Below are 72089 nucleotides of genomic sequence, written 5' to 3' on the forward strand. Positions count from 1 at the left end.
TTCCTTCCTCAGCTATATTCAGTCTACTGATAAGAACATCATATGAATTCTTCATTTCTGTTACAATTTTTTATTTTTAGATTTTCCTTTTGATTCTTTACTAGAGTTTTCACCTCTCATCTTACATTATTCGTCTGTTTTTGAATGTTGCCCAATCATTTTCCATTAGAGCCCTTAGCATAAATTCACAGTTACTTTAAATTCCCAGTCTATTTCCAAAACTTTTCCATATGTATATTGGTTTTGATACCTGCTTTTGCTCTTCAGGTTATGTTTTTGCCTTTTTAGCATGATTTGCAATTTTTTTGTTGAAATTTGGTGTTTTAGTTTGCTAGGTCTTTCGCAACAAAATACCACAACATGAGTGGCTTAAAAAACAAAAATTAATTGTCTTACAGCTCTGCAGGCTAGAAGTCTTAGATCAAGGTGTAGGTAGGATCAAATCCTTCTGAGAGCTGTGAGGGAGAAATATGTTCCACAACTCTGTCCTCATTTCTAGTGGTTTGCTAGAAATCTTTCGCAGTCTTTGGCTTGTAGAAGCATAATCCTGATGTCTATCTTCATCTTTACATGACATATTCTCTGTTTTTATTTGTTTCCAAATTCATCCTTTTTATAATGACGCCAGTAATATTGGATTAAGGCCCCACCTTAATCCAGTATGACATCATTGCTATTTAACCTATTACATATGCAACAATACCATTTCCAAATAAGATCACATTCTGAAATAGTGGGAGTCAGAACTTCAAAATATGACTTTTTAGGGAATACAACTCAATCCATAACATACAGTCATAATGTATCAGGTAAAGCTAATTGAGATTAGTAGGCCTTTAGTGTGAGGTTTACTTTTTTCTGGGTATGAATTAGGCTATATTTACTCTATGTTGTACCTGTGGCTTCAGAGATGTAATTTCCTCTAGTGTCCTTGGTTTTGTGTATACTATTGTCTTTGGATTCCCTAAATTTTTCTCCTTAAATAGAGCCTATGACATGTAGGTCTTTATGCTGTAATCTGCTATTATCAACCTGCAGACCTATTATGTGGTTGTATGGTCTGAGTGGGAAAGAACGTCTTCTACAACCCTATGATTATAGCTTAATCTTTTAACCAGTCTGTGTCGTTGGACTGTAGCCTTCACAAGTGATGCTAAACCTCCTCCACACTTTAGGTAAAACAAGAAGGCTAGAGGGGATTACTGTGGGGAATTTCCACTTCCCCTGATTAGTAAGAATGTGGTAAAGCATAAGTAGGCTAGGCTCTGGTGAATAGTTTCCACTGAGGAAAGGCTATTGTTAAACATAACAGAGACCTCTGGGAATATTTTGAATGGTCATATTTTCCCTCCCATTTCTGGAAACACAAGGGAATTTGTCTCTTGTCTTGAAGGTTAAAATATGTTGGGACCCATGGGTTTAAAATCATAAATGTGTGTAGCCTTCCCTAAGGATGGGCCCCACCAGAGTTTTTATTTCTTAGTTAGTCTATGTGAGTTCCAAGCAATTCATTAAATCTAGTTTGAATGTTCCTACAGGTACTGGCTCCAGCTCCTGACTGCTGCTCCTGAAGGCAGCAGTTTCTTCTGTGACCTCAATTTTCTGATGGATCTAAGAAGAGTCTTTGACTTTCAGTTTGTTCAGGTTTTCTCTTATTGTGAGAAAGAAGTGATGACCTGCAAGCTGTTTACATGTTGCAACAGAAATGAAAGTTCCCACAAAATTATTTTTGTGGATAAAGGAATCATTGGTTATTATTAGTACAATATATTCTTAGTTATCACAGTCTTTTACAATATTCTCTATCTTTTTGTAGTTTCTATGCTTCTTTTTTCTGATTATTTTGGCTTGTATATTTTTTTCTGTGATCAATTTTACCAAAAGGAGACTAACATGAAGAACTTAATTACAATAACCACTCACACTAACAAGTTAACATACCATTTGAAGGTTCCTGTTCTGGTAAATGTAAAGAGTTCTGCCTGAAACTGACAATCTTGGTTTCCTGAGGGGCCAAAAGAAAAAATATTACCAGAGTTCTAGCTAGAGTCACAAAGGCCAACATCAATGAAGGTTCTTCTGTAGGTGACAATATTCATTTTCTCCTTCCATGATCAACTGGGAATAATCATCACTATGTCCCTCTGAGTCCTTTACTGCATGCCAAGGAGCCTATTTTTACACTAAACTATAATCTCCTGTTCATATTTTTTCTTAATACTCTAATTATTTTCTGTTACAAAGGTTAGAAGAGAGAGAAGCCCAAAAGTAGCTTGGATCCTCTCTCTTTGGAACATTGGTGACTGAGAAGAATTTTCTAATTTATGCCTCTCTTTTTCTGTTTGACTGTCCCCTTATTCACTTCATCTATTTTTCAGTCAAAGTATGTTTTTTCACTCAGATACTTATTTTTCTCCCACATAGGGGAATATGATCTTGGTAATAATCTTTAAAAGGAAAAATGGCGGTAAGTCCTAAAGTCTACAACCTATCCAAACATGTCTGTATTTTTTTAAATTAAAGATTTTACTTTTTTCCTTTTTCTCCCCAAAGCCCCCCAGTACATAGTTATATGTTCTTCGTTGTGGGTCCTTCTAGTTGTGGCATGTGGGACGCCGCCTCAGTGTGGTTCGATGAGCAGTGCCATGTCCAGGCCCAGGATTTGAACCAATGAAACACTGGGCCTCCTGCAGCAGAGTGCGTGAACCTAACCACTCGGCCACGGGGCCAGCCCCATGTCTGTATTTTTTAAGTTACATTCTGATGACCAACAGGTGTACCATTCAATATGTGTAAGATGGAGATCCATTATACAATGGGAGATTGGTGGTGGTCATGGTCATCAGGGTGTGCTGAGGGTAGAGAAGGAGATAGGAATTATCCTTATTTATCACTGTGTAGCTGTTCTTTGACATATTTCGTAAGTTTAAAATGCTGTATTCAAAATGTTCCTTTTTTATGGTTTGAAAGTGTCCTTTAATCTCAGACTGTTTTTCTTTTCTTTTGGTCTGAACAGTTGGAGGCGTAATAGGCAAAATGAATCCTCAATTGTTGTTGTCGTTTTTAATTTCCATGATGATGAGATCAACCCTCATGCTAGCCCATTGCATAGAGATTTAATAATGATTTGCTAAGGTATTGACTAATGCCCTTTGAAATGTTCCTTCCTCTTGTTGTTCATGAGTCTTCTTATAAAGAAAATAGCCTTTTATAAATATTTATTACATTTGTTTCACAATTATAATGTACTCAGTGGCATGTTTGCCCTTTACTGATCCTGTAGGTCAATCGAGTCCTTACAGTGGCGCATCTATTCAGTGGTAAACTGCCGTGAACTCACCAGTCTCACAGGTCCAGTGTCTTAGGCACAAAAAGGTCCAACCGCTTGGTGGCTGGGTGAACACATTTTTAGCTCTTTCTTCCCTTGGGTGGATAGACACATTTTTATTTTTCCTTCCTAAAGGAAGAGCATGGAGATTGTGTTGAGTGGTCAGTAATAAAATAGGAAAAGTTACAAAAAATGTATGTATGGAAAAATATTAAATATAGATTGAGAAAAGCAGGTAGAGAAACAGAATGTTTAATCCTTAGTTTGAGTCGTAACCTGACTTTATTACTATTTCAGAGGATGACTTCATAAAAGTGAGGAAAATATGGGGCAGGAAATATTTCTCCATCATCAGGTTAGGGTGTGAGTGAATGAAAAGCTCTAAAATCAATACTTTTAGTTCTCGAGGAGCTCTATCTTCAAAATCATCTTCCTTCCTACTCTAGAGAAATTTTGCCAAATCGAACATCTGTGATAGCATTACAAATCATGGGATTTTTCTGAGATTTGCTGGCTGGAGCTCCTGTGCGATGTGTCTATTTCTCTAATTCTTTTCATGTCCTTTATTAAATATCTTGTAATTGTGGTTTCCACTTTTGGACAGAAACTCTCATGTACTTCTTCCTAACACTTTTCTCCCCTATAGACCTATTTTATCTCTTGGATATTCTCCCCAAGGTCATTGTAGACAACTTGAACAATAGTAGCTCCTTCTCTCTCTACTGATATGTGCTTCAATTTTTTTCCCAGGTTTATTGAGGTAAAATTGACAAAGGAAAGGATTATATATTTAGAGTATCCAATTTAATGTTTTGATATGTGTACATATTGTGAAATATTACAAAAATCAGTCAAATTAATGTATCCCTCACTTCACATAGAATCTTTTTTTTTTGTAGAGAGAATATTTGAGATTTACTCTCTGAAAATTTGAAGTACATAAAACAATATTATCAAGTATTTTCACCAGACTCTGCATTACATCTCCAAAACATATTAATCCTGTATACCTGAAACTTTGCACCTTTGAGCAATATCTCCCCATTTGTCCCAACCCCTAAACCCTGGATCTACCATTCTATTTTCTGCTTTTATGAGATTGACCTTTTTAGGATCCACATGTAAGTGACATGGAATATTTGTCTTTCTGCGTCTGGCTCATTTAACTAAACATAATGTCCTCTAGGTTCATCCACGTTGTTGCAAATGGCAGGATTTACTTTTTTAGGGCTGAATAACATTCCTTCATAATAATATTTATAGATGTATGTATATGCTTATACATAATTACATATATATAATGGAAACTTAGACTGTTTCTATATTTTAGCTATCGTGAATAATGCAACAATGAACAGGGGAGTGCAGATATTACTTCATGTGTCTAATTTCATTTTGCATGGATATATACTTAGAAGTGAGATTGATAGTTTTCTTTTTTACTATATTGAGGAACCTGTATACTGTTTTCCATAATGTCTGTACCAATTTACTTCCCCACCAACAGTGTACAGGAGTTCTCTTTACCCCACATCTTCTTCACTTTGTTTATTGTTTCCTTTTCGTGGAGAAGTATTTTTAGTTTGATACAATCCCACTTGTCTATTTTTCTTTTGTTGACTGTTTGTTAGAAGTCATATCCAAAATATCATTGTTCCAGACCAGTGTCAAGAAGCTTTTCCTCTATGTTTTCTTCTGGTAGTTTTACAGTTTTAAGTCTTACGTTTAAATATTTGATCCAATTTGAGTTGCTTTTTGTATATATTTTTATAGCAGTACCACACTTATTGCTTGATTACTGTAGCTTTGCAATTCCTTTTGAAGTCAGGTAGTGTGATGCCTCCATCTTTGTTCTTGCTTAAGATTGCTTTATCTATTTGGGGACATTTTTGGCTCCATATGAACTTTTGGATTATTTTCTCTGTTTTTGTGAAAAATGTCATTGGAATTTAGATATAATTGCCTTGGATGTGGAAAACACTTTGGTTACCATGGACATTTTAACAAATTTATTTCTTCCATCTATGATATTGAATTTCTTTCTATTTATTTGTATCTTCAGTTTCTTTCATCAAATTTTTATAGCTTTCAGTGTACAAATATTTCACATCCTTGGTTGAATTTATTTCTAAGTATTTTCTTCCGTTTGGTGCTATTGTATATAGTATTGTTTTTCTAATTTACTTTGCATAGTCTATTTTTAGTGTATGGAAACAATTGATTTATGCATAAGGATTTTGTATTCTGCAACTTCACAGAATTTGTTTATTTCTAACCGTTTTTATGGTGGAGTCTTTAGTTTTTCGTATATAAGCTCATGTCATCTGCAAACAAAAACTTTAAATTCTTCCTTTCAGATTTAAATATACTTTATTTTTTTCTTTGCCTCATTGCTCTGGCTATGACTTTCATTTTTAATTTCATTTTTTGTGGTCCTCTGTCATTTTTTCTTGTCAGGTCTGGCTAATAGTTTGGGGTTTTTGTTAAGCTTTTAAAAAGTATTTCTTAGTTTCTATATTTTTTTCTATTTTCTTTCTAGCTTCCATTTACTTATTTATTTGTTCTGATCTTTGCTATTTCCTTTCTTTAGATAAGTTGGTCTCAGTTGGTTCTTCTTACTCTATTCATGGATGTCTAAAATTAGTTTCTTTGAGATCTCTCATTTTACTTAATGTAATAATTAATCACCATAAACTTTCCTCTTAAAACTGCTTTTGTATCTTCCACGATTTTTATATGTTATATTTGCATTTTATTTGTCTCAAGATACATTTTGATTTTCCTTTTGATTTCTTCTTTAACCTATTAATTTTCTAGGAATGTGTTCTTTAATTTTCATGTATTTGTGAATTTTTCAGTTTTCCTTTTATTTTAAATTAATTTCTGGTTTTATACCACTGTGGGTCAAAATAAGCTTGATATGCTTTCAGTATTCCTAAATATGTTAGGACTTTCTTTTTTCCTCAAAATATTACCATCTTAGAGAATGTTTTCTATGCGCTTGAAAAGAATGTGCTTTATGGCTCTGTTGGTTGGGATGTTTTCTATATGTCTGTTAGGTCTATTAGGTCTAATGCATTATTCGAGTCCATTCCTTCCTTATTCATTCTCTGTCTGAATACTCTATCCAATGTTGTAAATGAAATTCTGATGTTCCCTACTATTATTGCCTTGCTCTCTATTTCTATCTTTAGTTCTGTTAATGTTTCCTTTATATATTTCAGTACTCCAAATTTTACGAAATACATAATTGTTATATCTCTTGATGAGCTCCCCCATTTATCAGCATATTTTGATATTCTTTTTCTCTTGAGATCAATTTGACTGAAAGTCTATATTGTCTGGCATAAGTTGATCTATGCTTTCTCTCTTTTCCTTGTCATTTGTATCAAATATCTTTTTCCATCTCTTTACATTAAGGTCCACCCTTAAAGCTAATGTTAATCTCTTATAGGTAACACGTAGCTGGATCTTTTTTTTTTTTAATCCATGCAGTCATTGTGTCTTTGGTTGGAGAATTTAATTCATTAGTACTTAAAGTAATTTTTGATATGTAAGGATTTACTTTTGCTATTTTGTTCATTGTTTTCTCATTGTTTTGTTGTCCCTTTCTTCATGTTTTGCTTTCATTGTGATTTGATGATTTTTCGTACTGCTATGCTTTAATTCTTTTCTCTTTGTCTTTTTATGTCTACTAAAGTATTTTTTTCTTGTGCATACCTTGAAGATTACATAAAATATCTTATAGTTATTACAGTCTGTTTTTATCTAAGCAGGTTCAATCACATACAAAAACTCTACATTTTTACTCTCCCCACATTTTATGTAATTCACACCACAATTTACATATATTTATATTGCTCATCCTTTAACAACATCATTGTAGCTATAATCCATTTGTCTTTTAGCCATTTTACTAGAGATAGAGTAGTATACACTCATCACTACAGTATTACAGTATTCTGAATTTGATTATTTACTTAAAACTACAATTGAGTTTTATACTTTCATAGTTTTCAAGTTACTGCTTGGTGTCATTTCAACTTGAAGAACTCCCTTGAGCATATTTTGTAAAGCAGTTCTAGCAGAGATGAGCTCCTTCAGCTTTTGTTTATTTGGGAAAGTCTTTATCTTTCCTTCATTTCTAAAGCGCAGCTTTACTGGGTGTGGTATTCTTGCTTAGTATTTTTTTCTTTCAGCCCTTTTAATATATCATCTTATTCTTTCTTGACCCACAAGGATTTTGCTGATAAATACCCTGATAGCCTCACAGGGGCACACTTGTATATGATGAGTCACTTTTGTAATGATTCTTTCAAATTTTTCTCTTTGTTTTTGAGTTAATAATTTGGTTATAATGTGTCTTGGTATAATTTTCTTCGGATTGACCTTATTTGTGAACTTTTGAGCTTCTTGAACTTGGATGTCGGTATCTTAACCAAAATTTAGGAAGTTTCAGTTATTTATTTAAATAAGTTTTTTGCCCCTTTCTCTTTTCTCCTTCTGGGGCTATCATAGTGCATACGAAGTTTGCATAAATGGTAGCTCCAACTCGTGTAGGCTTTCTTCAGTCTTTTCCATTTTTTTCCTTCTCTTGCTGTATAATTTCAAATGACCTGTCTCCAAGTGCACAGATTCTTTTTTCTGCTTGATCCAGGCTGCTGTTGCTGGTCTCTATTGCATTTTTCATTTCATGCATTCTATTCTTCTGCTGCAGAAGTTCTATTTGGTTCTTTTAACAACTTTTATCTCTTTATTGAATTTCTGATCTTGTTCTTGTATTCTGCCCTGATTTTATTTTATATATCTGTGTTCTTGCTTAACGCGCTTAAAACAACTATTTTGAATACTTTGTCAAGCAGTTTATAGATCTCTATTTATTTGGTGTTAGTTAATGGACATATATTGTGTTGCTTTGATAGTATCATGCTTACCTGATTTTTTGTGTTTTTTGAAGTTTTGCATTGGTGTCTTTGCATTTTAAGAAGTAGTCATCTCCTCCAGTCTTTACTGACTGGCTTTCATAGAGAGAAATCTTCACCAGCCTGTCAGTTTATGGATTCTTAGGGTTTCTCAGACATTTTCTATGGATTTACCAGCTCCACTTCCCTAGTTCCATCTTGGGAGGCAGGTGTAGAGTTGAATGCCTTCTTCATAACACGCAAAGCCAGAGTGGTTGCTGAGAGATTTCTACTTTTTTCCTTAAGGCATTGATCTGAAATATTCGAGATATTATTCACCTACCAATCTAGCTGAGTCCAGCCAGCTGTCTAAAAGTGCTTATGCATAAGTTGCAGAGGTGTTAGCCCACTGTCTGTGTGGGCATGTGGGACACTACCTATATGGTCTGCTGACCACATCCATTACTAGGGCACATGCACACTGGTTGATGGGGTCTGCAGGTGATGCATCCTATGAAGCTCAAGTGTGGGCCTGTTGAAGGAGTCCACAAGGTGTTCAGTGGAAGCCACTGCTTTTCGTTGAGTTCTGCACTCAGTTGCTGTGACCTGCTGCCCATTTCCATGCTCCTAGCTGACCCAGACTAATAAGCCATGCAGATACTCTCAGTATTTTGAGTGAATGAGAAAGAAGTGGGCCTCTTGGGCAGTCTCCTGTCTGGCTGGGGAAGCTGGGCTCTAATTTACCTCTCACTTTTCCCAGTGGGAGAAATCACAGAGTGAGGAGAACTCTCTTGGCACTGAGCTGTGCTACCTTAGGGAAGGGGTGACATAGGCAGTCAAAATGTTCCTTTTACTATCTTCATGCACCTATTCCAACATTTATTTTCTCCAACAAGGTGTGGTATTTCTCCTCTGGGCTCCTTGCCTTTCACAGTCATATTCTCATCCATGAGAGGTTGTCACAAATCAGTGTTTCTGTAGAGGAATGAGGGTTGAAAACTCCTATGTTGCCATATTGCTGACATCATACACATACTTTATTTCTTTTTTGTACTTTGCTTGGCCTGCACAGAGATGGGCTTGCTCATAGTCAGGTTCTCTGATTTATACGTGATCATCTGCCACTCTCTGCACTATGAAGTCATAATGAAGAGGGCAACTGCATCAAGATGGACACTTATTCTTGTTTCAGTTGTGGACTGTCTAGAATCACAAAAACATTCGCAACACCTTCCTTGCCTCTCGGGGTATTCAGTCTGCTGCATCAATTCTTGTCCAATATCTCCTAATTACTCAGACATTCTTGCTCAGATGAAGTCTGAGCAGTTGCCATTATGTCTTCATTTACATTTATCTGTTTTATCTTCATTGTTCTTTTATATTTTCACATAACCTCTATAATTCTGAAGATCAGATTTACTAAGGGACAATCCAAAGCCTTTCCCAGCTGTATTCCTCAGCTGGTCTTCACGACTCTTTTTTCTTGGTGCTGCTGCAGTGACCTATTGAAATCAGTGAGAGATGTTCCCTCTCCTCTCCACCCACTGGTCTCTTTATTTTATACAGTAATTCCCCCAACTTTGAATCCTATTATATATCCCTTAAGGACAAGCCATAAAGGCTGTTCTGAAGAATTATTTAGGGATCATATATTTTTGTTCTAACCCCTGCTGAATGAGTTAAAGCCAACAGAAGCCAATTGGAATTCTGGGCATAATAGCGCTTTAATATTCATTCAAAAGCATCTTATTATACAAATCCTTTTTGTTCAATTTCTTAACACAAGTGCTTATTCACAATTCTCCTTGCTTGTCTTATATCTGCCTCAATTTTTCCCAGTTTAGTCATCTGTCTAATCTACAATTAACATTTCCTCCAATTCAATTAACTCTCCAATTCTTTGTTATCTGCAGTTTCTCTCATGTAACATTAAATAAAAAACAAATATAAGAAAATTTTTAATTAGAAACCAAGCTGTGCCTTGAACTATATGAGCTTATTCATTTATGTATCCATCAAATATGCATTGAACAATTACCAAGGATTATTCAAGGTTCTTTGGATTCATCAGTGAACAAAGCACATAAGATCTCTGATCATAGTGAGCTGACGTTCTGGTAGGGTGAGATAGACATAAACTGAGTTAAACATTATTTTAAAATAATAAATACTCTGGGGAAAACACAAAATATAAAATCTATAAGGGAAAGTAGTTTGTGAGTTCTTAGGGGACTGCATTTTTAAAAGAGTGAGTTTCCAGACCAAGTGAGGTTTAAGCTGAGAATTAGAGGAAGGAAAGAAGTTGGCTGTACAGACATCCATAGAGACAGCACTCTGGGCAAAGTGATTGGTCATATCAAGGCATTTAGCTGTGACATCATCAATTTGCTTGAGGACAGCAATGCAGCCTATGTGAAAACTGTGGACTGATAAAGAATGAGATCACTATGAGGTCAGGTCCAGGGAGAAATAAGCAGGTTAGACTCAAGATATCTGGGCTTTGTGGATAATTATGAGGATTATGAGTGAAACGGCAATTCTCTGGAGAGTTGTGAGAGGAAGAAAAATTTCTTGTCTTGGTTCAAGTAGATTACACTGGCCCCATTGTTGGCAACAGGGATAAGGGGTTACCATCTAGAGTCTTAGAAGATAGATCTTCAATCATGAAAGCTGGATGGTTTATGTTTGGTAGGTGGATGGGTTAAGGATCCTTATTTTGGAATGTTGAGATTTTAATAGACACTCAAATGCAGAAATGAATTTGGTGGTTGGATAAACACATCTGTATTTAGAGAGAGTAAGATAGATAATTAAATTTGACAGTTGATGATGTAAAGACACTAAATATGTAGAGAAACCAAGGAAAGTATATGAAATCACTGAAAGTTAGTCTCAAAATAGAAGAGAGAAAACAGTGAACTCTGGGGAAGTCCAATGTTAAGAAATCAGGGAGATGAAAAGAAATTTGAAAGAAAGAAAAAGAGCCACATATAAGGGCAAAGGAAAAACAAGAAATTAAGAGTCCTTTAAGGCAAGTGATAAACCACATCAAAGAGCAGGGAATTATGGATTTATCAAATGTTGCCTGTAGCATGAAAAAGACTGAGAACTGATGTTTGATTACAACAGGATAACTGTCCTCGATAGCCTTATCATGAGTGGTTTTTGTGGATGTAGTGGGGCAAATGAGTAAATTAATTGTGCATAAGAGAGAATAGAAGGAAAATGATTTGGGATAGTGAGTGGTACAGTATTTTAAGATTTTATCCCTGTAATTTGTACTTAATATGTTGGTTTTCAAGGATAAGATAAAATGAGATCAAAGAATAATTTCTTTAATTTGACAGAAAAAATATATGCTGTGTAATCTGAGAGAAATTGTTGAGTGAAAGAAGAGAAAAATTGTGGAACAGGAAAGCGAGCAGTACAGCTTTAGGAATATCCCCATGTAGGTAAGAAGGGTGGGAATCTGCTTTATATGGGGAAAGGTTGGCCTTTCCTTGCAGCAGGCACAATGTGCCCACATTGAGAAGGGATAACGTAGAGGATATATGAAAATTTGCAGATGAATGGGAGGCAATAATGCAGTCTTGGAAATTTTCTTTTGGATATTTTAATATCATCATTGAAATAGGAAACAAGTCATCAGATGAGAGTGATGTGGGAATAGGATGTATTCAAGTATTCAGCAAAACTTAAAATGGTATAAAATAGTCATCTAGAAAAAGGACAATGAATGGACTGTAGATGTGTACTACTATTCTTGGAGGTTTAAAAGTCCACTGGAGGTTATAAATTTAAGTTGGTAGCATTCACCCTAGTTCTGTTTTGCTTTTGTTGTTTTTTTATCCAGTCACCTTCAGCAGAGCGTGGTCAGACCGAGTAGGTTGGAATTAAATAGTTATGGGGCTATAAGGAGATTACACTGAAGTTACAGAAGGGCACATGGATGAGATTGCGTGCAAAATATCATCATGAATATGGACCATGAGATTTAACTGGATAAGGAGAGAGGGTCTCCTTAAATCTTACATCTAAAGAGAATAAGAGATATAAACAAAAGTAGAAAGGAAAATAGCAATTACTCACATTGTTAGAGATTTGCAGTTTTATTAAACCAAAATAGAAAATGTCTTTCCAGTCAGATAAAATTTGTATAACTCAAATAAAAATGATATTAGGGAGCAATATTTTACAAGTCAGTTGTTGGAACTCTGTATTAGCTAGTTTGAGCAGAAACTGACATTATTATATATTGTTAAGGAGAATATAAATTAGTTCAATAACAAATGTACACATTTTTAACTAAGCCCTTTCATAACTTTAACCCAAAGAAAAACACAGATATGCAGCCTAAAAGACATATAATTTTATCCATCTGTAAGAAGAACAAATAGCTAAAAGCGGACAGGTAAAATATTATTTATTTTAGAATGGCTCTATGCAAATTAAAAAAACTATTATGATATTTAGACTAATATTTAAATTAAAACAAAATAAACTTGTAGGTGGACAATTCTATAAAACTATTTTTGTGATAAAGTGCAAAAGTCATAAATATACAGAAAAGTATATACATGGTGAACGGCTCAATTAATTTTCATATCTGAACACACTTGAGTAATATGGCCCCATCTCTGTGAAATTGTTTGCAATATATCACTGATTTGCTAGAAACCAATAAAGATGTGCTTCTCTCTATAGTGGCACTAAACTGATATGTTGTTGTCAGTGAGTCCATTTGTGACAATACATTGTTGTCTTGAGTATGAGTTATTTTATCCAATTGGAGACTGTGGATGGGTTCAGAAGCTTAATTTATTCTTTGGTAAAATCTGTTTTTACTAGATACCATTCTTCTAAACATTCGACCACTTTCACTTCTTTGTTTTCAGCCTGCCTTTATTCATTCCTCTTATAATGACACAATTGTCCACGAAACACTTATCATGACGATTACTGCATCATCTACTCTATTGTTCCTCCCCTATGGAACGATATTCCTGTGATGTCGTTTATGTTATAGCAAAGATTGTCTTTATCCTATGTCTTTATAGAAGGACATTTGGCATCTGGTTTTTCCACCTGGTGGTTATATACACATCTTTGGTCTCTCTTCAGGACATGCAACCTTACACACCTACAGTCATTGATAAAATAGGCATCAGAAGAACACTTATTTGTATCATAAATGCTCTGCCTTACTTCCTGCTGCAGAAAATGGGTTAGATCTGCCCTTACAATAGATCGATATTTCTACTTCACACTGCCTTCTATGTTCTGTAACACTCTCAAAGGTCATCCCTCTGGATGTTTTTTTCCATTTCTCCTCCATGATTGTTTTTCTTTTTGTGCTGAATCATTTCATTCAACATATAAACACATGTAATATCTCACAATACAGCAACAACAGTACACACTGACCTGTCATGACATTTCAAGACACTACTCCATTTCTATGTTCTTCTTCACACACACACACATGCACACTCACTCTCAATCTGTAACTTTAATTATACTTTACTTCTCTTGTCTACTTCCTTTGCCATGATCTTAACCTGAATACTCTCCAGCCAAAATCCACTAAAACAATATCTATCTTGCTAAATACATAGTCAAGTCTTACTTCTCAATATAATCTGCACTTGTCACAGTTGATTATACAATCCTTGTTTAAATAATTTTTTCTAAATGTAACTGAGATACTACTTTTACCATCAGACCCTACTTCTTGTCTCACTTGCTTCTCAATTGGCCCCAAATGTCACAATTGCATCAAACCTTCTGTCTTACCTAAGTAACCTCAATTAATCCTATATCTTTAAAAAAAATTTTTTTTATGCTGAAGACTACCAAATTAATACCTTCAGGCCAGAACTCTCTTCTGAACCCCAATTGACTTGTCATATGTCTTAAATATCTAATAGACATTTCAAAATTTTCTCAACAACAATAGATTTCTTGATTTCTCCTACTCAATCCTACCATTCTAGAAGTTTTCAAAATTTTAGCAAATAGAAATCCCATTTTTCATAACTTGGGCCCAAACAATTGAGTTAGCCTTCATTCAACATGCCCTCCCAATATACACCAAATTTATGAACTCAACCATTTTGGGTCTCCACCCTACTCGGACCATCTTTGTTTCTAAGCTTTGAAGACTCCTGACTTGTCTTCTTACATCTACCTTCACCCCAGCTCCATTATCCACAATAAGACATACTGATCTTTTAAAAATGTACATATAAAAATGTCACACATTCACAAAAAGTTCACCCAGTGCTTCCCACATCACTTAGAACCCAACTCAAAACTCCTCGAATTATTGTTGTTCAGCCACTCAGACCTGGGGAATGTAAAGTTGATGGACAGATTTTATCCATCCTTAGTATGCTGCTATTATATTCACATGGACATTGCCACAACAGTGTTGTTTGTTATTAAATATTAGAGTCTATTGGGGCTGGCCGAGTGGCACAATGGTTAAGTTCACATGTTCCGCTTCAGCATCCTCGGGATCACCGATTTGGAACCTGGGTGTGGACATAGCACCACTCCTTGTGCCATGCTGTGGCAGGCATACCACATATAAAGTAGGGGAATATGGGCATGAATGTTAGCTCAGGTCCAGTCTTCCTCAACAAAAAGAAGAGGATTAGCAGCAGATTTTAGCTCAGGGCTAATCTTCCTCAAAAAATTAAAATTAAAATTAAAAAATAAAAAAAATACTAGAGTCATTCATTTTGATTGTGTGTAATGCTTGGACAGTCACACATTCATAGTTAGTTCAGTTCTACTCATCCAATATTTATCGTGGCCTAATATTTGAGAGTTTCTATTTTCAGCCCAGGGGATATGAAGATGAGCATAGAGTTTTAGTCCACTAGGGAAAATTTACTAATTAAAAAATGATTAAAATTATGTGATTTACCTTTCTTGTCACTTATGAATTGGTATTGTTTTACTTTAATGATACAAAAATATTCACAGAATTTTCAAATCCAAAATTTTGATAGCTTTATGGGATTTTTGGTATATTTGTTTTGTTTAACCGTAAGTTAATTGTTAAGGGAACCTGGTTTAGAATAAAAGGTTGCTGTGAACTGAAATGTCTATTATTTTTTTCACCCAGAGGCAAGAACCAAGGCCAGATAAATTTTTTAATGCACTTAATATAAAATTGTATTTGACAGCCAAAATTATCTGCATAACTAGTGAAACATATTTTCCCCCCATGAGCAAGAATCCAGACATGATCTGTACTCTTAATTGCCAAGATAAATCCCTTTGGTAGCTTATCAAATAGTTTTGGAGAAACAGGACACACAGAAAAAGTTCTTAGGGAGACCTGTTCTCATGTTGTTACTTTCTCGGCAGATGAACGTCACACAAAAAATTTTTAAATGCCCCAATGACATCCTTGCTTCTGAGGCTGTAGATGAGGATTGAGCATGTGTGTGACAATGGTGTAGAAACCTGACACTACCTTATCCTGTTTGAATCTGTGAAATGACTGAGAAGCACATAAAATTTGAAGTTAGTCTTGTGGAAATAGTCACTTCCATTAAATGAGATAAACTAGGAGTAATGGAGTTTTCCTTTGGCAGGGTAAATGGTTAGCATGATGAGGGAGCAGTAGGTTGAGATGATAGAAATGGAGATGAGCGATATGAGTACATAGCAGATACTTAACAGGGCTTCATACAAGGATGGATAAGCACAGCCCAGTGAGAACCTCAGGGACCTCAAAGAATGCATGGCTGATACTTATGAAGTCACTGTAGGGGCCATTCAGATTAATGGGTGTCAGTAGAAAGTCATCAAGGAATCCATCACACCAGGCACCAGCAGGTACCAGCATCCTGCAGGAATCACTCAGCAATTCGTTAGGACTGGGTACCTAAGATGGCTGCAGACAGCCTTGGAGCAGGCATAGGCCATGAGGTCCTGGAGGGGGAGAACTCTGAGCCAACATGATCAAGAAAAGGAAGTTCTGACTTCCACATGAGACAAAGGATGTAGTCTTCTCTTTAGAAATGAAGTTGACCAGGAGATTTAGGATGGTGGTACACATGTAAAGGGTGGCCATCATCAAGATTGCAGCTGTCAATGTCCTTGGCAATATTGTTGATATTTCTGATATGTGAACTGGATTACATTGACTGTCTTGGTACAGTTAAAGCAAGTAGACCAGATATGATGTACACCAGGAACATCTATGTTTCTCTCACCAGCAATCAGGAATTTCCATCCTTAAATCTTTGGTAGAATTCACCAGTGACACTATCTAGACCTGATGTGTCTTGTCTGGAAGTCAGTAATTGTTGATTCTGTTTCTTTAATACATATAGTACTATTCATATTATCCATTTATCCTTATGTGAGTTTTGGTAGATTGATTCTTTCAGGGAATTTGTCCATTTCACCCAAGTTGTCAAATCTTTGAGCATATAATTTTCACAATATTTGTTATTATCCTTTAATATACATTATATACATATATATATGACATAAGACTTCAATATACATGTGATAGATACATACTATATAGAATATTTTCTTTATTGTTTCATCTATCAAAGGACACTGAGGTTGTTCCCATAACTTGGATATTATGAATAATGCTGCAATTAACATGGAAGTTTATATATCTCTTCACAATCCTGATTTAAGTTCCTTGAGATATAAACCAAGAAGAGGGATTGCTAAATAAAATCATAGTTCCCTTTTCAATTTTTAAAGAATTTCCATAAAATTTAGCATAATAGCTGCACTAATTTTCATTCTCACTAACAGTTTCCAGGGGTTCTCTTTTGTCCACATCCTTGTAATTCTTACTATCTTTTGTCATTTTGATAATAGCTATCCTTAACAGACATAAGTTATGTCACGTTGTGGTTTAGATTTGCAATTCCTTGATGGTTAAAGATGTAAAGTACCTTTTCATATACCTGTAGGATATCTACATTATTTATTTTGAGGATATTTAGTTCCTTTCCCCAATTTTTAATGAGGCAATTTGTGTATTTGGCATTGAGTTGCTTATATTTTTGAATATTAAACCCTTATCAGTTATATGCTTTGCATTTTTTTACCATTTGAAAGATTTTATGTCATGTTGATGATTGTTTCCTTTGCTGTGCAGAAGAATTTAAGTTTGATGAAATCTCACTTTTTTCTTGTTTACCCTGTGCTTTTGGTATCCAAAAGGTTATTACTAAGACAAATTTCAGGAAGTTTTTGCCCTAAGTTTTCTTCTAAAAGTTTTGGGGTTTCAAGTCATACATTTAAGATTTTATTTAATTTTTTAGTTGATTTTTCTATATGATTTAAAAAAAGTGTTAAATTTCATTATTTTTCATGTGGATATCTAGTTTTCCCAGCACCAATCTTTGAGTACACAAGTCTTTTCCCATTGTAAATTACTTGCCAAAGAACAGTTGACCATAATGACATGGGTTTATTTCTGGGCTCTCTATTCTGTATCAGTGATCTTGTGTCTATTTTATGCCATTACTTTATTGTTTTAATCACTAGGGCTTAGCAATATAATTTCAAGTGAGAATAGGTGATATCTGAAGTTTTGTTCTCCTTGCTCAAGACTGATTTGTCTATTCTTGGTCTTTTGTGATTCCCTATGAATTTTAGGATTTCTTTTTATTTCTGTAAAACACGGCAGTATGATTTTTATAGAAATTGCATTTAATTTGTAGTTTGCTTTGGGTAGTATGAACATTTAAGCAATAGTACTTCTTCCAATTCATGAACATGGAATGTTTCTCTATTTATTTTTGTCCCTTTAAATTTCTCCAACAATGTTTTACAATTTCAGATAAAAGTCTTTTACTTCTTTGGTTAATTTAATTCCTAAGATTTAAAAGTTTTTTGTTGTTGTTGTTGTTGCTATTGTAGATAGAATTGCTTTCTTAAATTCACTTTCAGAAAGTTTATTGTTAGTGTATAGAAACATGACTGATTTTTCTATGTTGATTTTGATACTGCAACTTTATTGAAACTGTTTATTTCCAACAATTTTTGAAATGATTTTTTGTGAGGAGTTTAGGGTTTTCTGCATGTATGATAATCTTATCTCCAAATAGATTATTTCACTCTTCTTTTTAGATTTATATGTTTTCATTTTTTTCTTTCCTGATTACTCTGGCTAGTACTTCCATGATTATATTGATTAGCAATGACAAGTGAGAGCATTCTTGTTTCTTTCCAGGTCTGAGAGGAAAAGGGTTCAGTTGTTTTCCATTGACTAATTTTATATGCGGGTTTTTCATACACAGCCGTTATTGTGTTGAGATGAGTTCTAATATAACTATTTACTGAGAGGTTTTTTTTAAGATTGACACCTGAGCTAACATATGTTGTCAATCTTTTACTTTTCCTTCTTTTTCTCCCTGAAGCCCCCAGTACATAGTTGTACATTGTAGTTGGTTCTTTCTGGTTGTACTATGTCGGACGCTGCCTCAGCATGGCATGATGAGCTGTGTCGTGTCTAGGCCCAGGATACAAACTAGTGAAACTTTAGGCCCCTGAAGCAGAGCACGTGAACTTAATCACGTGGGCATGGGGCCAGCCCCTTAGTGAGAGTTTTTATTATAAAACTATGATGAATTTTGCCAAATATCTTTTTTCTGCATCTATTGAGATGATCCTGTGGTTGTTTGTTTTTCATTCTGTTAATGTGGTGTATAACATTGATTTATTTTACTATGCTGAATCACCCTTGCATCCTGACAATAAATGACAGTTGCCCATAGAGTAAGGTCCTTATAATGTGCTGTTGAATTTGGTTACTAATATTTTACCAAGGATTTTTACATATATGTTCATAAGGATTGTTGGCTATGTTGTCTTTCGTTTTGGAATCAGGGTGACACTGGCCTCATAAAATGAGGATTGGAGTGCACCTCCTTGTATTTGGAAGAGTTTAAATAGGGTTATCATTAGCTTTTATTTGAATATTTGGTGGAATTCACCTGTAAATCATATGATTGTGTTTCTTTTTCTTTCTATTAGAAAGTTTCTTATTGTTTATTAATTCTCCTTTTTCATTTCTGTTTAAATTAGGTTTTATATTCTTAATTCAATCTTAGTAAGTTGTTTTGTTCTAGGAATTGAATCATTTCTTATGTTATCCATTTGTTGGCTTATAACTGTTCAGAACAGTCTCATGTTATTTTTTAAATCTTCTGTATCATTCATTGTAATGCCTCCTCTTTCACTTTTTGATTTTATTCATTTGTCTGCTCTGATTTTTTCTAGGTTAGTCTAGTAAAGTATCAATCCTGCTTATCTTTTCAATAATGAACTCTTAGTCTTATTGATATGTTTATTGTTTTTATATTCTCTGTATTTTTTATTTCTGCTCTAAGCATTATTTACATCTTTCTGCTAAATTTGTGTCCTGCTTTTTATAGTACCTTGAATTATAAAGTTAGTTTAATTGATATCTTTCTTCTTTTTTAATGTAGGAATTTATCACTATAAACTTCAGTCTTCATACTGCTCTTGCTACATGCCATACACTTTGGCATGTTGTATTTCATTTTAGTTTACAGCAGGTAAACCAGATATGATTTACCCCAGGAGAGTTTGTTTTGGTATCAGCAGCAATCAAATTTTTGTCAATAAAACAGTTATGCAAGGTTTTTTCTGATTTCAGAGTGTAGAGCCTGACACTAATAGATAGATGGATAGATAGATCATAATATGTGAACAAGCATATAGAGATACAGGTAAGAACAACTCAGATGATATACAGTGTATCCACCAGTTTCTATAGCATACTCTGATGATGTTCTTTTCCCTTGCTATTTTCTACTTTTTGAGTCATTTTTGTTTTTATATATTTCTTCTATACAGAATATAGCAGGGTTTTGTTCTAAGCTATTTCATTCTTCTTTTAAATTAGTAGAATTTTTTAGTTCATTTAAGTTTTAAAGAAACATTCAGCAGAAAGTTTAAAACTGCCCTTATACCCCTACTTCTACTATCCACAATTCCTCTTTTATACATATTTTGCATTGGTGTGATGAGTTTGTTAATTAAAGTTCACTGTTTACATTAGGGTTCACTTTTTGCATTGTAGAATTCTACGGATTTTGAGAAATGCCTAGTATCCTGTAACCACCATTAAAGTATGATACATAAGAGTCTCAATGCCCTAAAAATTCTCTGTGCACTGACTATTCATCCCTTCACATCTTATAAGCCCCTGGAAACCAATGATCTTTTTTCTGTCTCCACAGTTTTTACTTTTCCGAGATGACATCTAGTATGAAGCATAGAGTATATAGTTTTTTCTAATTGGATTCTTTCACTTAAGAATATATATTTCAGTTTCCTCTATGTCTTTTCATGACTTGATAGGCATTGTTTTACACTGAATAATAGTCTGTTGTCTGGTTGTAGCACATCTTGCTTATCTATTAACCTATTGAAGGACATTTTAGTTGATCTAAGCTTTGGAAATTACAAATAAATCTGCTATAAACATCCATCTATAGTTTGTTCGATTGGACTCAGATTTCCACTCCTTTGGGTAAATACCAATTAGTGTGATAGCTGGAATGTATGGTAAGAGTATGCTTAGTTTTGTAAGAAATCACCAAATGGTCTTCTAAAATGACTGTACCATTTTTCATTCCCACCAGCAACAAATGAAAGTTCTTATTGCTCCACATTATTATCAGTATTTTGTGTTGTCAGTTTCTTGGATTTTAGCATTGTAGTAGTTGTATCATAATTTCTCATTGCCACTTGAATTTTCAATTTCTTAGTGACAAATGATGATGAGCATCTTTTCAGAAGTGATATGAAGGATAGGAATTTTTAAATAACACAATAGAAGGCAAAAAGGGAACAAAAATAACAGAGAAAGTCTACATGAACTATGAGAGCCATCAAAAAGATAATTATCAGAATAATTAAGATTTCAGAAAGAGAAGAAAAGTTGGTAGAGAGGTTATTTAAAGGAATAATAGCTTAAAACAGCCCAACCTGGGGAGAGCCTTGGACATACAGGTCTACAAAGCTAATAGAACGCTCTATTATCTCAGTGTAAAAAGATCTCCAAGACATATTGTAAGGAAACTGTTCAAAAATGATTAGAAAATTAAGAATATTAAAGGCAGCCAGAGAAAATGAAAAAGAATGTAACCCACTAAGGAACTCATATTAAGCTATCAGTAGGTTTCTCTGTAGAAAATCAATAGGCCAGGAGAGAGTGGAATGACATTCAAAATGTTGAGAGTTAGCTGACAGCTAAGAATCTTATATCCAACAAAGTTATTTCTCCACATACAAAGGACAAATAATGGCTTTCCCAGACAAGCATAACTGAGGGAATTCACACCTCTAGATGTGCCTGGCAATAAATGTTGAAAAGAGTTCCTCAGAAATCAAAAAACATTAAGCAGTGATATGAAAAGACACAAAGTATACAACTCACTGGTAAAGATGAAAAATATACTCAGATGTAGAAAATTGTACTGCATATTAAGATAATGTGTTAACCACACCACTACAGTATAAATGTTAAAGGAAAAGAGAGTAAAAATAACTATAGCTACTCTAAATTGTTAATGAATACACAACAAAAAAGTGGTAAATTGTTACATCAAATATATAAAAGGGAGGTGTAAAAGACTGGAGGTTTTTTAGTCTATTGATAAGTTTCTATCAGCCTAAAATGGATTATTTTATCTACAAGATGTTTTATAGATATGTTTGTGTTTTATGTAAGCCCCAAGAAACACAAATAAAACACTTAGAAAGAAAAGAAAGTGGCAAAATAAAGTGGAAACAAAATGTGAAAAATGATCAATTTACAAAGATAGGCAGAAAAGAGGGACAGAGAATGAATATAAGTACAAAAAGATTAGAAAGTGATTAATAAGATAAAATTAGTAAATCCTTAGATGCCAATAATTACCCTAAATGGTCAGGATTGAATTCATCAATCAAAACTCACAGAGATTCTTGAGGGATTAAAAAAATAACTCAGTTATAATGCTGATTACAAGAGATCCATTTCAGCTTTAAGGATTCACACGGCTCAAAGAGAAGGGATGGAAAAGAATATTCTATGCAAGTTGAAACCAAAAGAATGTGGGGGTAACTACACTTATATCAGACAAAATAGACTATAGAAATAAATAGAAACAAGGAAGATCACTACATAATGATAAAAGGAACAATCCATCAAGCAAAATACAACAATTTTAAATATATGCATACTTAAATTGTAGCACCAAAATTGTTAAGCAAATACTAACAATTATGTTAAAATAGACATCAACACAGTAAGAGTAGGGGACTTCAACACCACACTTTCAACAGTGGGAAATCTTTTGGGCAGAAAATCAACAAAGAGATGATGGATTTAAATGACACATTAGACCAAATGAACCTAACAAACATCTATAAAACATGTCCTCCAACAGCAGTAGAATACACATTCTTCTTGAGTGCACATGAAACATTCTCAGGGATAGAATATGCAATGTGATGTAAAACAAGTCTTAGAAAATTTAAGAAGAGTGAAATCACACCATCTACCTTTTCAGAACACAGTAGTATCAACCTAGAAACCAATACCATGAGGAAAATTGCAAAATGTATAAATTTGTGGAAAAAAACCCCCACACTCCTGGTCAACCAATGGGTCAAAGAAGTCATCAAAAAGGAAATCAGGAGCTGGCCTGGTGGTGCAGTGGTTAAGTTCACACATTCCGCTTCTCAGTGGCCCATGGTTCACCAGTTCAGATCCTGGGTGTGGACATGGCACTGCTTGGCAGAAGCCATTCTGTGGCAGGTTTCCCACATATAATGTAGAGCAAGATGGGCATCGGTGTTAGCTCAGGGCCAGTCTTCCTCAGCAAAAAGAGGAAGATTGGCAGTACTTAGCTAAGTGTTAATCTTCCTCAAAAAGAAAAAAAAAGGAAAAGAATATATTGAAAAGAGTGAAAATGGAAACAATACATACTAAAACCTATGGAATGCTGCAAAAGCAGACGACAGGGGGAGTTTATAGCAATAAATTCATATATTATGAAACTAGATAGATCAGAAATAAACAACCTAACTTTATCCCTCAAGGAACTAGAAAAATGTAAGCCAAAGTTAGAAGATACAGTGAAATAATAAAGATCAAATTGGAAAGAAATGAAATAGAGAGCAAAAAAAGGAAAAATCGATAAAACTGACAGTTGCTTTTTAAAGGATAACCGAAATTAAAAAGTCTTTAGTGAGACTAAGAAAAAAAAACAGAGAAGACTTAATTAAAATCAGAAATGAAAGAAGAGAAATGATAACTGACACTGTGGAAATACATAGGATCATAAGAGATTACTATGAACAATTATACACCAATAAGTTAGATAATCTAGAAAAAATGAATAATTTCCTGGAATCATACAAATTACAAAGAGTAAGCCAAGAAGAAATAGAAAGACTAAACTGACCCATGAGGAGTAGATATTGAATCAGTAATCAAAAACCTCTCAAAATAGAAAGCAACAGGACCATAGGGCTTCACTGGTGAATCTACCAAACATTTAGAGAACCACTAATGCCAATCCTTCTCAAACTCCCCCAATAAGTTGAAGAGGAAGGAACACTTCCAAATCCACCTGAGACAATATGACCATGATACCAAAGATAAATAAGGATACTACAAGAAGACAAAACTATTCACCAATATCCCTGATGAACATAGATGCAAAATTCTTAACAAAACCTTAGCAAACTGAAGTCAAGAAGTCATGAAAAGGATTGTACATTATGACCAAATTGGAGTTATGTCTGTGATAAAAGTATGGTTCAACATACACAAATCAATAAATGTATTACACATATTAATAAAATTAAAGATAAGAATCACATGGTCATCTCAATAGGTTAAGAAAAAGCATTTGATAGAATAAAATATCCTTTCATGACAAAAAACCCCTGATTGATTCGGTATAGAAAGACACACTTCAACATATGCAATGCCACATATGACAAACCCATAGCTAACATTGTACTCAACTAAGAAAATTTAAATGTCTTTCCTACTAAGAACAGGAGCAAGACAGGGATGCTCACTCTCAATACTCTTATTCAATATTGTACAGGAAGTCCGGACTAGAACAGGGGCAGTGGCATTTCTATAACTAACAATAAAACATTTGAAAAACAAAGAAACCAAACTCATTCACAATAGCATCAAAAGCAATAAAATCCTTAAAAGCAAATCTACAGAAAGATATTTAAACTGAAAATTACAAGAATTTGATGAAATAAATTGAAGATGAGAAAATAATGGGAACTAATCTAGTGTTCATAGATTGAAGGAGTTAATATTGTTAATAGTCTTAAAAAATTTATATATAACCTCAACAGACACTAAAGAGCCACAGCAATCCTGAGTAAGAACATTTCAAACTATACTTCAAAGCTATAGTGACCAAATTAGTATGGTACCTCCATAAAAATAACTGCATAGACCAATGGACCAGAAATGAAAGCTCAGGAATAATATCTGACATATACAGTCAACGAATATCTGACAAGGGGGCAAAAATACACAATGGGGAAAGGATTGCCTCTTCAATAAATGGTGCTAGGAAAACTTGGTAACCACAGGTAGAAGAATGAAATGGAGCCTTATCTTACACCACTCATAAAAATAAACTCAAGTGGATTAAAGACCTAAAGACCTGAAACCATAAAATATTTTGCAAAACAACATAGGTTCAAAGCTCCTTCATATTGTTCTTGGCAGCAAGTTCCTAGATATGATAGCAAAAGCACAGGCAACAAAATAAAAAATAAATAAATGGCATTAAATCCAGCCAAAATATTTCTGCACTGCAAAAAATAAGAAAATCAAGAAAATGAAAAGGCAACCAACAAAATGGGAGCAAATATTTGCAAATCATGTATCTGATAAGGGGTTAATATTCAAATCTATAAAAACATGCAATTCAATAGCAAAAATAACTAACGATGTGGATTACAAAGTAGATAGAAGAATTGAATAGACAGTTTTCCAAAAAGACATATAAATGGACAACAGAAATATGAAAAGTTAGTAAATGTTACTAATTATCAAGGGAATGCAAATCAAAACCACATGAGATATCATCTCACTCCAGTTAGAATGGTTATCAACAAATAGACAAGAGATAAGTGTTGGTGAGGGTGTGGAGAAAAGAGAACGCTTGTACACTGTCTGTGGGAATGTAAATTGGTAGCCACTATGGAAAACAATATGGAGGCTCCTCAAAAAATTAAAAATAAAAATATCGTATGATTCAGCAATTCCTCTTCTGGGTATATATACAAATAAATGGAAATCATAATCTTGTAGAGATCTCTACATTCCCATGTTCATGATATGGGGGGAAACAACCCAAAAAAGTAAGTACTTGTCAATAGGTGAATTGATAAATAAGACATGATACTTTATGTAACACCTTATGTAATACATAAAGACAAATACTTTATGATATCACTTATAAGAAGAATCTAAAAAAGACAAACTCAGAGATAAAGAAAGAACAGTGGTGGTTAGCAGAGATTAGAGAGTGGGAGAAATGGGGAGATATTAGCCAAAGGGAACAAACTTCCAGTGGTAAGATTAACAAATTTGGGGATCTAATAGGCATCAAGATGATTATAGCTAATAATACTGTGTCACATAAGAGTAGGTCTTAAATGTTTCATTTCAAAAAGAAATGGTAACTATGTGACTAGATGGAGATGATAACTAATACTATGATGGTGATTATTTTGCAGTTTCTAAATGTGTCAAATCAACATTTTCTACATCGTAATTTTACACAATATTTTGGTTCAATTTTATCTCAATAAAGCTGGAAAAATGTGTCAAAAATACATCTTAATTTTCTCCCATACGTTGTACACAAAGTTATTTTTCTTCCCTCTTATAATTTCTAGTAGCTTCATTTTCATATATTGAATATAAATTTTAACCATTAAGAAGTTTATTTTCAGAGAAAAATAAAAGTATGCAATTGTGAATTTTTATTATATATCTACAAATTATATATATTCTGTAGGAGATTAGCAAATTTTGTGACTACGTTATCTCATCATCTCAAACCTTGACATAGTATAATTCTAAGGTTGCAAATTACCAAAAAGTGTTTGGAAGCTTTTTTGGATAATGTATTATAAAACACAATTATTGCTGAAATAAAGCTGATCAGAACGTCAATTTTATTAAAATCGCGTTTATTATTTGTATAATCTTAAACATCTAGAAGATATATTATTAGTATATTTGAATAGGAAAACCAAATAGAATAAATGTGTGCTTATGTTATATTTAATATAGACAATTCTGAAGACATACATGTGTTACTATACAACAAAAATGTACAAATCAATTTAGTGTTACCATCTTGAGGTAGAGAAACACATGCCCACATAAACACACACGTATATTTACACAAACTCACATAAATATATGCAGTATAGTCAGTCACCAAAACTTATAGTCAGACAAAAAACCTTATGATTTTTATTTCAAAAGTTTAGACAAGTGATAAGCATAAAGACAATTACATAAAACTCATGATTTTATAGAAAAATTAGTCCTCATTTTTAAATTTTGATCAATTTTACATATATATCCAAATTGGGTTTCTGGTAGATGGGATAAGTTAAAGGTTACCTGTGTAGCTGCCCCTGATGCAGGAAGGGTTAATAATCACTGGAAATGGCTTGCCAACAAACTGTGACCAAGATGTGAGAAGGCTGGTCAGCCAATGACGGGTAAGACCTCCATGGGGAGGCAACCAAAGACAGGCGCAGTCGCCTGGGAGCACAGATGGAGACAAGATATTAATATTGGGAGAAGGAGGGACTGTTGCCTAGGAGACCTTGCCTGCTCCGAGATAAAACTATACGAGCACAGCAATAACATGATAATATCAAAACAGACGCCGAGGGAGGGCTCCTTGAGAAATCACTAAGAATTCTTGGCATTCGCTAATTACTTCATCCAGAACACCTGTGTATGTTTAACAGATGTAAGCTATGTATGTATTGAAACACTGGTTATAATAAACTAAGAGTGGCCATCAGCCCTCTTTGCATCTATCCTGATGTGTACATTGGATTGTGACACCAACAACCTGTTCAACATATGGGCTAAAGCTTTTCACCAATATTTGTGAAAGAGACCATAAATATATTTTGTTTGCCCTGATATACAATATTATGAAGACTGTGGACTAAATGTTGTTTCCTGTTAGCTATTTTTTCACTCTCAGATGGTGGATTGTGGGTTCCTGAGTCCATTGAGTGCTTTCAATGAGGCTGGGGGATTAAAGTTCCAGTGACTATAGGAATTTGAGGAGCTGGAGTGGGAATGTAAAGGACTTTTAATGGTAAATAGCGGCAGGGAGGAGTAAGAGCTTGAAGAGGAGCATATCAAAATGTGCCATGGAGCTGAAACAAAGATTGAATATGGTAAAAGGAGGAAGGCGATGTGGAGGTAATTGGAAGAGAGCGCAGGTAATGGGAAGACAGAGGTCTTAGAAGAGCCAGTTTGGAGAGATAACTGTCCCAAAAGAGCCACTGAAGTTCCAGATCATCTAAGTAAAGTCATACCACCAAGAAAAGAAGAAGAGTTAGTGCTATAGTGGCATATAGTCAGTAGGAGTTTAGATGGATGTCTCAGTCCTAAGAAGTTCCCATGGAAGGACCAGGATTAAATATGGAGAACAAAGAGGCTTCACAAGGAGTCAGGAAAAAATTTCAGCTCAGGAGGCAGGGAGTGAATCCTCACTCAAAACAAGAACCCAGGGAGTAAATCCCCAATCAAAACAAGGACCCAGCCAGCCCAGGATTCAGAGTGAGTCCCCACTCAAAGGAAAGAGCCAGGAAGAAAGATTTACAGCCCAGCAGGTGCCTTACAAGAATCTTGAGGCACTAATCCAGCTTCAGAGAGTATACTCAGAATTATAAGAGCCAAAATCCATCCTCACCATGCTTCAATAGATTTTGTCAGGAGTATTGGATCAGGAGTTGGACTCACCACCAGACACTCAAATGATCAAGCAAACAAGAAATTAGACAAAGGCCTCTGTGTGCTGAAAGTTCCAGTTGTTGCAACTGAGGGCCTGATGGCAGTTCCAACTCATATGTGAGTCAAAGAACAAGAAAACATTGAAAGATGAACAAAGGTGTGCACTAAAGTGATAAAGATAGATTTTAATCAGTAATATACTACTGAAAAGGGTAAAGAGTATAGCAGTCAAGAATGAACAAAACTCACTCTTGATTTGTGTATTCATGAGTCAGCATTTAAAAGGAGAATGTGGGCTTTGTAGAGTGAAAAATGACAAAAGCGCGAAGGAGGAATTGGTATATGTGAAACTCTTCTGGGTTTTTCAACAGGCACTTATAGAAGTTAAGATCCTACCCTCCGACAGAGGCTGGGGGACAGGCCCCTTTCTTCAGGTGTTGGCTGGAATAAACAGTGAATCCCTTTGGTGGTATTGAGTTCTCTGAGGCAGGAACTTTACAGGGGGGCAGGGATCATCCTAAGAATGTGGCATTGAGCTGTAAGAAACAATATGACTGTTTTTCAAGTCTTTAGGAGCCAAGCTTGAAGCCTAGTGGAGAACAGGGATCAGAAGAGCCTGATTGGAGTTTGCTTAAAGAGGGAATCTTGTCTCCACTCACACTGGAGTAGGGCGAGGCCCTACTCTCAACTTAACTACATATAAAATAATACTATAATATTTTAAAATCATGTCATATTCTGAGATAGTGAGTGTTATGACTTTAACATATGAATGTGAGGTGGACACAATTAAACCCATAATAAATATTCATGATGCATCATGAAAAATGAACTGAAGTAAATAGGAGTTTAGTGTGAGTATATGTTTATCTGGCTATGGATTAGGCTATGTTTGCTGCTTGCTGGAACCATGATGTCAGAGGCCATAAATTCCTCTAGTGTCTTTGTTTGTGTCCCTTGTTGTCCTCAGGTTCTCTGAGGTTCACTCTTGTATAGAACCTGAGTTTGCCATTATTTCAGGTGCAATTTCCTGTCACCAGACAGCAGCCCAAGTGATTTGGTTGTAAGTGTAGATCAGAGCAGATGCATTCTGTAGTCCTGTGTTCCTGGACTCTGAGCTTCACAAGTGCTGTCCAACTTCTCCCCACCCCTTAAGTGTGGCATGAAGGTTACATGGGGCTGGAATTAGGTATTTCCCTTCCCCTAGGTTGGTTAAGCTATGGCAAAGTGCAAGTACTTCAGGCTTTCCTCAGTAGCTTGTATTGAAGACAGGCATTTTTAGGAGAACAGAGAGCTCTGGGTATATTTCAAATAGTTACTTTTCACCTTTCCCCTGCCATAAGCTCAAGGGAATTTTTCGTCTAGTCCTCACAGTAGGAACACACTGGGAATGCTGGAGTTAAATTTCATAAATATGTGGAATCTTCCCTAAGGCCAGTCCCCATGAGAGATTTTATATCTCATTAGTTCATGTGAGCTTCTGGAAATTCATTAATTCCAATTTCAGTGTTCTTTCTGGTACTGGCTCCAGCTGCTGAGGCTTCTCTGCTCTTGACCTCCTATCACTCCAATTTTGGGGCAGCAGTTTGCCCTGTGACCTCAATTCTCTGATGGATCTAACAATGTTTGATTTTCATTCTGTTCATCATTTTTCTTGTTATGAGGAAGGAGTTATGACTGCCAAGCTCCTTACATATTAAATCAGAAACTGATATCCCCACCTAACTGATTTTTATGGATCAATATATCCCATTAATTATTATTGATATAAAAGATATATTCTGAGTTTTCACTTCTTTTATGATAGTCTTTTATGGTATTCTTTATGTTCTTGTAATTTCTGTGGTTCTTTTCTTTTGTTATGTGACCTTGTATATTTTTCATATTACTTTTATTTTCCAATGTAATTGTTAGGCATAATAACCACTAGAAAATCCCTAACAAATTAGCATAATGACTGTATGAAGTTTTCTGTGCTTGTAAATGCAAAGTGTCCTGCCTGAGATTGACACACCTGTGTTCTGAGGGACCTTGAGAAAAAATATTTCCAAAATTGTAGCTACAGTCACCAAGGCCAAAATTGATCAAAGTTCTGGCATAGGTGGCAATACTTATTCTCTACTAACATGATCTACTGGGGCTAGTCATCACTGTGACACACTATGCCATCTCTTATTCTCCAAGAAGCCTATTTTTAGACTCAACTTCAAACCTAAGTTCATGTTTTTTCTTAATACACTCATTATTTACTTTCACAATGATTAGAAGTAAGAAAAGTCCAAATAAAGTTTGGATCCTGTACTAGGTGGCTCAGGTTGCCATAACAAGGTACTGTAGACTGGGTGGCTTAAAGAACAGTATTTATTTTCTCACAGTTCTAGAGACCGAAAGTATGACATCAGGATGCCACTGTGATCTGGTTCCAGTAAGCACTCTCTGTTTTCCAAATAGCCACCTTCTCACTCTTACCTTTGGTGGCAATGAGAGCGGAATATATCTTCCTCTTCTTCTAAGGGCTCTAATATCATCATGAGAGCCCCAAATTCATGATTACATCTAAACCTAATTATGTCCCAAAGGCTCTATCTCAAAATACCATCTCATTTGGGGTTAGAGCTTAAACGTATGAATTCTGTAAGGATACAATACAGTCCATAACATGTCTCTGATTTTTGGAATATTATTGATTGAGGAGAATAATAATTTGCTAATTTGTGGGACCATTTTTCTTTTGGACTCCTCCCTTCTACATTTGGCCTAATTAATTCCCAATATTTTTCATTTACAGAGATATGATTCTCCCACTTTGGAGAGACTGAACTTGGTAATAGTCAGTAGATTAAAAGAATGGTGAGAAGTAGAAAATTTATAGATCACACAATTGTACAACTTTCAAAATTTTATCCTAATGACCAACAGGTATGTGTAAGTTGAAGATTGTATAAATGAACTTCAAGGGGTTCATGTTGTGGCATCGTGATAGGGTCTCCTGTAGGATATAAAAGGAAACAGAATGAATGATTATCACTTGATCACTGTATAGCTTTCCTTCAACATTTTTCCTCTGTTTGAACATCATGTAAAAGTGCTCTTTTGTAGCATTTTGCAATTGACTTTTGACCTTAGACCTTTTATTTTGTTTGAATAGTTGGAAGTATAATAGGCAAAACTTATCCTGTCTTTCTCAATTGTCATGATGGTAGGATCAATCAACTATCATTCTAACCCATTTCAGAAGCACTGGATAGTAATTTGGTAAGTTTGTGACTTATGCCTCTTGAAATTTTCATTCCTCTCATTTTTCATGAGGATTATTTAAAATATAATGAACTTATTAGAAACACTTAGTGTATTTATGTCACAATTATAATCAACCCATCAGCACTGTTACCTTTTACAGAACCTTTGGATAAATTGGGTCTTGTCAGTGACAGTTACTTTGTGGTGAAGCTGACAACTGAGCTCAGCACTCTAACAGATCTTGGTGTCTTCAGGACCAAAGTGGCCAGCTGCTTGGTGGATGCATAGATAAGTTCTACGTTTTTCCCCCTTCAGCATGAAAGACGACTTTACTTTGTTTTTTCCTCAGGAAGACCATCAGGTTGGTGATGAGTAGCCAAGAATAACACGACAAACATCAAAAGAATACACTTGCATAAAATGTTATTTATAAGTGGAACAAAGTAGATAGAAAAGCAGAAAGTTTAATCATTAATTTGATTTTCAACTTGAATTCACTCTAATGTTATTTAATGAGATAATTTCAAAAAATAAGTGAAAATATGAAGCAGAAAGGACTTCTTCATCATGTCACGGTAGTGAATTAGAGGCTATAGAATGAATGTTTTTAGTATCCAAGGAGCTCTCTCTGTAAAAATATCTCCCTTTCCCATCCTGAAGAAAGTCACTGGAACTACACATCTTTCATGGCATTATAACCCACGGGAATTTTCTGAGGTTTTGTGACAGAAACTGCTGTCTGGAGTGGTACCTGTAATATTTTTTTTTCTTGTGACCCTTATTGGCTATCTCATTACCATTATAGTATCTACCCCAGACCAGCATCTCCATAGTCTCATGTACTTCTTCCTCAAGAACTTGTCTGTCTTACTACTCTGCTATATCTCACTCTTCCATCAAGGCCATTGTAGACAATTTGACCAATGGCAGCTTCATCTTTTTCTGCTGTCTTTCAGATCTTCCTTTATTTCCTTTGCATGCTCAGAGATGTCCTTGTTTATGAAGATATTCTGTCACTGGTTTGTGGCTATGTGTTACCCTTTGCACTGTGAAGTCATAATGAAAAGGGGTACCTGCATCAGTGGCCACTTGTTCTTGGTTCATTTGTATGATCATCAGGGCATTCAGTCTCATTTATGACTTCTATGAAATCTCTCAGTTACTCAGTCTGTCCTGCTCAGATGAGTAATTGGCTTAACTTAGAGCAGTTGCCATCAACTCTTCACTGAACTTTATCTGTTTTAGCCTCATTTCCCTCTCACATAGTCACATTATCTCTACTGTGCTAAAGATTTCATCTACTGTGGCTCCTGTCCAAAGGATTCTCTACCTATATTCCTCACCTAGTCACCGTGACTCTTTTCCTGTTGACTCTGAATTGGTCTATTGAGGTGATCCTCAGGTGTCTTCTCTGCTTTACACTCGCAAGTGTCTGCATGCTATACAGTAGTTCTTCCAACCCTGGACCCTATTATATACAACCCAAGGAACAAGGACATGAAGTTTCCTCTGAAGGAATATTTAGAGATCATATGTTTTGGTTCTGTCACCCACTAAATGAGGTAGAGCCAACAAAATCCAACTGGAATTCTGCACATAATACTTTTTATTTCCATGCATAACTATCTTACTCTACCAATGATTATCTTTTTATTTTTAACACTTCTGTTTCTACCACAATATTCCTTGCTTGTATTTGAATTTATTCAATTTTCTTCTCAAATTTTTATCCAATATTTTTTACAATTAACACTTCCTCCAGTCAAGTAACTCTCTAGTATTTATTATCTGCAGTTCCTGTCATGTAACACCAAGTTTAAAACTAATCAAAATGTTTAAATATATGCATTTTTTATTGAGGTCAAATTGATTAATCATATAATACAAATTTCAAGAGTACATCATTATATTTTGACTTCTTTATAGACTACATCATGTTCACCACCAAAAGTCTATTTGTGATCTGTCACTGTACATGTGTGCTCCTTTACCTCTTTCATCCTCCCTAACTCTCTCCCCTTCTAGTTATCACCAGTCTATTCTCCATATCTATCTGTTTATTACTTTGTCTTCTACAAGTGAGTGAAGTCATATGGTAATTGTCTTTCTCCATCAGACTTATTTCACTTAGATAATACCCTCAAGTTCTATCTATGTTGTTGAAAATTGGAATATTCTGTGGGGTTTTTTGGGGGTGGTGAGGAAGATTGGCCCTGAGCTAACATCTGTTGCTAATCTTACTCTTTTTGTTTAAGGAAGATGGTCTCCGAGCTAACATCCATGCCAATATTCCTCTATTTTGTATGTGTGATGCTGCCACAGCATGGTTTGATGAGCAGTGTGTAGGTCCATGCCTGGGATCTGAACTCACAAACCCCGGGTGGCTGAAGTGGAGTACATGAACTTAACCATTATGACACTGGGCCAGCCCCAAGGTTTTGTCATTTATATGGATGAGTAGTATTACATTATGTGTGCATTTATTTATTTAACACCTCCTCTTTATCCATTCATCCACTTAGGCAGCTTCCAAGTCTTGGCTGTTGTAAGAGTGTTGCAATGACCATAGGGGTACATACATATTTTTTAATTAGGTTTTTGTGCACTTTTGTAATAATATCCAGAAGTGGAATGTATTGACATATATGACCTGATTCATTTATTTATTCAACTAATATTTATGACTATTGTATGCCAAGGATTATTCAAGCTATGTGGAGTATAACACTAAAGAAAACATACACAAAATCCCTGACCATAAGGAGCTGAAAACCTAGCTGGGAAAGAAACACATAAACTGATTGAAATATTATGTTAAAAATTATAAATTCTATTATAATATCACAAAACATAAAATCTGCAAGAGAAAGTGATTTGAGATTTCTCAAGGGATTGTACTTTTTAAAGAGTGAATTTTCTGGACCAGCTGATGTTTGAGCATATAATTGAAGGAAGGAAGAAAAGTAGTTGAGTGTACAGATATCTATGGGGAGGCAATATGGGCAAATAGATCACCCAGACAATAGTTTTAAGGTTGATATCCTGGTCTGTTTGAGGACATCAAAGCATCCTGTAGGAAAGGTGTGGGCTGACAAAGGAGCAGTATGAGGTCAGGTCTAAGAAGAAATATTAGGAATAAATTCAATTTTTCATAAACCATTGGGAGATTTCTGAGTAAAATGGAGAGCTTCTAGAAAGTCATGCACAGATGATGAATGTACAACCAGGTTTGAATAGCACCGGGGGGGTTGGCAATTGATAGAAAGATAAGAATTTAGCATCTAAGGTGATGAGTTTCTGTAAAGTGAGCTTGGTGGGAAACATTTGTGGAGTGATGGGATAAGGAGCTCAATCTGGGAAAATTAGATTTTTATTTGTCACCCATCTGCAGAAGTGAAGTAAGTGGTTGGATATACAAACTCTGAATTCAGAAAGGAGACTTGAGATGGAAATTTATAATTGAGTGTCGATACATAGAGATGATAGGAAAGCAAAGAAAGTATATGCAATCACCAAGAGTTAGTCTCAAAATAAAAGAGAAGACAATACTGAGTCTTGAGATATTCAAGTTTAAGAAATTGAGGGGAAAGAAGACTTTACAAGAGAAAAAAGGAGCCACCCATGAGGGAGAAGGAAAACAAAAAAATTCCAGTGTCCAATAAGCCAAGTGGAAAACTACCCCAAAGAACATGAAGTTATGCAGTTATCTAATGTTGCTGTTATCATTGAAAAGACATAGTTTTTCTATGCTTGTAACAAGATAAATCTCCTTGGTGACCAACACAAGTAAGTTATGAAGACACAGCATGGTCAAATTCCTAAATGGATTGGGCTTAAAAAAGAATTAAAGGAAAAGAATTGGGAATAACATCCACAATATTTCAGGAAGTATTTTCATTAAATTGGAGCTGAGAAATTTTAAGACAGGGGTAGGATAAAATATAATCATAAGAAATAAATGTATGTATATACATATATTTTTTAAGAAAATATACATATATTTTAAAGAAATTGTATATGCTTTGTTTTCTGATTGAAATAGTCCAGTGAGAAGGGATAAAAATGGTGGAAGAGAAAGCAGAGAAGACCATATTTAAGACCATGCCTGTATAAGAGAAAGGGATGGAAATTTACTGTATGTGGGGTTTGGACTTGCATTGTGGCATGCACAAGGTCTCTACATTCTCAGGTGAGAATCTGAGGGACATGTGGAAGTTTTTGGGTTAGGAGGTGGAAATAGCAGTGGAGACATTTTGAAATTTTCATAATTGTATTTTATTACGCTCATTGGAATAGGAAGCAAGTAACCAGCTGATAGTGATGAGAGAAGAGGAAGCATTGGAAGATTCAGAGAAACTGAAAAGTCATGAAATAGTCATCTAGAAAATGGAAAAGTGAATGGATTTTAGATATGTACTGCTATTTTTGGAGATTTAAAATCCCAGTTGCTGTAAACTTTAAGTTATCACATTTGGTATACTTTTTTTTTTAAGTTATAGTCAGTAGGGTGAAATCAGACACCAAGGAGGTCAGACATAAATAGAAGTGAGGCTGCAAGGACATCACACTGAGGATAGGGAGGGACAGGTAGATAAGGTTGTATGCAAGCCATTATAAAGATGGACCATGTGATTTAATCTGAGAACAGAGAGGTATCAGATCTATGAAGAATAAGGGAAAAAACAAAAGTAGAAAGGAAAATATCAGTCACTCGTGGTGCATTATTTGGAGTTTTAATATACAAGGGAAAAAAATCTTTCCAATCTGATAAAAGTTTTAACATGCAAATAAAAATGATTTCCAGTAGCTGCATATTATAGCTCAATTGAAACTCAACTTTAACTAACGTGACCACAAATTAGCACTCTCATACATTGCTGGGGAGAACATAAATTCATGTAAAACAAAATGCACCAATTTTTTCACCATGCAGTTCAATAAATTTATCCTAAATATAAATTTACATATGTGTAGCCTGAAATAATACAGCATTATACAATGAAGAGGGCCAAATATACATCAAATGTGACAGGTAAAATATTATTGTATATCCTTACAATGGTTCTAAAAGTGTATAAATAGTGAACAGCTTGATTACTTTTTATAAGTGAACATTCCTCAACTTGATCCCACGTTCTCCATGTCAGTGGAGCAATATATAACTGATATGTTTGATACCTATGAACATGTTTCTCTTTATTCTGATAATAAATTGATATGTTGGTATTAATGGGCTCCTGTTAGCGAAAATATAGTATATTGTTGTCTTGAGCGTGAGACATTTTATCTAATTGGAGACTGTGAATGGGTTCAGCAGGTTACCCATTTCTTGGTATAATCTTTTTTAACTGGCTTCTATTCTTTTTAATCTTTTTAATGTAAGATCAGATTGGCTTCTTTCTCTAGAGCCTTCTTTTATTCATTCTTCTTATGATATGTCCCTTAAATTGTCATGACAATTATAGCAGCATTTACTTTACCGTGGCTCCAAAAAAGATTCAATATTTCCACTATGACATTGTTTATGCTTTAGCAAAGATCAGCTTTGCCCAGTGTCATCCTAGGACCTTTGGGATATGATTTTCCACTTTATATCTATATCTCTCACTAGTGTCTCTTTACATCTAGAGACATTCATGTAATTATTGATCCCCAAGAGATTTTTCAAACACTGTGGTAGATTCCTCTCTCTCTTAATGGACTTCTCATGCCAACAATTAATATTTCCCTGTATCCTGAAGAAGAAAGAAAACAAGAGAAGTTAATTGAGAGAATATACCAAAAAGATGCCAGGCAGAAAGTAAAGTTGGAGTCACAATACAACTTTCTCTTATTTTCCATATGGAAAAGTAACACATCACTATGAAGAAGTTAGTAAATGAAATTAAATGCAAACCTAGTAGTATTTATATGAATCATAATATTTACTGGTGTCTATTTAAATAAATAGCACAAATAAAATTGGAAGGGTTAAGTCTGAAAGAAACCAAATAACATCTCTCTGTCTCTCATACTTGCACACATATGTTCACATGCTTGTAAAAACACACAGGGAGCAAGGCCCACTCTGACATTTTGAAGCTGATAAATTTGTTGCAAATATTTTTAGCAATTGAATAGAGAAACTTATTGTTTATTGCTGAGACTCTCTAGTATTCTACTGTGGTGTGGTATATGGTATGTTGTTTAAAATGTTCCTGCTTTTCCTTAAAGAGCCCAAGACTATGTGAAAATTGTCCAATTCACCTCTACTATTGTAAAGCTTTGGCTTTACATTTTTGTCAATATATGTGAACAGAAGTAACATATGCATTTCTAAGTAGAATCTTCGAGGGCCATTATATGTTTTGCAGATAGGCATGTTTTCCCTTTGCCTTTAGCTTGGCAAAGTCCCAGAGAGTGATTGCCTATTTTAGCCTGGGTTCTGGAGTGAAGAGAACATGGAGCAGAATCACCTCTGAGCAATGATGCAATGTGAGTGCGTTACTGTAAAGTCTTCTGACACTGAGGCATTTTGTTACTGAACCATGACTTGATCCATGGTGTCAGATACAGTGGATATAAAGTTATATAAAGATGCCATTTTCAGAGAATTAGTGCTGCTATATCTATGCCTCAATTTTATACTCATGGTTACCTCATTAAAAATTAAAGTCAACTTCTATTCATACACACACACACACACACACACACACACACACATATATATATATATATACATATCCACTAACGGAGGTGCAATCCTATCCAGTTGCAAAACTAAGTATGGGCTTTCCACGATTCTCATAATTCTTAAAAATTCCAAAAGTAATAAACTTTAAAAATCATGTCATTACATTGAAAAGACTTTGAGTAGAAATGAGCTTAGGTCTAATTCTATTATTTGGCATTTAAATACTGATGGGTATTTTGCCTATTACTTCCTCCAATGAATATAAAGAGCAATTAAAATTTTCAAATAAATTATTTGTTTAGATATTATAGATATGCTGCATAATCCGTGTACTGTTGATATTTTAAAAGACACTCTAACAAATATTAGCACTGCTTAAGGACACTGATTTCCCCTTCAATATATCTTTATCTATTGCAAAATAGATGAACTATACAACCATGAATATTAAATATTATTGTTTTGATAATAAATATTAGCTAGGATATCATTTAGATAATCATTTCTCCTCCAAGCCTTCAAATAACACTGGCAGGAGTGAAGGAAAAGCTTGCTTTAGATTGAGATATCCATGATTCAGATACTGAGATGGAGATTAGAATCCTGGTATTTACCAGAAATTGATCTTAAATTAACACCTAGGGAGAAAGAAAAGACTCAGGAGAAGTTGAACTGCAACGCAAGTACTACAGAAATCTTTTCTGAACCTACAGGGATCTCAAAAGGCCCTTATGAATTGTCCCATGTTGGGGTCACTGGCTCAGAATTTATACTTCCACATTGACTGTAAGATGGATGCTACACCCAAAAAGAAAGGGTGAACGTGGATGAAGCAGCAGTCTCCATGTGAGGTCAATTCCTTGAAGTAGGCAAAAGGCTAGGCTATGTGGAAACAGCACCCCAAGAACTGGAGGAATAAATTAATTAGTCTTCTTGTGATAGGCTTTTGATTAATATTGGCCCTGATATCTGTTAACTCTACATTGAAGCCAGCATATATGGGTTTAAAACCAAAAGCACTCATCCCCTTTCCCTGTTTCAGTAGTTACATTCATATGTAAATATCTGTTTATTTCACCTTTGTATCCCTGAGCTTCATAATGCAAATAGAAGTTACAAATTGTTAAAGACCAGGTGGCCTCACACTGGGCTCAGACTAAAGGTTTGACTAATTACAAGTCCTTCAAGTTTATTACAGGGAAATGGATGTCCAGAGAATATCAAGAAACTGAACCTTCCTAGACCCCAACTCCTCATCTTCCTGGAAGCACAATCCACCATCCACCATGGAGGCAGACAACCAAGGACATCTTCTGCAGATACCCTTATCTTGCCACCTTCTCTCTGCAAGCAGCCTCATAAGTCCAAACACAGGCTGGTGGTAAAGCACTGACCAGCAAGGTCACACGTTTGTCCTCCCTACAAGTAGCAAAGCTTTAAAACCCTTTACACACTTCTTAAGGGGGAGCCAGCAGTTTTTAAGACTCTAGCCTGCTGCATGGTCACTTTGCCTGGCAACGAAAATAAAAGCTGATTTTCCTTTTCACCCAAAAGTCTGTTCTCATTATTTGGATTGACACCAAGTTCAGAGACATCTTTTGGTAACACTCTAAATATATGTGCATGTCACCTCACAGATTGTGGCACTTTATTTATTTGTATAATTTCTGGAAGAAACTATCTTCTAATAATAGAATAGTAATTATGGAATACAGTATAGTATAATACTAATTGAACAGAATAATAATTCTTCTGGGAGAAGCTTAAGAATTCAATGGAGCTTCTTTCTCTAAATAATCTTTAAAATAAAGATTAATGGGATGACTTCATGTTGAGTCCACAACCAATGGTCAGATAGTTTACCTGATAGTGTGATTTAAATCTCATTCCTGTGCCTACCAAGCATGTCCCTTTACTGTCATAATTGGAAAACATAGTACCAAGAAATACCCAAAGGAATCCCCTGAGTACAGAGCATATTTCTTCCAGTCCCCTCTGTTTGACGTTAGCCCCAACACCTCCTGATGACAAGGTGGGTTTCTCCAACCAGGATAGTGATTCCTCCCTTTTTCTGCTGCTTACTTAGCTTGAGGAGCCCAAAGTTTGTAGGCACAGCCATAGCTTAACATTTAATGAAATTTTGTAGTTCACTTTGTTGGAATTACTCACCCTTGGGAAACTGGACCTCTTAACAGTAGAGCCCAAAGTGGAGGAGACAGCAAACACAAATTCTCTAAGTGGGTCACTTGTAACAACAGCAAATGCTGCCACACCTACTTTCATTTCTTGATAATTAGACTCATGTATTCTACCAATAGGTATAAAGAATCATGTACTGTTTAAAGTTTAAGAGTGGGTAATGCATTCTGGAGAATGGTATCCTACTCTCCCAAGGTGTCATCTCTAACCTGTCACCCCAACTGTGTTTTCAACTGGCTGTCCCATTGCACATTCAGACTGGCAGCTTTTGGTAAGTGCCGTGTGCAATACAACAGTGGATCCCATGGTAGTGCCCACTGCTAAATCTCCTATGCTGTAGTGTGAGTCAGTTGGTCTGATTAATATTATGCAATGGCCCATGTCTCTGGATCAAACATACTGCAAGACCTTGGTGTTGCTTGTTAAATCCCAGGGAACTGGAAAGGAAACTCCATTCCTCAAATATTTGCCTACTTTAGTCAATATTGATCACTACCAGGAGGAGAAGGTCCAACAACCTTTCACCAGTTACTCACTTGGTCTCTTCCAGGGATCATGTCCTGTCAAGCTTCAGCATTAGTCTCTATACCTGAGAGGGTGAAGATTTGGCAGTGACTGTATTTAGCTCAAGCTTGGTGTATTGGAGCCTGTGATGTAGGAATCATGCATAAAGTCTTCCTCTGCAATGTGCCTACTGCATTATTAAAACCATCTTTCAGCCAGTTACAGAGGCTGATGAACATCAACAAGCAGAATTTTTATTTTGTAGTACATCATTTACTACTTCTTCAGTAGTTGGTGTTCTCTGGTAGGTGTTATCATAAAATACCTAAATATTCTATCTTTGTGCCCACTCCCATATCTCTTTATCCTAGAATTTCTTATCTCCTTATCTTTCTTATCCTTTTTTCATTCTCCATCCAAGTTTCTGAGCAACCTGCCATGCCAATTGCCACTGCAAGTCAGTAGGTGCATATTCTAACCTTCAGGCATTTATGCTTGTACACGAAGTGAATAACCAGGTGAGTGCACAAAAGGAGTAACCCAAAGCTCTGACTATTGGACATATCTCCCCATCACTCTTGTCTTTCAGGGTACCATATGAAAATGTGCTGCCCATGATTCAGGTTTGGATTTTTTTCTCATCCATCAGCTAATTATTAGGAATATTCCATGTTGACATTAAGTATGAGCTAATGGAGAAACATGGATACAAGAGTAGTGTGTGACACATGGTATCTATACAAACTGTGTTGCTTATGGTGGTTATTTTGCTACTTATTCTCAATGCTAAATTTAACATTTTCATCTTATGATTAATACCTCTTGGGAACACCTGATCTTAAAACTTGATAGATTTGAGACAACCTTGCTTATGATGGCCGGTTATGACTTTGTGGTCACTTGATGTCATATTTTATCTCTACCATGGTTCAGTAGGATGTCAGAGCTTTTTTATTTTTTACTATTTATTTTCATGATATAGGTTGGATCCATAATTTTTGAAGTATAAATTCTAGCTATCCTTTTGAGGTCTGCCATAAACTACTCTTAGTATCTTTTCCCACCACTAACACCATCAATAACTTCGGATCTACAGGACTGTACCATGAGCATCAGGGCCACCAGCATCTCAGCCAAGACTTACTTCAGAATTCTTTGCTGATATATCCCTGTCATACTTGCCACTTTCTGTCACTAGATTATTGCCTGGAGAAGTCATTGTAGATGTTGAAAATGTTGCTTTCAAAACCACAGAGACATGTCAGGTGTTATCCTTTCTTCTATATGATGAGAAGTGCAAGGCACACTAATTTGTCTCTTGCTTTGCAGAAGATATTTTCTACTACACCAGGATACTCATCTCTTGAAATTTTTACTGATATGGTCAGCCACTAAATCTTCACTGTTTATCTCACACCCTTGAGCACATCTTGAGTCTCCATCACACTTGCAAATTGTTTTTCATCCACTGTGATTATCACAATTGTCATTGATGTAGTGGGACATCATGATGTTCTATGGGTTGTCCATATGTCCATCTATAGGAACAGATAGTTATGGAGGCCAAGATTTAAGTTTTACTCTCTTAGAAGATTTCATTTATATAATATAGTGTTACCAACTGTAGTCACCAGGTTATACATTAGATCATCAGACTTTATCTTATAACTGAAAATTCGTACCATTTTAATAGTTTTTCCCCATTTCCCCTCACTCCCAAGTCCCTGAAAACCACTTCTCCACTGTGTTTCTATGAGCTCCTATTTTAACAAAAATTTCCACATATTAGTGATACTATGCATTATTTGTCTTTCTCTGTCTGAGTTATTTCACTTAGTATAATGTCACCAAGGCCCATTCATGTTGATGCAAGTGATTTGGATGTCTTTCTTTCTGAAGGCTGAATAGTATTCCATTGTACATATTTACTAATTTCCTGTTTCATTCATCCATTAATGGACACTCAGATTGTTTCCATACCTTGGTTATTGTGAATAATGCTGCAATGAATACAGGGGTATAGATATCTCATCAAGAAATTGGTTTTATGGGATTGCTGAACGATATAATGGTTCTATTTTTAATTTCTTGAGGAATCTGCCTCCATACTACTTTGCACAGTGGCTACACCAGTTTATATGCCCACCAACAGTGTTTCTTATGGGTTTTGTTTGCTCCACATCCCTGTCAGCATTTATCTCTTCTCTGGTCTTTTTGATAACAGACATCCTAACAAGTGTGAGGTAATATCACATTGTAGTTTTGATTTGCATTTCCCTGATGACTAGTGATCTTGAGCACCCTCTCATGCACCTGTTGACCATTTGTATGTCTTCTTTGGGAAAATATCTATTTCAGCTCCTTTATCCATTATTTAATTTAGTTCTCTTGGGGTTTGTTTCATTTTTTTTTTTTTTTTTTTTGCTATTTTGTTGTATGGGTGCCTTCTTTTATTTTATTCTTGTAACATTGGTTTATAGAATTATATAAATTTCAGGTGTGAATCATTATATTTTGATTCCTGTTTAGATTACATCATGTTCTCCACCCAAAGAGTAATTACAACCCATCACTAAAAACGTGCCTAAATAAGACTTTTTCATTTGATATAGTGTAAAACAATTTACCTTTAGAAGAATGTAGTCCACCTCAAATTATATTTTGTTTTGTTCTATTTTGTTCCCTATTTCTAGGGTGCTATAAATGGAAGTAACAAATGTGTTTATCATATAGTCCAGCAAATTAATGGGTAATATATAATATTTCTCATTTTTTTAAAGTTCAAGACTGTGTATGTTTATTAATTTAATTTGACTGCTGCAAAATTATTGGGAATTGTATTTCCAACATCATTTTTTAAACACTGGAATATACTTATTTTAGAGACATGACATAATTGAGTGCATCAGCAGAAAAATTGCATCTCTGCTTTTGAAATCACCTGATTATTCACAAATTGAACACAGACACACTTGTCTGTGGGTTGATAAAATGGGTTCAACATGTACCCATTTAGCATGAGGGATCCTCTCCCTAGAGACTTCTTGTGATAAAGTGAGATCCATTTCCTTAGATCAACACATTTTTGTTCACAATCCTCACTTATCTGATTACCCTGACTCCAGGCATGAACTTTTTCAGTTGACTATCAGCTAAGTAATATTTCTAATGTGCAAGGTTGATCATTTCACTAAGTTCTAGGTCACAGAAGGGCATATAATCAGTACGTAAAGTAAAGCAAAGGAGGAGGTGCCACTGGAACATTTACTTCTCTTGCTTGGTCAACCATCTGACCTTTGTTCATGCCACACCACTTCTGTGGTCTCTTGTCCCTAATTCCCCTGTGCCCCAGCCTCCTGTACTCATCTGAGAGTAGTATCTAGACAGAATTCAACACTGAGCTCCAAGGTCTTCCCTCAGTGCCCTTGGCTCATCTAAACTCACATGTCACAGGTGAAACTAATGTGTCTTTATGTTCTGTTCACTTTCCACATGAACATCAAAGCCTAGCACGTACGTTGTAGCACCTATTTGCACATACAATTACAACTACTAGATGAAATTCCTTGTGGCCAGCAACCATGTAGTACTCATATTGTAATCTCACTTAGTTGTTATTTTGGATTATAATTAGTATCAGAAATTATTATTAAATACATAAAAGAATGATTGATTAATTGATGTCTCATGGCTATCTTTGTCTTGTAAATTGCATACTTAAAAACTCAGTACATAAGTTATCTTGTGCAGAGAGCCTTCCTTAAATCTTCCATTCTGGATTAATATTTTTTCCCACCAACCCTAATGTAACTCTGGATTCTAACTCACTAAATTGTGGGATTATTAACCTCCACTAAATGCCTTCAAGGTTGGACAATGTGGAACAAGATAGTCTCCAATAAATGTGGGCAGATGACTGGATCATCTCACTAATGAAAAGTCACATTGAAATGAGCATGTCTTCTAGGATATTATGTGACATACACTGCAAACACACAGGGAATAAAAATTGAAAAAAAGAACTGTGAGAAGAGAAATATTTTAACTATTTATTTGGAGTAAATTTAAAATTTATAGAGAAGTATCATGAGTAAAAAGCATAAAAAAATCCATATACCTTTTACGCAGATTTACCTATGGTTAACATTGTAGCTATTTTGGTTCATCACCTTTCTTTCAATCTCTCTGTCTCCTTCAATATCTGTCTCTTTCTCTTACTCCGTTTCTGTCTCTCTCTCTCTCTCATTATAGACAATTTTAAACCTCCCTATGACATTCATCTTCTAATTATTTTATGTTTTGTAAAATTATAGATATTACTTGATAGAACTGCAGTTATCAACTTCAATAAGTGTAACTTCAATACAATGTGACAATGCAATACATTTTGAATGGAGAAGGAGCATAGAATCAGAGTTTTATAGTACATTGAAGAAACACTAAAAAAGGGGTAAAAATGAGAAGACATCATGGTATGAGAATCTTAGAATTAACAGAGGCATAAGATTATAAACTTCTGATGTGTTGATAGAAGAAAAAATATATAAATATCAAATTTGTTATTTTAGAGTGTCTTGAAATACCAATCCCACATTAAACATTTTCTTCATAGCCCTTGTGACATTTTTATTCCTGAGACTCTAAATTAAAGGGTTTATCACAGGAGTTAGTATAGTACAAAGGACAGATACCAGCATGTCCTTCTTACAGGGGGTTATAGGAGCCAGAGAGCATGTAGGTGTATACAGAAGCCTCCTAGTAGAGGGTGACCATCATCATGTTAGGAGGAACAAGTGGGGAAGGCCTTCTTCCAGCCCTCTACAGAAATCACTCTGTGAATGATGAGGAAGATGAAATAATAGGAGCTTAAAATTACTGTCACAGGGATGATGAGCATGAGGACACAGCAAAATTACATGAGTGTCTCATAGAGAGAAATGTTTGAGCAGGAGAGCTGTATAATGGCAGGGACCTCACAGAAGAAATGATGGATCTCCTGGAATCTGCAGAAGGAGAAGGTCATGGTGATGGGTGTGAGCTTGAAACTACCCACCAAGCCCAGAAACCAGCAGTCATATGCCAGGAGGAGACACATCATGTGGTCCAAGAAGACAGGGTAATGGAGAGGATGGCAGATGGCTACATAGTAATCATAGGCCACGGTGGCTAGAAGGAAACATTCTGAACCACCAAGTGTCAACTATAGGAACACCTGTCTCCCACATTGAGGAGCTGAGATCTTAGTCACACTCATGTTCTGGTCTATGAGCATCTTGGGCACAGTGACAAAAATGTCCATCATGTCCATGAGAGACAAGTGGCTGGTAAAAAACGTACATTGGGGTGTGGAGGTTGGCATAAAAGTGCATCAGAAGGATCAGAATGGTGTTTTTAGACAAGCCTATAAGGAAAACCGCAAAAATGACCATGCAAATGTTGGCTGTTCAGATTGACTGAAGATTCCCACCACGATAAAATCTGAGTCATCAGTGTGTTTGACCAAGCAGGTTGTTTTGTCCATAAGGCTTTACATAAACCACAAAGGATAACTTTGGTGTTAATGGAGCGCTCTTGGGATATAACCACCTGAAATAATTTAATGAATGTTTACTGAGAGTGTGTGTGAGTGTTTCTGTGCTTGTGTATGCCACCTTGGTTTTGCTAACCAGAAGATGTCCCATGAGCCTGTATATTTGTGGAATATAAGTTATATATGATTTAATATATTTAGCAAAAGACTGATAATTCATAACTGTAAGTCAAAAGAATTGGTAACTTCACACAGTTCAAGTCATGAGATTTTTAAATTATAGATAGTGTTATCCATCAACATATATTGGGAATTTGCAGACACGGTGCCTTAAGCAAACACAAAATGTGAATCAGTATAAAGACAAAAAATTCTATTTCTAGATTTTTTTTGAGGAAGATTAGTCCTCAACTAACTACTGCCAGTCCTCCTCTTTTTGCTGAGGAAGTCTGGCTCTGAGCTAACATCCGTGCCCATCTTCCTCTACTTTATATGTGGGATGCCTACCACAGCATGGCTGCCAAGTGGTGCCATGTTCACACCCGGGATCCAAACCAGCCAACTCTGGGCCACCAAGAAGCAGAATGTGCAAACTTAACCCCTGCACGACTGGGCTGGCCCCTATTTCTAGATTTTTTTTATTATATTTTTATTTTTTTATTAATGTTATGATAGATTACAACCTTGTGAGATTTCAGTTGTACATTTTTGTTAGTCATGTTGTGGGTACACCACTTCCCCCTTTGTGCCCTCCCCCCACCCCCCTTTTCCCTGGTAACCACCGGTCAGATCTCCTTATCAATATACTAACTTCCACCTATGAGTGGAGTCATATAGAGTTCGTCTTTCTCTGACTGGCTTATTTTGCTTAACATAATACCCTCGAGGTCCATCCACGTTGCTGTGAATGGGCCAATTTTGTCTTTTCTTATGGCGGATTAGTATTCCATTGTGTATATATACCACATCTTCTTTATCCAATCATCAGTTTCTGGGCATGTAGGCTGGTTCCATGTCTTGGCTATTGTAAATAATGCTGCGATGAACATAGGGGTGCAAGGGACTCTTGGGATTTCTGATTTCAGGTTCTTAGGATAGATACCCAGTAATGGGATGGTTAGGTCATAGGGTATTTCTATTTTTAACTTTTTGAGAAATCTCCATACTGTTTTCCATAGTAGCTGTACCAGTTTGCATTCCCACCAACAGTGTATGAGGGTTCCTTTTTCTCCACAACCTCTCCAACATTTGTCGCTCTTGGTTTTGGATGTTTTTGCCAATCTAACGGGTGTAAGGTGATATCTTAGTGTAGTTTTGATTTGCATTTCCCTGATGATTAGCGATGATGAACATCTTTTCATGTGTCTATTGGCCATATTTATATCTTCTTTTGAGAAATGTCTGTTCATGTCCTCTGCCCATTTTTTGATGGGGTTCTTTGTTTTTTTTGTTGTTAAGCAGTGTGAGTTCTTTGTATATTATGGAGATTAACCCTTTGTCGGATAAGTGGCTTGTAAATATTTTTTCCCAATTAGTGAGCTGTTTTTTTGTTTCAATCCTGTTTTCCCTTGCCTTGAAGAAGCTCTTTAGTCTGATGAAGTCCCATTTGTTTATTCTTTCTATTGTTTCCCTCAACTGAGGAGTTATAGTGTCCGAAAAGATTCTTTTGAAACTGATGTCAAAGAGTGTACTGCCTATATTCTCTTCCAAAAGACTTATTGTCTCAGGCCTAATCTTTAGGTCTTTGATCCATTTTGAGTTTATTTTGGTGTGTGGTGAAAAAGAATGGTCAATTTTCAATCTTTTGCATGTGGCTGTCCAGTTTTCCCAGCACCATTTGTTGAAGAGACTTTCTTTTCTCCATTGCAGGCCCTTTGCTCCTTTGTCGAAGATTAGCTGTCCATAGATGTGTGGTTTTATCTCTGGGCTTTCAATTCTGTTCCATTGATCTGTGGACCTGTTTTTGTACCAGTACCAGGCTGTTTTGATCACTGTAGCTTTGTAGTATGTTTTGAAATCAGGGATTGTGATTCCGCCAGCTTTGTTTTTCTTGCTCAGGATTGCTTTAGCAATTCGCGGTCTATCGTTGCCCCATATAAATTTTAGGATTCTTTGTTCAATTTCTGTGAAGAATGTTCTTGGGATTCTGATTGGGATAGCATTGAATCTGTAGATTGCTTTAGGTAGTATGGAGATTTTAACTATGTTTATTCTTCCAATCCATGTGCATGGAATGTTTTTCCATCTCTTTATGTCATCGTCAATTTCTTTCAAGAAAGTCTTGTAGTTTTCATTGTATAGATCCTTCACTTCCTTGGTTAAGTTTATCCCAAGGTATTTTATTCTTTTCGTTGCGATTGTGAATGAGATTGAGTTCTTGAGTTCTTTTTCTGTTAGTTCATTGTTAGTGTATAGAAATGCTACTGATTTATGCACGTTAATTTTATACCCTGCTACTTTGCTGTAGTTGTTGATTATTTCTAATAGTTTTTCTATGGATTCTTTGGGGTTTTCTATATATAAGATCATGTCGTCTGCAAACAGCGAGAGTTTTACTTCTTCGTTACCTATTTGGATTCCTTTTATTTCTTTTTCCTGCCGAATTGATCTGGCCAGCACCTCCAGTACTATGTTGAATAGGAGTGGTGAAAGTGGGCACCCTTGTCTTGTTCCTGTCCTCAGAGGGATGGCTTTCAGCTTTTGTCCATTGAGTATGATGTTGGCTGTGGGTCTGTCATATATGGCCTTTATTATGTTGAGGTACTTTCCTTCTATACACATTTTATTGAGGGTTTTTATCATAAATGGGTGTTGGATCTTGTCGAATGCTTTCTCTGCATCTATTGAGATGATCATGTGGTTTTTGTTTTTCATTTTGTTGATGTAGTGTATCACGTTGATTGACTTGCGGATGTTGAACCATCCCTGTGTCCCTGGCATAAATCCCACTTGATCATGGTGTATAATCTTTTTGATGTATTGCTGTATTCGGTTTGCCAAAATTTTTTTGAGGATTTTTGCATCTATGTTCATCAGTGATATTGGCCTGTAGTTTTGGTCCTTTGTGTTGTCCTTGTCAGGTTTGGGGATCAGAGAGATTTTGGCTTCATAGAATGTGTTAGGGCGTACTCCATCTTTCTCAATTTTCTGGAACAGTTTGAGAAGAATAGGTATTAAGTCTTCTTTGAATGTTTGGTAGAATTCTCCAGAGAAGCCATCCAGTCCTGGACTCTTGTTTTTGGGGAGGTTTTTGATTACCGTTTCTATTTCCTTACTTGTGATTGGCCCATTCAGATTCTCCATTTCATCCTGATTCAGTTTGGGGAGATTGTAGGAGTCTAGGAATTTGTCCATTTCTTCCAGGTTGTTCAATTTGTTGGCATATAGTTTTTCATAGTATTCTCTTATGATCTCTTGTATTTCATTGGTATCTGTTGTGATTTCTCCTCTCTCATTCCTAATTTTATTTATTTGCGATTTCTCTCTTCTTTTCTTGCTGAGTCTGGCTAAAGGTTTGTCAATTTTTTTAATTCTTTCGAAGAACCAACTCTTTGGTTCATTGATCCTTTCTATTGTCTTTTTTGTTTCAATATCGTTTATTTCTGCTCTTATTTTTATTATTTCCCTCCTTCTACTGACTCTGGGCTTTGTTCTTCTTTTTCTAGTTCTGTTAGGTGTCGTTTGATGTTGCTTATGTGAGCTTTTTCTTGTTTAGTGAGGTGACCCTGTATTGCGATGAATTTCCCTCTTAGGACTGCTTTTGCTGCATCCCAAATGATTTGGTATGTCGTGTTCTCATTTTCATTTGTCTCCAGATAATATTTGATTTCTTCTTTAATTTCTTCAATGATCCATTGTTTGTTGAGAAGCGTGTTGTTTACTCTCCACATTTTTGCACCTTTCTCTGCTTTTTTCTTGTAGTTGATTTCTAGTTTCATAACATTATGATCAGAAAAGTTGCTTGTTATTATTTCAACTCTCTTGTATTTATTGATGTTTGCTTTGTTTCCCAAAATATGGTCAATCCTTGAGAATGTTCCATGTGCACTTGAGAATAATGCGTAACCTGCTGTTTTTGGATGAAGTGTTCTATATATATCTATTAAGTCCATCTGGTCTAATTTTTCATTTAATTCTATTATTTCCTTGTTGATTTTCTGTCTGGATGTTCTGTCCATTGGTGTTAATGATGTGTTGAGGTCCCCTACTATTATTGTATTGTTGTTGATGTCTTGTTTTAGTTCTATTAAGAGTTGCTTTACAAATTTTGGTGCACCTGTGTTGGGTGTGTATATATTTATAAGTGTTATGTCTTCTTGGTGAAGAGTCCCTTTTATCATTATATACTGCCCCTCTTTGTCTTTCTTTATCTGTTTTGCTTTGAAATCTACCTTGTCTGATATTAGTATAGCGACACCTGCTTTCTTTTGTTCATTATTAGCTTGGAGTATTGTTCTCCATCCCTTCACTCTGAGTCTGTGTTTGTCTTTGGGGCTGAGGTGTGTTTCCTGGAGGCAGCATATTGTTGGGTCTTGTTCTTTGATCCATCCTGCCACTCTGTGTCTTTTGATTGGGGAGTTCAATCCATTTACATTTAGAGTGATTATTGAGATGTGGGGGCCTACCACTACCATCTTGTGTCTTGTTTTCCGGTTTTCTTCAATTTCCTTTGTTTCTCGTCCCATGGTTTAATCTGTTCTGATGAAGAGCTGCTACTCTCTGTTGTTGTCCTTCTACTTATCTCCTCTGCTCTTGGTTTTGTAGCCCCTTTCCTTTTTTGGATTTTTCAGGAGTGAGGGTTTTCCTGAGGATTTACTGAAGAGGAGGTTTTGTGGCAATGAACTCCCTTAATTTTTGTTTATCTGGGACAGTTTTTATTTCTCCATCGTATTTGAAGGATATTTTCGCTGGGTAGAGAATTCTCGGCTGTAGATTTTTTTCCTTCAGATTTTTGAATATATCATTCCACTCTCTTCTAGCCTGTAATGTTTCTGCTGAAAAATCTGCTGATAGCCTGATGGTGGTTCCTTTGTAGGTTAGTTTCTTTTGCCTGGCTGTCCTTAGTATTTTCTCCTTGTCGTTGACTTTTGCTAGCTTCACTACTATATGCCGTGGAGTTGGTCTTCTTGCATTGATAAAGTTTGGAGATCTATTGGCTTCTGTCACCTGAAGATCCATCTCTCTCACCAGATTTGGGAAGTTCTCAGCCATTATTTCTTTGAATAGGCTTTCTGCCCCTTTCTCCTTCTCTTCTCCCTCTGGTATACCTATAATCCTTACGTTGGGTCTCCTAATTGTGTCTGATAATTCTCGGAGAGTTTCTTCATTTCTTTTTAGTCTTACTTCTCTCTCCTCCTCTGCCTGCAGCAATTCTATATTGCCATCTTCCAAATTGCTAATTCTTTCCTCCATATTATCAGCCCTACTGTTCAGTGCATCTACATTTTTCTTAATCTCCTCTATTGTGTTCTTCATTTCCAATATTTCTGTTTGGTTCTTCTTTATCGTATCAAACTCTTTTGTGACATAGCTCCTGAAGTCGTTGAGTTGTCGGTCAGAATTCTCTCTTAACTCATTGAGTATTTTAATGATGGCTGTTTTGAAGTCATCATCATTTAGGTTATATATCTCATTTTCTTTGGGATGGTTTTCTGTGTATTTGTTATTTTCCTTCTGTTCTGGAGATTTAATGTATTTTTTCATATTGCTTGATGTTGTCGATTTGTGCCTCCACATAGAGATAGAGTTTAGTTGCTCCTTTCACTTGTTTCTGCTGGTGTGGTGGGGGAGCAGCTGTTTATACTGCACCAACCAGGAACCCTATCCGCGGTTGCTAACTGGGCCTGGGCGCCTCCTCGTAGTCACAGTGGTCCTTTGGATTCCCTCCTCTTCTATGGGGGCCGTCACAGGGGGGCTTCAGGCTGCTGGTGCCTACTGATGCAGCCCACCTAGAAGTGCTCCCTCCTTGGGGTCTGCAACGGTGTTATGAGCTTTTCCAGCGGCCAGGGGTAGGATCACTTATATTTGTCGCTCCGTCACTGTCGGCACCCACAAAATCTCACTTGTCCACTATGGGTCGCAGGAGAGCTATTGGCATCTTCTACAGTCTGTGGTTAGTTCACCTAGCTATGCTACTTTTGTCCCAGGGTCTTCCAGCCTTGTGGCTGCTGGATGGGTGCTTTCTACGAGTGCTGTGCAGAGGCTTTCCCTGAGGCTGCTGTGAGCCTGTAGGGTTTCCCCCTAGGCTATGGAGCTGGGTCGCTGGAACTCCACCCAGCCCCAGTCCTGTTCCCCAGGAACTTGGGGAGCCCTTTGCCCTGTCTTGGGGGATAGCCAGAGATCCTGATTTCAGTGGTAGCTGGTCAGCTGCTGCCCTGCCTGATATTCTCCTCTCTGGGACCCTCCCGGTGTTGTGGATGCTGGGCGTGGCCCCTCCACTAATAGCAGACAGAGAGTTTTGTCTGCTGCCTGGGCAGAACTCTGGAGCTTCCCCTCCGGGCCACAGAGCCGGCCTCTGGAGCTTCACCCAGCCCCAGTCCTCTCCGAGATCTCCGGCAATCCCTAGCCCCACAGGGCGGGCAATGGCAGCTGGGGGTCGCCCCGCCCTCTGGGATTCTCTCCGGGACTTTCCCCTTTCCCAAAGTTGTGAATGCTAGGTGTGGCCCCTCTGCTAATGGCAGACAGAGAGTTTTGTCTGCTGCCCGGGAGGAACTCTGGAGCTTCCCCTCTGGGGCACAGAGTCGGCCTCTGGAGCTTCACCCAGCCCCAGTCCGCTCCGAGATCTCCGGCAATCCCTAGCCCCACCATGCAGGCAGTGGCAGCCAGGGGACCTCCGCACCCTCAGCGATTCTCTCTGGGACCCTCCAGGTGCCGTGAACACTAGGCAGGATCTCCCCACCAATGGCGGGGAGAGACTCTCCCCACGGGCTCAGGTGTGTAACTCTAGAGTTTCCCTCTGCATTTAGGAGTAATTGCGGGGGGTTTAGATAGGGTTCTGGTCACATGTTTCCACCGTCGCTCCTCTGTTGTGTGCTTGCTCCTGCCCTAGATGTGTGTTGATCTTCTGGGGGCGTCCATTGGAAGAAAGCCGCTTGCAGGTACTAGGCTGTTCGGTCGGGGTTGGAGAGTTTTCACCTATTTCCACATCCTCCCGGAGGAACGTCCATCCACCTTCCGATGTATAGTCGCGTGGGTCTCTCAGACGTCCTGAGATGCTGTCTGGATATCCTTTGTTAAGCAATAAGTGTCCAAATAATTGTAGACTCGAAGGGGGAGAGACAAAGAGGACTACTCACAGCGCCATCTTGGATCCCATCTCTAGATATTTTATATGTCCAATTTATCTCTCTTCTTTAAGTATCTGACTGGAATCAAACAAAATTTGGAAGTGTGTTTCATGTAAGAATGTTCTAGGAAATAACTGGAACTTAATTTGGCAAAAATTTATACCAAATGTTTGAACCCCTCTGTCCCTAGAATTAGGCTGCCTTTTGAAATTTGGTGGTTATGTAGAGTGAACAAAGCAGCCCCAAAAGCAGGTCAGAGACCTCGCTCCTGACTGATTCCTTAGAGACCGTCAAAGCATCAAATGAGAAACCCAAAATCTCAACCTGACTGTGACCGTTAACCCAACTTAATCTCTACCTGCCATCCCTCTGTTCACTCTATGTAAACAAAGAATAAAAATAATTTTTGAGCTCAGGTCTTGTGAGGATTAAGTAGGGTAAAATAAGTGCTTAGAACATTATTAGTTGGAGATGAACAAGCACCTATACACATGGTTCAAGAGTTAATATCTAGCTGGTTATTTACAAGGTCTATGTAAGTGATGGCTGTTATGATTGTTTTATGCTATGAGTTAAATTACTTCAGCTTTCCACTTTCAGTATTATTCACACATTTAAGAATTTGAACCAGGTAATTTCTGCATCCTATGAGTACTGGTATATTTGTGTGTATGTGTGTATTTGTGTACACACTTATTTTATATAAATACAAGTATATATAAAATTTAAATAAATATGAAAATGGATATATATATATATATATATATCTTCTTTAACCCTGTTAAAACCCTTATGAACAATCTCAGTCTCATCTTGTTTCTATTTATGATACAATTCTCCAGGTTTAAATTCATCTCCCAAAGATCTAAATGTCAGGAAGAACTTAGATTTATATGATCAATGCCATTTTTTTGGATAAGGATTTATTTTGTTGTTGTTTGCCCAAACATCATCTTCTTTAATGTACATAGGATTTTTCTATGGAAACTGAAATAAAAGGAGGAAAATTAAACAACATTCAAATGTCTCTGAGTCCAATTCCCTGCTTCTTCCTCTATCTTGATTTTAATTTGCTGTGTCTATGAAAAAATAAACTAGGCTACATCTATGGAGGTCACCGTAAGTCTGTTCAGGGAAAAATATATAAATGTGATTTAAAGTAGATACAGAATGAATAATAAATAAGAGCAATAGATATACAATAATCTGGGCTTTCCAAAGGCATTTGTAATACCTTCTACATTTTCTTATAAAGTTTAAACCTTTACAACTTTTCAACTTCTGATTGTTAAATGTTAAATTTCAGAAGACATTACCAACAGTTTGGAAATATTGACACTTCTTTATGGAAGGAGATTAAAAGTAGTTATGATGCATCAATATTTCAAGAAGAATTTCCAAGTTCCAAATACATTTTATACTCTTGCAGCAATTCTGAAGGCTAATTATGATATTTAACTTATTAAAAATGTTGATTTCAGGGATGGTGACACAGTAGACAGCACTGCAAATGAATTTGATTCCTTGACATAAATATCCAACAAATTTGGGATGCATTGCATTAAAAAATATAATCTTTCTATCAAATCCCACCCTCATTGGCATATGGAAGTCCTGTTGTGTTCAAAACTTAAAAACAGTCAAATGAACTATAAAACACATCTAGTAACCAAGTTTGTGTATGTAGTCAAAGTGAAGTAAGGACCAGCGCAGTAACTGGCACTACTGTAGGTCTACTACAGTAAGTGTGTAGACCTCAAATCTGTTTACGGAGTAAATAGAGGGAGAGCTGGATGGTAATTTGGGGTTGCTGGGCAAATCTGTTCTTCACTTTGGTAAATTGAGGTCACTGTCATCAAGTCACACTGAACAGTCGAACTGAGACACAGACAAAAGAATGCTCTCTATACTTTTTAAAGCAACTGGAGTCTCTTTTTGTTCTTATTCTTCTCTATGCAATTGTTGAAGTTTAATGTAAACAGCTTAGTGATTGTTTAACTTGGGAAATCATTAACTGAAATAACATCAAACATTTTTGAAGCATCCAAGCAATCAGTTTAATGCTGCACCACATTTACTCTTCCCCAAGATCCGATAAGGCACTTACTGTATTTTCTCCCTTTACAGATTAAAAAGATAAAGTTTTTGTAAGTACCTAACATCACACAACTAAACTGAGCAAGGAGTCTCTGTCAGCCCAGGAGGAGGTCCCCAAAATCTATAAGATGTTCTCAGATCTGTTTGGGCTTTAGTCCTCCTTCACATTCTACAATTTGTATTTTAGGCAAATCATTGCTAGCTTTAACAGGAAAACATAAATATGATTAAGACATTTATTTCAGTTCTCTAGTTACCAGAATTAATCCTCCTCAAATTAAAGTCAGTCATTCATCTTCTGAAAAATTTCAGTCAAAAAGAATCATGCAATAATATAGAAAGAATATATATTATTTTTTCCATAAGTAACTGGAAATTGAAATCCAATTTTTTAAAATCTTAGAGCACATAAGTGTTATATAAAGAGTTTCTAAAGGAAAAGTGCATCAGTTTTTCTCACTTAACATAGATAATAGGGAAAATACTGAGGAAATAGTGTTAAGAACTAATTGAATACTCAGAAGCAGAATAAATTAAGAACAATAATTATCCTTTTGCCCCAGATGTTCTGTCTACCTGTCTAGTTGGACCCACCATCAGATGATGCTATGAGCCTCATGCAGATGAGAAAACAGAGTGTGGCCAGGATAAGTGTACATCACTTTGATTTTACATGTCCCTTAGAGGACAGATTAAATATATCTGTTAATAAATACCCTTGGAACTTTGAATAAGCATTAAATTAATAGAGGTAAAGATGATAATACATGTAACAATGGCACTTTTCTGGTTTTCTTCTCATGCATTTTATAAAATCTCTTTTTATTATTAAAAGTAATATGTATCAAAAATCTTAACCAATATTAATAATAACTTCAATATCAACATCAATAATATATTCTTATGTATGAAATATGTTATTTTCATATGTAGCCTTTTCATTCTTCAAAATATACTCACACATGTATTTATATATATCCTTATGTAATCTTCAAGTAAATTTTATGAAATATTTTTTGTCTTCTTATCTTCCACCCAGTAGAATGTGAAATTCAGAGATCAATGAATGTAATAAAGATAACATCACTAATCAACCCTTATCTTAGAACACACAAAAATAAAGTCCATAAGAATAAAGACATATAGATACATATAGAACATTCTATCCTAAAAGAGCAGAATACACATTTTTCTAAAGTGCACATGTAACATTCTCAAAGACAGACCATATTTTGGGAGACAAGTCAAGCATTAATAAAGTTAAGAAGATGGAAATCCTATCAAGCATCTTTTTTCACAGCAATATTATGAAACTAGAAATCATCTACAAGAAAAAAGCTGGGAAAGTTACAAGTATGTGGAGACTAAACACCATGCTACTGAACAACCATTGGATCAATGAAGAAATCTAAGGAGAAACAACAAAAAATACCTGGAGACGAGTGAAAATAAAAACACAATACACAAGTTCTTATAGGATGCAGCAAAAGAAGCAATCAGAGGGAATTTATAGCAATACAGGTTTACATCAACAGACAAGAAAAATATCAAATAAGTGATCTTAAATTACACCTAAAATAGCTAGGAAAAGAGGCAAAGCCAAAAGTCAGCAGAAGGAGGGAAATAATAAAAATAAGAGTAGAAATAAATGAAATAGAGACAAGAAAAATAAAAGAATGGATCAGTGAAACTAAGAGCTGATTATTTGAAAAGATAAGCAAAATTGTAAAACCCTTAGCCAGACTGACTAATAAAATGAGAGGAGGCGCAAATAAATAAAATTAGAAATGAAAGAGGAGAAATTAAAATGGATACCACAGAAATACTCAAGAGTATAAGTAAATATTAAGAAAAACTATGTACCAACAAATTGGATAACCTAGAAGAAAGGGATAGATTCTTAGAATCATACAATCTCCCAAAACTTCATCAAGAAGAAATAGAGAATCTGCACCGGCCAATCACAATTAATGAGATTGATACAGTCATCAAAAATCTCGCAACAAACAAAAGTCCAGCACCAGGTGGTTTCTCTGAAGAATTATACCTAACATTCAAAGATTCAATACCTATACTTCTCAAACTATTCCAAAAAACAGAGGTAAATTCAGTGTTTTCTAACTCATTCTATGAGGCCAACATTACCCTGGTTAAAAAAAAAAAAAAGACAAGGACAACATAGAAAAGGAAAATTACAGGGGGATATTGCTGATGAACATAGATACAAAAATTCTCAATAAAATATTAGCAAATAGGATACATACATCAATACCTTAAAAGAATCATACAGCATGATAAAGTGAGATTTATACCAGAGATGCAGGAATGGTTCAATATCCACAAATCAATAAAATGTGTACATCACATTAACAAAATGAGGAATAAAATCCACATGATCAGCTCGATGGATGCAGAGAAAGCATTTGACAAGATGCAACATCCATTGATGATAAACAACTTTGAATAAAATGTGTATAGAAAGAATTTCAACATAATAAAGTCCATATATGACAAACCCACAGCCAACATCATACTTAATGGTGAAAAATTAGAAGTCTTTCCTCTGAAAACAGGAAGAAACAAGGATACCCACTCTTGACACTTTTATTCAACATAGTATTAGAAGTTTGCCATGAGCAATTAGGAAAGAAAAAGAAATAAAAGGTATAATAATTGTAAAGGAAGAAGTAAAACTCTCACTGTTTGCAGATGACATGATTCTATATCTAGAAACCCCTAAAGAATCCACCAGGAAACTATTAGAAATAATCAATAACTACAACAAATTTTCAGGGTACAATATCAACGTACAAAAATCACATGTAGTTCTGCATACTAACAAGGAAGTAGCAGACAGAATATTCAAGAGTACACCCCATTTACGATTGCAAGGAAAAGACTAAGATACCTAGGAATATATTTAACCAAGTAGGTGAAAGTCCTATACATTGAAAACTATGAGAAATTATTGACGTACATCAAAGAAGACATAAAGAAGTGGAACGATATCCCTGCTCTTGGATTGGAAGAATAAACATTGTTAAAATTTCTGTATGACCTAAAGCATTCTACATTTTCAAAGCAATCCCAATCAGAATCCCAATGACACTCTCCACAGAATTAGAACAAAGAATCCTAAAATTTATATGGAATAACAAAAGTCACCAAATAGCTAAAGGAATTCAGTGAAAAAAGAACAAAGCTGGAAGTATCACAATCCTTGACTTCAAAATATACTACAAAGTTACAGTAATCAATATAGCATGGCCATGGAGAAGAAAAAAAAAATGACACACAGCTCGATGGAGCAGAATTGAAAGTCCAGAAATAAAACTTCACATCTATATGCAGCTAATCTTTGACAAAAGAGTGAAAAACAAACAATGGAGAAAGGAATGTGTCTTCAGTAATGGTGTTGCTAAAACTGGACAACTACAAGCAAAAGAGTGAAAGTAGGCCATTTTCTTAGACCATACACAAAAATTAACTCAAAATGGATTAAAGAGGAATGTAAGAACTGAAAACATAAAACTCCTATAAGAAAATATAGGCAGTACACTCTGACATCTGTCTAGGCAGTATCTTTCCAATCCCCGTGTCTTCTCAGGCAAGGGAAACAAAACAAAAAAGAAACAAATGGGACTGCATCAAATTAAAAAGCTTCTGCAAGGCAAAGGAAACCATGAACAAAATGAAAAGACAATCAACCAACTGGGAGAAAATATTTGCAAATCATATATACAGAAGGGGTTAATTTCCAAAATATATAAAGAACTCATACAACTCAAGAACGAAAGATCAAACCACCCCATCAAAACATGCGAAAAGGATATTAAAAGACATTTTTCCAAAGAAGACATATAGATGGCTAACAGGAACATGTAAAGATGTTTAACATCACTAATTATTAGAGAATTTCAAATCAAAACTGCAATGAGATATCACTTTACACCCATAAAAATGGCTTTAATTAACAAAACAAAAAATAACCAATATTGGAGAGGATGTGGAGAAAAGGGAAATCCCTACACAATTGGTGGGAACGCTAACATGTGCAGCCACTATGGAAAGCATTATGGAGGTTTCTTAAAATGTTAAAAATAGAAATACCATAAGATCCAACTATCGCACTACTGGGCATTTATCCAAAGAGCAATAAATCAATAATTCAAAGGGATTTATGCAACCTTATATTCATCACAGCGTTATTCACAATAGCCAAGATGTGAAAGCAACCCAAGTGCCCATGAATGGATAAATGGATAATGAAGTGGTATGTGTATACAGTGAAATAATACTCAGCCACAGAAAAGGAAAAACATGCCATTTGCAACAACATGGATGGACCTTGAGTGTGTTATGCTAAGCAAAATAAGCCAGACAAGACAAACACTATAATTGCACTCATATGTGGAAGATAAAGAAACACATGGATAAAGAGAACAGATTAGTGGTTACTAGAGGGGAAGGGAGTGTAGGGAGGGCAAAAGGGATAAAGGGGCACAGACGTACGCTGATTAATAAAAAGTGGAGTACTGGTAGTTAACATGATGCAAACTATACAAAAACTGATATATACTAATGTACGTCTGAAATTACACAGTGTTATAAGCCATTATGTCCTCAATAAAATAATTTCTAAAATGACCAATGGACCACTGAATATTTTTTCAAAGAAGACATACAAATGTCCAAGTTCACGAGAAAGATCTCAATATCACAAACAATCAGTGAAATACAAATCAAAATCACTCTGAACTATCACCTCACACTTGTTAGATGGCTATTACCAAAAAGACAAGAAATAACAAGTGCTGGCAAGAATTGGGGGAAAATGAAACCCTTGTGCAGCCAGTGGGAATGCAAATTGGCAGAGTAACTCTGGAAAAGAGTATAGAGATTCCACAAAAAAATGAAAAGAAGAGTTACCATATGATCCAGCAATCCATGGTTTGGATATATAGATGAAGGAAATAAAATCATTATCTCTAAGAAATATCAGTATTCCTATGTTCATTGTTGTGTTATTCACAATAACCAAGACATAGAAATAATATAAGCATGTGTCACTGAATTAATGCACTTTGAAATTGTGATATTTTTACACAGTGAAGTATTAATAAGCCATTAAAAGGAAACCATGTTATTTTTGACAAAAAAGATGGACCTTAAGGAAATTGTGCTAAGTGATATAAATCAGACATAGAAAGATAAATACTTTATGATCTCACTCAAATGTGGAATCTAAAAAAACACAATCCATGGCAATTGAGTTGACTTATGGCTCCCTAGGACAGGGAGATAAGGCAAATGGAATGATGTTTATCAATGGAAATTTTATTTTTAGTTATTATATGATTAAGTTCTGGGAATCAAATATGCAGCATTGTGACTATACGATATGGCATGATAAAAGTTTTTAGAGAAAGTGTATTTTAAAAATTTTCACCACAAGCACACACATAATGGCAAGTATATGAGGTGAAAGATGTATTAACTAACCTTGTAGTAGCAATCATTTCACACTATATACATATATATCTCAACTCATATTTTATATCTTAAAATTACATAAAGTTATATGTCAATTATATCTCAGTAATGCTAGGAAAAATATGATGTTGTAGATTTTCTCTTTATTTTCTCAATTTCAGATATTCCTAAATGTAAATTTTCAGCCATCAATCCATTGTAAATGAACTTTTATTTCTTTTCCCATTGACTTTATTATCAATGTAATTAATAACTTTTAAATTTGGTGTCCTTACAGCTAAATGATACAGTAATTTAAAAAAGATTACTCCTAAGAAACTTCTTCTCTCTCAAAAAATAACTTAGGTTTTGGTTAGTTTTTTATCCTTAGTAAGTTGATTGTTTATCAAAATAATATATGGGGCAAGAAATTCAGAAAGAGCAAAAATAAGTAAAAGAAGATGGAGAAATAGAAGGAGGAGGGAGTTCTTTGTATATTTTGGATACTAACCCTTATCTGATATACACTTTGCAAATATCTTCTCCCAATTGTTAGGTTGTCTTTTCATTTTGTTGATGGTTTCCTTTGCTGTGCAGAAGATTTTTAGTTTGAGGTAGCCTCATTTATTCATTTATTCTTTCATTTTCCTTGCCAAGTCAGACATGGTACTTGAAAATATACTGCTAAGACCAATGTCAAAGAGAGTACTGCCTATGTTTTCTTCTAGAAGCTTCGTGGTTTCCTGTCTTAGATTCAAGCCTTTAATCCATTTTGAGTTGATTTTTGCGCACAGTGTAAGGTAGTGGTCTACTTTCATTCTTTTCCATGTGGCTGTCTAGTTTTCCCAACACCATTTATTGAAGAGACTCTCCTTTCTTCATCGTATACTCTTGGCTCCCTTGTTGAATATCAGCTGTCCATAAGTGTGTGGGTTTATTTCTTGGCTATCTGTTCTGTTCCATTGGTCTGTGTGTCTGTTTTTATGCCAGTACAATGTTATTTTGGTTACTATGGCTTTGCAGTATATTTTTAAATCAGGGCGTGTGATACCTCCAGCTTTGTCTTTTTATCAGGAACCCTTTGGCCACTCGGGGTCTTATGTTTTTCCATATAAATTTTAGGATTCTTTGTTCTATTTATGTGAAAAATGTTCTTGGAACTTTGACAGGGATTTCACTGAATCTATAGATTGCTTTAGGAAGTATGGACATTTTAATGATGTCACTTTATCCAATCCAAGAGCATGGAATATCTTTGCATTTCTTTGTGTCTTCTTCGATATCTTTCAACAATATTTTATAGTTTTTGGTGTACAGATCTTTCACCTCTTTGGTTAATTTTGCTTCTAGGTATTTTATCCTTTTGCAATTGTAAATGGGATTGTATTCTTAATTTCTCTTTCTGCATCTTCATTGTCAGTGTGTAGAAACGAAACTGAGTTTTGCATGTTGATTTTGTATACTGTGACTCATACATCTAAACAAGAAAACCAACAACCCAATTAAAAAATGGGCAGAGATCTCTCCAAAGAAGATACGCAGATAGCCAACAGGCATGTGAAAAGATGCTCAACATCATTAGCTATCAGGGAAATGCAAATCAAAACTACAATGAGGTATCACCTCACTCTGGTCAGAATGGCTATAATTAACAACACAGGAAACAACAAATGTTGGAGAGGATGTGGAGAGAAGGGAACACTTGTTCACTGCTGGTGGCAGTGCAAACTGGTGCAGCCACTATGGAAAGCAGCATGGAGTATCCTCAGAAAATTAAGAATAGATCTACCATATAATCCAGCTATCTCCCTGCTGGGTATTTATCCAAACAACTTGAAAATGCAAAGGCCTAAAAATACATGCACCCCTATATTCATTGCAGAATTATACACAATAGGCAAGACTTGGCAACAACCTAGGTGCCTGTTCAGGGATGCATGGATAAAGACTATATGGTATATATACAAAATGAACTACTACTCAGCCACAAGAAATGACAAAATCTGGCCATTTGTGACAATGTGGATGGTCCTTGGGAGTATTTTGCTGAGTGAAATAACTCAGAGGTAGAAAGTGAAATACCATATGATGTCACTCATAAATAGAAGATAAAAACAATGACAAACAAACAAGTAACAATGGAGATTGGATTGGTGGTTACCAGAGGGGAAGGGGAGAGAGGGGAGGGCAAAAGGGGTGATTAGGCTCACATGTAAGGGGATGGACTATAATTAGTTTTTGTGTGGTGAACATGATGTAATCTACACAGAATTTGAAATATATTACGATTAACATCTGAAAGCTATATATTGATACAATCCAATGTTACTGCAATTTAAAAATTAATTAAGTATTAAAACTTAAGAAAAGTAATGAATGTATTGGATCTGTTAAATAATAGAAAGTTTACAAGGATATAATAGGAACATTATTTTAATAATGAATTATCTTGAAATTCTATATGTTTTTCTTATAATTATCAAGTGCTGACCTAAGCATATTCAAGAAATGTGGATCACCTCCATACTTACAATGTTTTTGGTTTGTATTTAATAACATACTGAATTAATTTTCTACACTAGTGAGACCAAGATGGTATTGAGATCAAATTGTAGAACGTTCAGAAACAAAAGTCTAATTGAGGTTTGTTTTATTTTTACTCACAAAATTTTTTTATCTATCTCCACTTACAGTTCGATTGCATGATCATCAGTTCAATAAATCATTTTTATTATTGAAGTATAAAAAAAGAAGAAGGAGGAGGGAAACCCAGGAGATAGAGAAGAAAATAAAACAAAAAATAAAAATGGAGGAGGGAAAATAACTAAGCAATAATAAATAGAGATTTAGCACAGAAGTCTATAATATTAAATATTTCAATGTCAAAACTGTGATATTGTTGGTAGATTTACTATCTTTTTCTATAAAAATGTGGACATGATAAACATCTGTGCTGTTTATCAGGATGAATTATTTTGGTAAATGAAAGCTCAGATGAGATTCTCCCATCAGAAGTTATTTATAAATCTCTATACTCTCTGGGATTTATGGATCTAAAGCTTATGACTATAAAATACAAAGAGAAAAAATTTAAAAAACTACTTATTGGCTTCAATACAATAGCATGTGGGTATTCTAAATGAAAAATAAGTAATTAAATTCCAAATTCAGCATTGCTTTTTGCAGCAATAATGCATGTCAAAATGGAAGCCAACCAATGTGGTGTTTAGGTAATCTCTTTTTGGCATAAATAAAGTGGGATTTTACATTTATAAGGAGAAATTTTATTTTAATATTTATTGCTTATTGTCTATGTGATGCAAATAAAACCTGAGAGCTTCAGATTTTCCAAACTACAAAATCAAATTGGAAATTATGTAGGTCTCTGGCCAGGAGAAGCAAAATTAAAGAGATAATATTCTCTGAGTTACTTTCTCACTAGGAACTAATGATTTCACATATCTATAACTACAGAAATGCTGTCTTTATCTTTGTCTGCAGGTAAAAGTAACCATTCAAAATATAGATCCAAACATAATAAACACACACATACACATCAGCAAAAAGAAAAGATAGGATACTTTGATGAAAACACCTCTTCACTTTCTGAGCTCAAATAATGCTTCCAGAATCTTCCTCATTAATCTTTAGTCCCTTTCTAAATTCTAACAGCAAAGTCTCTATCTTATTTCCTTATTTCCCAATAAGAGTTTTCCTTCCTGTTTCTCAATTAAAAATACTTTAAGACTTCCTAAGACTTGGAAACATAATATTTAAAATGGGGCAATTTGAGTTAATCATCCATAAGTTTTATGCTACTTTTACTCATTTTAGTGTTTACAAACTGAATTATCTAAAAATCTTAACAAAGGATAAAATTTACCAAACATGGGTGTTTCTGGAAAAGCTTGAGAGTTATGAGATCAGCTTAAACATAATTTTGAATCATGAATATGTCTTCAACTTTTAAAATATTTTAGTAGATGTACTACATAATTTATTACTTATCACTGCATGATGTATTTCAATACAATTTTTTAGTAAATTGATACTTTTTAGGAACTCAATCCTTGGAAATCCTCATATTTTTTCTTTTTTCATTTTCAATTACTAAGTATTCAAATATTACGTTGTCTTCTAATTTTAGAAGTTGAATGATCTTTTTATAATTTCTCCTGATGTGACATTTTTTCTAGTGCAAGCACTTTTATGAAGTTTAATTAGTTCATTTCGACTTATCCATTAACTTAACAAATGATTATTCATCCTCAACTATTTTTCAACTACAAGGGTATGTGCTGAGCATGATTATGTGAATTAAAAAAAGTTATGTAAAGGGCAATCTCAATTTAGAGAGACTGACTTTCAGTGAAAACAGTGTTTTAAGTATTATGCACGCACAAAATGGGGAACTATTGAAAGATGAGATAAACCAGAGGTGGACAAGAGTTATGGAAGGATATCTGACACAAAACAGCTGAAAATGAAGTGTTCAAAATAACCTAGAATGTAAACTATAATAATCTAGAATGTGGAATGTAGAAATTCTAAGAGAGAAAGACGTGCAGAGACACAAGTGTAAAGTAGATGGACATCATGTTTGAGAAATTTAAACAAATTATTTGATTACAGTAGATGGTCTCAGCAGAAGTGTAGTGAAAGATGACAAGAAAATATCATCTGAATCCAGATCACAAAGTAATTTGAGATACTTTTTAAAGGAATTTGTCTTTTATCCTGAAGGGAAATAAAAGCCATAAAAAATAAATCACACATATCATAATCATGCTTTTAAAAAACATTCCATTCTTTATGGATAGTAGCATATCTCATTTTATTGTGCTTCACTTTATTCTGCTTCACAGAAACATCTTTTATAGATTGAAGGCTTGTGGTAATCTAGCACTGAGGAAGTCTATAGGCTCCATTTTTCCAACAGAAATAGCTCACTTCATGTCTTTATGTCATCTTTTGGCAATTCTTGCAATACTTCAAACATCACTATTGTTGTTATATTTATTATGGTGATCTGTGATCAGTGATCTTTGATGCTAATATCGTAATTGATTTGGGGCATCATGAAGTGCACACATATAAGATGGTGAGCTTAATAAATGTTGTGTGTTCTGACTGCTCCACTGACCAGCTGTTTTCCTGTGTTCCTCTACTTGGTCTCCCTATTTCCTGAGACATAAAATCATTCTAATTGAGACAATTAGTAACCATACAATTGCCTCTAAGTGTTCAAGTGAAAGGGAGAGTTTGGCATCTCTCACTTTAAATAAACAACTAGAAATTATTAAGCATAGTGAGGAAGGCATGTCAAAAGCCAAGATAAGCTGAAAGCTAGGTTTGTTCGACCAAACAATTAGGCAAATTGTGAATGTAAAGGACAATTTCTCTAAGAAAATGACAAGTGGTACTCCAGTGAACACACTAATGATAAGAAAGTGAAACAATCTTATTGCTCATATGGAAAAAGTTTTTGTGATCTGGCTATAACCTCCAAGAAGAAAATTTCCCTAAGCTAAAACCTAATTGAAAACAAGGCAGCCCATAAGTCTTATCAATTCTATGAAGGCTGAGAGAGGTGAAGAAGCTTCAGAAGCAATGTTTGAAGCTATCAGACATTGTTTCACAAAGTTTAAGGAAAGAAGCCACCTCCACAATATAATAATGCTATGGTGCTGGTGTAGAGTCTGCATCAAGTTTTCGAGAAAAACTAGCTGAGACAATTAAGGAAGGTGGCTACCCTAAACAGCAGATTTTCAATGTAGATGAAACATCCTTTTATTGGAAGAAGAGGCCATCTAGGACTTTCATAGCTATAGAGGAAAAGTCAATGCCTGGCTTCAAAGATTCACAGGCTGACTCACTTACTAAAGGCTAATACAACTGATGACTTTAAGTTGAAGCCAATGATCATTTACCATTCCAAAAGTTCCAGGGCTTTTAAAAATTAAACTAAATCTGTTTTTCCTGTTCTCTAAAAATGGAATTACAAAGCCTGGATGACAGCATATGTGTTTACAACATGGTTTGCTGAATATTTTAAGCCCACTGTTGAGATCCACTGATCAGAAAAAAAAGATTCCTTTCAAAATACTACTGGTCATTGACAATACACTTGGTCACTCAAGAGCTTTTGTGGAGATTAATCTAAACAACAAAATTAAGGTTGTTTTCGTGTCTAACACAACACCCATTCTACAACCCATGAATCAAGGAATAATTTTGACTTTCAAGTCTTATTACTTAAGAAATACATTTCATTGACTTACAGCTGTCATAGATATTTATTCCTTTGATGGATCTGTGTAAAGTAAATTGCAAACATGATGTACAGCTTTCACTATTCTAGAAGCCATTAAGAAAATTCTTGATTCAAAGGGAAAAGTTCCAAATATCAACACATAGTAAATGAAAGAAGCTGATTCCAACCCTCATGGATGACTTTACAAGCTTAAAGAGGAGGAAGCCCCTGGAAATGTGGTGGAAATAGCAAGACCTAGAATTATAAGTGGAGCCTGAAGATGTGACTGAATCCCTGCACTTTCATGATAAAACCTCAATGGATGAGGAGTTACTTCTTATGGATGAGCAAAGAAAGTCATTTCTTGAGATGGAATCTAGTCCTGGTGAAAATTCTGTGAAGAGAGTTGAAATGACAGCCAAGATTTTAGAATATTACATAACCATAGTTGATAAAATGGTGCCCAAGTTTAAGAAGATTGACTCCAATTTTGAAAGAATGTCAACTGTGGGTAAATTTCTACCAAACAGCACCACATGCTACACAGGAATCATTCATGAAAGGAAGAGTCAATCAATATGGCAAACTTTATTGTTGTCTTAATTGCTAGAGCCATCTCAACATTCAGCAACCACCAGCTTGATCTGTCAGCAGCCATCAACATTGAGGCAAAAATCCCCTTCAGCAAAAGGACTAAACTCAATTAGGTCACAGATGATAGAAGTTTTTAGCAATAAAGTATTTTAAATTAAGGTATATACATTTTTTAGACATAATGCTATTGCACACTTAAAAGACTACAATTTAGTATAAATATTATTTTATATGCACTGGGAAACAAAAAATTGTGTGACTCACTTTAATGCAATATTCACTCTACTGCAGTGGTCTGAAATTGAATCCACACTATCTCCACAGTATGCCTATATTAGATTGTGATTGGATGAGAATTTGAAGAATAAAAAGTCATCTGAACTATTTCTGCTGGAAATTATTCTTCTTAGGCAATATACTGTTAGTAAAAATAGAAATATGGAGATAATCTTAAGAGCTAGAATTAAATGTTTAATAACTAATTACAAGTGGGACTAAAGAGAGGATAATGTCAGTGATGAGGAGGGGAAGGTTCTTTCTTGGAAAATTGGGTATAAAATCAACATACATAAATCAGTACTATTTCAATACACTAACAATGAACTAACAGAAAAAGAACTCAAGAACTCAATCCCATTCACAATCGCAACGAAAAGAATAAAATACCTTGGGATAAATTTAACCAAGGAAGTGAAAGATTTATACAATGAAAACTACAAGACTTTCTTGAAAGAAATTGATGACAACATAAAGAGATGGAAAGACATTCCATGCACATGGAATGGAGGAATAATCATAGTGAAAATGCCCATACAACCTAAAGCAATTATGGATACAATAGCAACAGTGAAGTGCAAAGTAAAATACAGACTGTGAGTGATTATGATGTGTCAATATAAATTTATCAATATTAACAAATGTACTACTCTTGTGGGGGATGTTGATAATGGGAGAGGCTAAACATGTATGAAAGCATGGATTATATTGGAAAACTCTGTACCATTCTCACCTAGTGGTTAAGTTCAGTGCAGCCTGAGTTTGACGGTTTGAGTTTGGATCCCAGGCACAGACATACACCATCTGTCTGCTATGTTGTGGAAGATTCCCACATACTAAATAAAAGAAGATTGGCATAGGGGCCGGCCCAGTGGCACAGCTGTTAAGTGTGCATGTTCTGCTTTGGCAGCCCAGGGTTCACTCGTTCAGATCCTGGGTATAAACATGGTACCACTTGGCAAGCCATGCTGTGGTAGGCATCCCACATATAAAGTGGAGGATGATGGGCACGGATGTTAGCTCAGGGCCAGTTTTCCTCAGCAAAAAGAGGAGGATTGGCAGCAGATGTTAACTCAGGGCTAATCTTACCCCCGCCCCCCAAAAAAAGAAGAAGATTGGCATAGATGATAACTCCGGGCTAATATTCCTAAAGGAAAATAGAGGAAGTGTTGCAAAAGATGTTAGCTTGGGGTAAATCTTCCTCAGCAAAAAAACACCCAAATTTACTCAGGACTCAAAAGGAAGAAAATAATCAACAGTTAAAAAGTGGATAGACACTTCATTAAGATGATAAGCCAATTATATATAAGCACACGAAGATCTTCAATATCAATAATCATTATGGAAATGCAAATTTAAGGTGACATGAGAGAAGTAACTTAAAGTAAAATACACAAACGATGCCAAATCATGCCAAATAATCATGAAGGTATACTATAACTGAAAATTTCACATATTGCTGATGGTAATGTAAAAACGGTACAACAAATCTGAAAGATTTGGTAAGGTTTTTTTACAGTTAAACATATAGTCATCATATGACCCAGAAATAACATTTCTAGGTATTTGAGAGAAATGAAAACTTATGTTTACATAAAAAAATTGTATATAAATATCCAGTCACTCTATTCAGAATCACCAAATCAGGAGACAATCCAAATTCCTTTCAGTGAGGATTGGATGAACAATTTTTTTTTATTTATTTATTTTATTAAGATTATGATAGTTTACAACCTTGTGAAATTTCAGCTGTACATTATTGTTAGTCATGTTGTGAGTACACCACTTCACCCTTTGTGCCCTCCCCCTACCCCCCTTTCCCCTGGAAACCACCAATCAGTTCTCCTTGTCTATATGTTAACTTACACCTATGAGTGGAGTCATACAGAGTTTGTCTTTCTCTGTCTGGCTTATTTTGCTTAACGTAATACCCTCAAGTTCTATCCATGTCATTGCGAATGGGACGATTTTGTCCTTTTTTATGGCTGAGTAGTATTCCATTGTGTATATATACCATATCTTCTTTATCCAATCATCAGTTGCTGGGCACTGAGGTTGGTTCCACATGTTGGCTATTGTAAATAATGCTGCGATGAACATAGGGGTGCATGGAAATCTTGGAATTGCTGATTTCAGGTTCTTAGGATAGGTAGCCAGTAGTGGGATGGCTGGGTCATAAGGTATTACTATTTTTAACTTTTTGAGAAATCTCCATACTGTTTTCAATAGTGGATGCACCGGTTTACATTCCCACCAACAGTGTATGAGGGTTCCTTTTTCTCCACAGCCTCTCCAACATTTGTCACTCTTGGTGTTGGATATTTTTGCCATTCTAACAGGTGTAAGGTGATATCTTAGTCTAGTTTTGATTTGCATTTCGCTGGTGATTAGTGATGATGAGCAACTTTTCATGTGTCTATTGGCCATCCCTATTTCTTCTTTGGAGAAATGACTGTTCATGTCTCTTGCCCATTTTTAGATCGGGTTGTTCGATTTTTTGTTGTTGAGCTGTGTGAGTTCTTTATATATTATGGAGATTTACCCTTTGTTGGATAAATAACTTGTAAATAATTTTTCCCAATTAGTGGGCTGTTTTTTTGTTTCAATCCTGTTTTCCTTGCCTTGAAGAAGCTCTTTAGCCTGATGAAGTCCAATTTGTTTTTTCTTTCTATTGTTTCCCTCATCTGAGGGGTTATGGTGTCCAAAAGGATTCTTTTGAAACTGATGTCAAAGAGTGTACTGTCTATATTCTCTCCTAGAAGACTTATTGTTTCAGGCCTAATCTTTAGGTCTTTGATCCATTTTGAGTTTATTTTTGTGAATGGTGAAAAAGAATGGTCAATTTTCATTCTTTCACATGTGGCTGTCCAGTTTTCCCAGCACCGTTAAGGAGACTTTCTTTTCTCCATTGTAGGCCCTAAGCTCCTTTGTTGAAGATTAGCTGTCCATAGATGTGTGGTTTTATCTCTGGGCTTTCAATTTTGTTACATTGATCTGTGGACCTGGTTTTGTACCAGTCCCATGCTGTTTTGATTACTGTAGCTTTGTAGTAAGTTTTGAAGTCAGGGATTGTGATGCCTCCCGTTTTGTTCTTTTATCTCAGGATTGCTTTAGCAATTTGGGGACTTTTCTTACCCCATTTGAATTTTAGGATTCTTTGTTCAATTTCTGTAAAGAATGTCATTGGGATTCTGATTGGGATAGCATTGAATCTGTAGATTGCTTTAGGTTGTATGGGCATTTTCACTATGATTATTCCTCCATTCCATGTGCATGGAATGTCTTTCCATCTCTTTATGTTGTCATCAATTTCTTTCAAGAAAGTCTTGTAGTTTTCATTGTATAAATCTTTCACTTCCTTGGTTAAATTTATCCCAAGGTATGTTATTCTTTTCGTTGCGATTGTGAATGGGATTGAGTTCTTGAGTTCTTTTTCTGTTAGTTCATTGTTAGTGTATTGAAATAGTACTGATTTATGTATGTTGATTTTATACCCTGCAACTTTGCTGTAGCTGTTGATTGTTTCTAATAGTTTACCTATGGATTCTTTGGGGTTTTCTATATATAAGATCATGTCGTCTGTAAACAGCGATAGTTTTACTTCTTCATTACCTATTTGGATTCCTTTTATTTCTTTTTCCTGCCAAATTGCTCTGGCCGACAGCTCCAGAACTATTTTG

General features: G+C 35.4%; 3 pseudogenes; 2 read left to right on the forward strand and 1 right to left on the reverse strand.

Moving 5' to 3' along the window:
• OR14AE2P (olfactory receptor family 14 subfamily AE member 2, pseudogene) lies at positions 9262-9884 on the forward strand (annotated as a pseudogene).
• Positions 32252-33031, forward strand: OR14AD1BP (olfactory receptor family 14 subfamily AD member 1B, pseudogene; annotated as a pseudogene).
• OR2T99P (olfactory receptor family 2 subfamily T member 99, pseudogene) lies at positions 45485-46386 on the reverse strand (annotated as a pseudogene).

Source organism: Equus caballus, chromosome 23 (genome assembly GCF_041296265.1).
Source record: "Equus caballus isolate H_3958 breed thoroughbred chromosome 23, TB-T2T, whole genome shotgun sequence".
NCBI lineage: Eukaryota > Metazoa > Chordata > Mammalia > Perissodactyla > Equidae > Equus > Equus caballus.